The sequence below is a fragment of the Homo sapiens genome, chromosome 1, assembly GCF_000001405.40.
Source record: "Homo sapiens chromosome 1, GRCh38.p14 Primary Assembly".
Taxonomy (NCBI): Eukaryota; Metazoa; Chordata; class Mammalia; order Primates; family Hominidae; genus Homo; species Homo sapiens.
The window spans coordinates 144,589,834-144,643,055 of NC_000001.11; the positions used below are offsets into that span (position 1 = coordinate 144,589,834).

The following is a 53,222-nucleotide window of genomic DNA, read 5'->3' on the forward strand; positions in this document are numbered from 1 at the left end:
TTTTATTTTTATTTTTTTAGTTTTTTTAAGAGACAGAGTCTCACAGTGTTGCCAAGGCTGGATGCAGTCGCGCCAACTCAGCTCACTGCAACCTTCGCCTTCAGGGTTCAAGCGATTCTGCTGCCTCAGCCTCCCAAGTAGCTGGGACTGCAGGAGGGCACCACGATGCCCCACTAATTTTTGTATTTTTAGTAGAGATGTGGTTTCACCATATTGGCCAGGCTGGTCTTGAACTCCTGATCTCATGATCCGCCCACCTCAGCTTCCCTAAGTGCTGGGATTACAGGCGTGAGCCACCGCGTCTGGCTGCATGACCTTTTAACTTGTCTCATACACTCAATATTCTCAAGATATACCTTCCAAAGTGCAAAATTATGGCACTTTGCAGCCCTGACCACTAACTGAGAACTTTGATGCTTTGGATTTTGGAGACCTCATTTTATCACCTGGTCCTTTTACTTCATGACTTGTCATGCTGCCACCTTTTGATGGGATTGAGATGAAGATAATAATTCCCAACTGGTCAGGAATATTGTGCCCCTTTGTTTTTATATCCAGATGCAATAGAGCCTCTGACACACCACTACTATTGTTCTTAGGATTTGGAACAAAATGCATTTCTTTGACAAAATAAATGTTTTCTTTAAAGAACTCTTGATTGATCCTGGACCATTGTAGAAACTGAAGTCCTATCAATGCAAAAAAATATGACAACATGAGCTGCTTATCATGAAATAAGTGTTTTCCAATTAACTATCCTGCTTCATCAGCAGGTAGGAATAATAGAATCTATACCTATGTCTTCATGGGAAGTTCTCTATGGCCAGTTGATTAGTGAGGGAAAAATTGAGCCTGATTTACAGAAGTCACTGTACAACATCACAGCAGCAGCCAAAAGTAGATTGCTTAGGCATTATAACCTACGTGAATGCAATTTTAAAAGAAATTCAGCCTATGTAATTGGTTGTCCACGATGTCTAGAAGGAGAGATATTATTGATGTATATGTGGCAGCTAATAATTTGTCTAGATAATTAGGGACTTGGGGCCAGGCCTGATGGCTCACACCTGTAATCCCAGAACTTTTGGAGGACAGGACAGGTGGATTGTCTGAGGTCAGGAGTTCGAAACCAGCCTGGCTGACATGGTGAAACTCCGTCTCTACTAAAAATACAAAAATTAGCCAGATGTGGTGGTGTGTGCCTGCAATCCTAGCTACTTGGGAGGCTGAGGCAGGAGAATCTCTTGAATCCAGGAGGAAGAAGTTGCAGTGAACCAAGATTGCACCACTGCACTCCAGCCTGGGCAACAAAGCGAAACTCTGTCTCAAAAAAAAAAAAAAAAAAAAGAAAAGAAAAGATAATTAGGGACTCGGAAAGACAAAGACTGAAGGATTGGTGGCAATGAGTTTTGGGGAAAAAATATGTAGATGAACCACAGAAAATGAGCCAGAGTGTAAGAATATTTGTGCTTAATACGAATGCTCACCAAACTATCATCAGGAAGGTTATCAAATAGATATGAAGGTATGAAACAATCTCTTTCACCAGGCACTACATTGCTTGCTTAGAAGGCTAATAAACAGCAACATTGGTGGTAGCAGTAGAGAATACACATAGGTTTAGCAACATGTTGGACTTTACCACTCTCGCTTACAAAAGCCTATTTAGCTGTCAAGACTATTAGGTGTCCAACACACAAGCAACAAAGTCCAAGGCTAAGCACACAATAACATATCCTGGGTGAATAAACCAGTCACCTTTTGTCAGACTTGTTGATTTTATTGGAACTCCTCTATGATAAAGGCAACAAGGAATTTTGTAAATGGAATCTACCTTTAACCTTGAATTACATTTGCTTTACCTGACATCATTTTTCTCTGATCGCCACTCTCCACGGGTACATTGAATGCCTTATATATACTGCCATAATATCCTGTTCTACATCCTTCTCTTAAAAGAACTTGTTGTATAACAAATGAGTAGATATTCATTGGACTCACCTGGTCCACCATTTATCCTATCACTAACCAAAATTATTATTATTACAGAATGGTGAATATTTTATTAAAGACTCAATCACAGTGCCAGCTGGAGACAATGGCTTATAAGGTTGTACTCATGCTAGAGGATGTGGTGGTGTATCCTCTGAACTAGTAACTAAGTATAAGCTTGTCTGGTGTCTCCTATATAAAAAATACAACAATCTTTGATATTTGTTATGAATGTTGAAGTGACTCCTTTTGTCATTACATCTAATGATCCACTCCAAATACTTGTCTCTTGTCTCTGAGATTCTAGGTTTTTGCAGAATTAGTACCCAAAGGGAGAGTCTTAGCAGTATTCCATTTTACAATCCATCCTTCGTTAGAGGATGAGAGACTTCTATCTAGCCTTTTAGGTTGCCTGAGACCTTTAAACAAACAGTCAAAAATTTAAAATTTAAAATGCGGCTACACTGTGGCATGGGGTAGTAAATCTTGACCTTAAAACTGGTATTTGTAAGAAAAACAGAAAGAATTCAGGGATCCCCTTTGATGGCTCCTAATTCTATACAGTCCTGTAAATATTCCTGAAGACTAACCAGGCATGGTGGTGCACACCTGTAATCCCAGCTACTCCAGAGGCTGAGGAAGAGAATCACTTGAACCTGGGAGGCGGAGGTTGCAATGAGCTGAGATTGTGCCACTTCACTCCAGCCTGGGTGACAGAGCAAGACTCTGTCTCAAAAAAAAAAAAAAAAAAAGAAGAAAGAAAGAAAGAAAGAAAGAAAGAAAGAAAGAAAGAAAGAAAGAAAGAAAGAAAGAAATGAAGACTGCCACAACTTGGAAGCAACCAAGATGTCCTTCAATAGGTGACTGCATAAGCAAACTGTGGTATATTCCTACAGTGGAATATTATTCAGTGCTAAAAGGAAAAAACTATCAAGCCACAAAAAGATACAGAAAAACAAAGACATTTTGCTAAGTGAAAGAAGCCAGTCTGAAAAGGGTACATACTGTGATTTCAACTATACAACACTCTGGAAAAGGCCAAACTATAAAGACAGTGAAAAGATCAGTGGTTATCTTTGCAGACGCCACCATCGCTGTGAGCCCTGTACTATCAGCCATGGTCAACTCCGTCGTCTTTTTTGAAATCACCAGGGATGGCAAGCCCTTGGGCCGCATCTCCATCAAACTGTTTGCAGACAAGATTCCAAAGACAGCAGAAAACTTTCGTGCTCTGAGCACTGGAGAGAAAGGATTTCGTTATAAGGGTTCCTGCTTTCACAGAATTATTCCAGGGTTTATGTGTCAGGGTGGTGACTTCACACGCCCTAATGGCACCGGTGACAAGTCCATCTATGGGGAGAAATTTGATGATGAGAACCTCATCCGAAAGCATACAGGTTCTGGCATCTTGTCCATGGCAAATGCTGGACCCAACACAAATGGTTCCCAGTTTTTCATCTGCGCTGCCAAGACTGAGTGGTTGGATGGCAAGCATGTGGCGTTTGGCAAGGTGAAAGAACGTGTGAATATTGTGGAAGCCATGGAGCACTTTGGGTACAGGAATAGCAAGACCAGCAAGAAGATCACCATTGCTGACTGTGGACAATTCTAATGAGTTTGACTTGTGTTTTATTTTCACCACCAGACCCATTCCTTCTGTAGCTCAGGAGAGCACCCCTCCACCACATTTGCTTGCAATATCCTAGAATCTTTGTGCTCTTGCTGCAGTTCCCTTTGGGTTCCATGTTTTCCTTGTTCCCTTCCATGCCTAGCTGGATTGCAGAGTTGAGTTAAGTTTATGATTATGAAATAAAAACTAAGTAACAACAACAACAACAAAAAAGCTCAGTGGTTGCCAGGAGTTTGGGGATGGGTAGGGAGATAAATAGTTCTGAAACAGGCGATTTTTAGGGGATTGAAAATACGTTGGTAATAATGTAATGATGGGTACATGACATTATGCGTTTTGCAAAACTCCTAGACCTGTACCACACAAAGAGTGAACTCTAATGTAAACTGGGGGTGGGATAAAGGTGACAGTATGTGAGAACTCTGTACTTTCTGCTCGATCTTTCCATAAAGCTAAAACTGCTCAAAAAATAAAGTCTATTATTTTGTTAAATGAAAGAAATTAACAATGACCATGGCACGCTCACACAAAAAGATTATCAAGGACATTTCTCTGTCAGGAATGAATATTTGGTCATCTCACAAGGCAAAACCCTGACTAGCAGAGGTGTTAGCTGAGGGCACATGGCCATAGATGCCAATAGTGACCTGCTGGCCACTTGCAGAAAGGAGAGCCTTTACATCCAAACACATTGTTTCTCTTGTATTGTCCTGTGCATACTTATGTATCTTAACAACTTTCCTTCTTTCCTCTCCATTTATCCCTCTTTTTAAAACAGGGCTTATTGAGGGTGATTAACTTAATTTTTAAATGATATATGGCAGAATGTCAAGAGAGTATAGTGAAGAACTTCGTAGAGGAATGGACATAACCCAGAATTCTTAGACTTAGAGTACATGCTGTGATTGAGAATTTTTTATTGTTTCATTGTTCAAGAGATTGTAGGTACATGTTCAATTATTAGAGAAATAGTTGCACTCTGTTAGAAGGAAGCTTGGGTCTTTCGTGTTTACTTTCAAAAGGGAAAGTTTATATTGATATTGAGCAAGTTAAAGCATGAATATTTACTATTTGATGTTTGTTCCTGTGTTTGAGGAATTCCTCAGCCTCTCAGTTTTGACGAAAACAAGAAACCACCTCCTGCTTTAGAAGCTAAAATGTCAAATGCTTGCTTTCTCAGCCTCCTTTGCAGCTATCTGTTGCAAAGCGAACAAGTGGGAGTGGTGCTGGTGGCTTTGCAGTTAGCCTAGGATTGAGCAATTGCTGCAATTGTTGCTCTCTGCATCTTCGGTGTTACTTCTTACTGGTGGTGACAGTGGTTTCCTCCCTGGATGAGTTCTACAGCATGGTTTGGGGTACATTTCCTGGCTGCCTAGCTTTGATCTGGCTCTCTAGCCTTCTCAACAGTTCTACAAGTTCCCCACTATTTCTGTGATAAACCTATTTATTGTTAATGTCAGCCATAATTGGCTTCTGTGGTTTATATTTTTTAAAATTCCAAGATATACCAATGTAACAGATAGCTCAACAAACATATGTCTTTTTAAATTAAGATATATTCTGTGTCACATGAAGTACAATGGACAAAATGCAACAAATTGAATTGAGCTAAAGACCAAATATATATTAAGCCTGGCTGGTCTTAAAAATGTAACTGGATACAGCCAGGCATGGTGGCTCACGCCTATAATCCCAGCACTTTGGGATCCTGAGGTGGGCAGATCACCTGAAGTCAGGAGTTTGAGACCAGCCTGGCCAGCATGGTGAAACCCCATCTCTACTAAAAATGCAAAAATTAGCTGGGTGTGGTGGTATGCCCCTGTAATCCCAGCTACTCGGGAGGTTGAGGCAGGAGAATCACTTGAACCTGGGAGGCAGAGGTTGCAGTGAGCCCAGATCATGCCAATGCACTCCAGCTTTGGCAACAGAGTGAGACTTTGTTTCAAAATAAAAAAATAAAAATAAAAAAATAAAAACGTAACTGGATAGACCTAAGGATCTTGAATAAGCAGAAAATAATTTAGGTAAAAGCCAAATAATAAACTAACATTCTGAAAGGTTTAGGATTTGGAGGCCCAAATGTCTTAGCTAAAAGTGTTCATTCTAACCTCACAGGAAAATTGAAATATGAAAATATACAGAAAAATCTTAGGCAGTATTTATCAATTTTAAGAAACAACTATTTACAGGTTTTTCAATAGGCATTACATTAAAAACAAAATATATAGTTAATAAATATGAAAACTGTGGATATAATCAACACATTTATTTTACTTCTTGAAGTGTTAACATGTGCTGTCTCAAATATCAACAGTGTACACGTGAGAAAAAACATTTTACATAGATTTTCTGCGACAGAAAACAGCATCTCATTAGACATCCCAAGTTTTTTTCATTTGGAACACACACTCATTCCCCAGTATACTAGGGGTAATAATAATTTAGAGTTTAATTACTTTTTACTACTAGAAAACTAATTTTATGTTTGGCACAAATTTCTGAAATGATATTCCACTGCAAAGAATAATACCTATATATGGCCAGAATTACTTTTTTTCTATAACATTAAGATAATACTTGTCAGCCTGAGCAACAAAGTGAGACCTCATCTTTACAAAAAATAAATAAATTAGACGGGTGTTGTGGTGATGAGGGTCTGTAGTCCCAGATACTCAAGAGGCTGAGGTGGGAGGATCCCTTGAGCCTAGGAGGTCGCGGTTGCAGTGAACTATGATTGCACCACTGCACTCCAGCCTGGGTAACAGAGCAAGATCCTCTCTCAAAAAAAAAAAAAAAAAAAAAAAAAAGATAATATTGGTATAATTCAGGGTTTTTGCCTCAATCCCCATGCTTCTTCATTTGACCTTCCCTGACTCCCTGATGAATTTTAGTTTGAATTTTTGCTATAGTCCAGAAGTTAATTTAAAAGATCTTAAAATTTCCACCTGCCTAGATATTACTTATTTGTTACACTTTAGTCCATGATTTCTATTGTCATTTACATTACCCCAAAAATATGACCTGCTGAATTTCTGCTGTCATGAATTGACTAACATATTTTGGGCCTAAAACCTTTACATTTAGAATCTTTTTGTTTCGTATTGGAAAATATTGTAAGTCCTCCATTTATTGGTCAAAAGCACTGCCTATTTATTTCCATGCTTAATCAGAGAGACTTTCTAATAGTTATTTAATATTATTTACGTTCATTCACTTGTTGACTATAATGACGTTAGTTGCTATGATATTTTTAGGTCATTAATATAATAAAAATATGTCAACTTTTCTCTTCTGATGTGTCTTTGGGTTATTAATTTTTAACTCAGGTATCAAGCTTGTAAAATGTTTAATGGCTTATAATAATGTCTAACACATAGTATCCACTGAGTTCTGATAACTCTGGTTTATCAAATTCTCTTTTTTTGTACCATTCTCCAAATGCAATGCTATTTGGTTTTATTTTTATTTTTTAAAAATGTGCTGCCTGTTTTGAGTCTCTAAAAGTGTGAAATGCTCAGCATTTCCCAAATGTATTTGAACATGGAGTGTTATATTTACTAAAAAGTTAACAAGCAAGTATTCCCCTAAACACTCTAGCAAATACTACTAGTACAGACAAATTATGATGTAACATTATAGTACATTTTAACTTATTAGGTTAATTTTGGTTGCAAACAATCAAAATTCAAAATGGCTTGTATAATAAAGAGATTTTGAACAATAGTATAGGCTCAAGATAGCTTAATGCAGAAGTTTAATAATGACACAAAATAAATGCTTCTTGTCCTCCCTGTTTCTTCACTCTACCTTAAGTGATATAGATTGAATGTTTGTAGTCCCCCAAAATTTGTATGTTTAAATCTAATCCCTAGTGTGATGATATTTGGCAGTGGGTCTTCGGGGGGTGATTAGGTCATGAGGACAGAGCCCTCATGAATGGGATTAGTGCCCTTATAAAAGAGACCTTAGAGAACTTCCTTGCCCCTTCCTCCATGTGAGGACACAGCAAAAAGACAGCTGTCTGTGAACCAGGAAACAAATCCTCATTAGACCCTGAATCTGTTGACACCATGATCTTGGACTTCCTGGCCTCTAGAACTGTAAGAAATAAATTTATGTTGTTCATAAACCATCCAGGCTGTGATATTCTGGTATAGCGACCTGAAAGGACTAAGACATTAGGTCTCAGTTTTATTCTATGGCTTAAAATATCATGTCATGAGTAGACAACTTCCAATCCTAGTACCTCGTGCTTCCTCTGCTGCATTTGGAAAGAAGGCATTTCCCTCTTCAATCATGGAATGAAAAAGTTGTACTTCATTCTGATTTGATTAGCAGAAGGCACACGTTCCTTCCATGCACCAATTAAAATGACCAAGAATTGGGCATGGGACTCATGTCACTTAAACATTGTGAAGCTGAGAAATTCATTATTTGGTTAGGAGTGTGTGAGAGCAGGGAACACTGAATGCTTGAGACACCACCACGATGTCCACTACATGTATTTCCATTTCAGTAAACATTTCCATTAAGATAATGCTAGAACAAAATCAGAGGAGTAGATCTTGGTGTCCCCAACTTTTGTTGACCTAACAAAGTGAAGTTGCTTCAACTGGACACTTCTGAACCACATTTATGCCTATATGTTCAGTTCAAATTTATTATAAGCAATTTTCAGGTCCATATGTTTAGGATATTTCATTTGTTTGGTTATGCATTATATGTATACATGTTTTTAACATACATACGCCTCTACATATATTTTGGAGGCCTTTACACAAAAGTGTTTTCCCTGAAGGGAGAAGAGAAAAGTTGAATGCAGAAGTAGAAAAAAAAAATTCATTTGCACTTGTAGTAGTTATATCTAAATATTTTATATTACAGATGTATTAAAATTTTTATAATTTTAAACACTACTTTAAAACAGGGAGATGGTTTACCTTCAAAAAATTTGGCTCTCAACTCAAAGTTATCAAAGTATATCCTAGATGTAGTTTGCTTGTCAGGCTTCTACATGAAAATCTAAAATGCTCCTGCATTTCAGAATGAGCCTAACATATGTAATTGCACTCATCCACTATGTCTACATTGCCAACCAAATACTGACAGAGAGAGCTAGAGTGCCACAGAGAGCTGGCAGTTCCTCTGTTTGCATTAGCTTCTACTTGCTTCTTCATCTTTCCTCTATGTCTGACACATTTCATGTTACTGTTTTTAAATGTTCCCTTAGCTACAGAGCTAATGTGCTTATATCTGTAAGGGGTCTCATGTGAACCTCTAAATAATTAAAGATTCATTAGCTCCCTGGAGGGCCACCATGATTTCCAAAACAAGTCACAATACCTAAAGATCTAATTGTACAATTTCCCTCAGAAATAGCCTTGAGAAAGAAGTCACATCACTCAGCAATGAGTATTATAATTACTCACAGCAGTTTTCATGGTACTATATAACATCCAATTTACAGAATTAAAGGTAATGTAATTCAAAAGAAAAATAGCTGGTTTTAAGGAATGAAGGGCCATGTCAACTATTGGAAGCATCTTTGAACTGGAGCCTCTATGTTCGGGTTTCACCAGGTTTATGTTTTTAATTAATATCTGATTCAGCTTCCTGTAATTTCCATTGAGGTTTTCTAGAACAAGACAAGTCAGAAATTGATCTTTAATTATAAGCTAAGAGCAAACTGCCAAAGAACTGAGAGAAATTTTGAAGAAACAGGTCTATCAGGACTAACCATTTTAAGATAATAAAGACTAATCAGACACACACACATATGCACAAAAAGAGGGAGAGAGAGAACAAAAATCCTATGAAATACATTTTAAAAACTTAATTTTTTTAAGAAGAAGCATTTGATCTGCCAAAGAGAAGAGTTAGCAGTTTGGAGATCTGACATTGCTAATCTCAGGGCAAGAAAATAACAAAATAAGACACCAAAGAATTACCTAAACTGTGGAAGATGAAGCTTTCAGAGTTCTCACAGAGAAATGGGATACTAAAGTACCAAGTTTAAGAGGTGTAATCTATTAATGTTTAATTTATGTCCCAAATACTTAAAAACTATGTTTCATTGTTATACATATTTATTTTATTATAAAGATAATGAATGCAGTAGGGTTAGATTTAAATAATTCATTGGGTTTAAAATGAGAAATGAAAGTCTGGCTTTTTACAACCTACAGTCTTATCACCAAAGTTAGCTATTGTTAATAACTTCTTGTCCATTCTTGTATGTGTTATGGTTTCTTTCTTAGAAAGAAGTATGCTATACTAGTATACATGCTATTTATTCATGAACCTTGCACTTATCATGTAATCATATGTCTTAGTGGTCTTTTCATAATAGATGTCTCTCTTTCCCACGCTGTCAGTGGTGATTGCATGAGGCATTGTACAGACGTACCAATAATTACTTACTCTGTGTCATATTGTTGGTTATTCAGATTGTTTTCACTTTGCCCTTGCAGACAACACTGCAACGAACATCCTTATGCATATCTTATTCCAAATACATCATCGTGATGGCTGTGTGAGAGAAATATACATTGTTGATTTTATTTTTTTATTTTTTATAATTTCAACTTTTGATTTTAGATACAGTGGGTACATGTGCAGGTTTGTTACATGGGTATGTTGTGTAATGCTGAGGTTTGCAGCATGATTGATCCGATCACTCAGGTACTAGGCATAGTAGTTGTTTTTCAACCTTTACCCCCTCCCTCCTTCTACCCTCGAGTAGTCCCCAGTTTCTATTGTTCCCATCTTTGTGTCCACGTGTACTCAATGTTTAGCTCCTGCTTATAAGTGAGAATATGTGGTATTTGGTTTTCTATTCCTGTGTTAATTCGCTTAGCATAATGGCATCGAGTTGCATCCACGTTGCTGTAAAGGACATGATTTTATTCTTTTTTATGGCTGCAAAGTATTCCATGACATATATGTACCATATTTTCTTTATCCAATCCACAGTTGATGGGCACCTAGGTTGATTCCATGTCTTAGCGATTGTGAATTACACTGCTGATTTTAATAGAAACCACTAATTTTTATGCCAAAAAAATCATCAATGTGCACATGCTCCAAGGCTGTGTGAGCATAGCCCTTTTCCTTGGGATGTCAACAACACTGGGTTTTATCAAAATATAATTTTTGCCAATTTATTAGTTAACAAATGCTAACTCAGTGCTATTTGGATTTGAACTACCACTGGTGCTGAGCAACTTTTTACATAGTCACTGGCAATTTATTTATCTTTCTCTGTTGTTTATCTTTTTCTGTGTAATAATTTTCCCTATCTTCTACTCTTTTAAACATTAAGTTTTCACTGTTTTCTTAATAATTTTTAAGTTTAAAAAGTGACCTTTTGGCTGGGCGCAGTGGCTCACGCCTGTAATCCCAACACTTTGGGAGGCCAAGGCGGGTGGATCACAAGGTCAGGAGATCAAGACCATCCTGCCCAACATGGTGAAACCCCGTCTCTGCTAAAAATACAAAAATTGGCTGGGGTGGTGGCACGTGCCTGTAATCCCAGCTACTCGGGAGGCTGAGGCAGAAGAATCACTTGAACCAGGGAGTTGGAGGTTGTAATGAGCCAAGATCACGCCACTGTGCTCCAGCCTGGCGACAGAGCGAGACTCCGTCTCAAAAGAAAAAGTGACCATTTTATCTGCTGCATATAATTCTAATGATATTTCTCAATTCGTTTATCTTTTAACAATGGTAATATATAATGTCTTGCTATTTAGAAAGATTTTTAAAAGTATTTTACATAAAGAAATTTTTATTCTTTGCCATTAATACTTGCAGGTTTGGAATTTTCAGGACCTCCTCAAAGGCCACCTACAGGAAATGCTCTTCAAAGACATTTCACTTTTTCCCCACTTGATTGTGGAGCAAAGACTAACACTGGCAATGCTTTGAAGTACTTGAGTCAAATGGGTCTCTCATGTGGTCATTACTATACTCACTCTCAGGCTCCAATGCAAATTGTTTCCTTACGCCAACTACTCTTGCTTTCCTTTAATAGACCTATTCCTCCTGGGCTGTCTGAAACTAACATTTCATTGTAAATAAAGTCCTGCAAATCCTTGGTATCTCAAAGAACCCTCCTTCCATTTAGTTTTAGGAGAACTCTCCTTCTAAAACTCTATTCTTCTCCCTGGAGTCCAGATCCCCATTCCTTGCAACAAATGAACGCTTGATTTGAGCACTGAAGGGAGATAATTGGAAGTTTGACTTTGTGTTCTAGGTTTTCCCTGCCAATATATGCAGCGTCTTTAAAACTAATTGGGCTGAGGCAGGAGAACTGCTTGAACCCAGGAGGAGGAGGTTGCAGTGAGCCGAAATTGCACCATTGAACTCCAGCCTGGGTGATAGAGCAAGGCTCCATCTCAAAAAAAAAAAAAAAAAAACAGCAAAAAGAAACTAATTAGGTTCAAGAAGTTCGAATGAATTCAACTTAGACAAGCTCTTAAGCAGACATGTTGGAAGTTCCAGAAAAGACAGTTTGGGAAAATATTTTATTAAAAAAAAAAAAAGACTGCCCTCCACTTCCTCACTCTTTCTTCCCACTTATTTTCACTCCACTGGTGCAGTTTGGTGTCAACTCTCCTCACTCTACTGAAACTGCTGCAGCCGAGGTTACTAGTTATTTAATTAACAAAAGCAATAGATTTTGTTTTTTTTAATTGCATTATACTCTACTATTTTGTGACATTTAAACTATTGACAATGTCTTTCTTGAAAATGTGTCCTTTTTGTTTTTTTCAAAACACGACTTTCTCCTTGATGTCCTCCTTTTTCTCTCATTATTTCACCTTTACATTCTCTGCTGACACCTTTCACCTTACCAAACCTTAATTAAATGTGTATGCTTCCCAGTCTCCCATTCTTGGCTCTCTTCCCTTCCCTCTTATTGATCATTATTGTATTCTGTGATCTCACCAGTTCTCTTGGCTTTAACAATAACCAGATGACTCCAGAAAACTATTCAAAATTCCGGACCTATGGAGACTTTGCACCCAGATATGTACCAACAACTCAACCTCAGTTATCTCTAATATTATCTCATTAAGTGCCCTCTAACTACAGAATGACTCCTCCTTCTGGGTTTCCTCTGCCTGAATGGCACCACCATTCAGTGGCCCATGACAAATTTGGACCTCATTTGGAACTTCTCCCTTTCCCTCATGTTTCATTTTCTCTTGGCTAAAGAGTTATTAGATTCTTCATTTTTAGCTTTTCTCTAGCCTATCTTCAATTTTATAGTGGACAGTTATGTATATCCTATATCCCAGGAGAGAAGGGATATCTTCTTCTATGCCCATACTATGAACTAGCATATCCTTTGAGTCCTTTCTTTGTATGAAGCACTGGGGAAATTTAATCAACTTCATAATCACTTATAATCCTCACAGTAATTTTATGAGATAAGTTCTATTTATTATCCCTATCTTAAGGATGAGGAAACTGTGGTTTAAAGAGCTTAAGTAATTTGGGCAAATCATGAAAGAAGCAGTGAAGACAGAATTCAAATCTAGGCAACCTGAAATCTGAGCCTGAGCACTTTGCCTCCCTAATAACTATCTCCCTTTGAGAGTTGTATTACAAAGTTGACAACATTTAGCAACCCTTATTCCCCTCCCCACCCCTATCTCTCTCCAAGAAATCTGCTGTGAGGTAGAGAATGTGTTGATTTTCTCTGCAGTTTTTAGTGCATAGCATAGGGCTTAGAAAGGAGAAAATGATGAAAAATATTTATTAAAATAATTGTTTTTCTTTGATAGTTGTTATAACCATCGAATTGTGAGTGCTTAACAATTACTATAAAGGAGAATGGAAATCACAGATCTTTTCACAGAATTTTTTTTTTTTTTTTTGAGACAGAGTCCAGCTTGTCACCCAGGCTGGAGTGCAGTGGTGCGATCTCAGCTCACTGCAACCTCCACCTCCTGGGTTTAATCACTTGCCTTGGCCTCCTGAGTAGCTGAGATTACAGGTGTGCACCACCATGCCTGGCTAATTTTTGTATTTTTGGTAGAGATGGGGTTTCACCACATTGGCCAGGCTGGTCTCAAACTCCTGACCTCCAGTGATCCACCCATCTCAGACTCCCAAAGAGCTGGGATTATAGGCTTGAACCACCGTGCTGGGCCTTTCTTAGAGAATTTATAGTTTACCTGGAAATGTAAACTATATATATACTTAAACTGAGGGATATTTACAAAAGAGCTTTCTACTTAACCCACAAGAAGCTGTATTAATAACAAAGCAAATCAAGCTTGTTCACAGGCAACTGAATGGAATGAATGGTTTTGATTGGTGTTGCCAGTTATATTTCTAACAAGAGAAAATTCAATGTGAGCCTCATTTGGAAACAAGATATTACAGAGAGGAAAATTTGGGATTAAGGTCAGATTTGGTGCAACTATGCTAGATACAGAAAAGGCAAACTTTCAGCTCAATCCCCAGCTAAGTACAAGTTCAATGGTGAAGGCATAAGAAAATGAGCCATTATAATAAGTCTGAAATAAGTTTATGATTCCACCTCAATATGGGCATGCAATATATTCTAACATTTAATCCCTGGAAAAAATGATGACATCACACTGAAATCTTGACTCATAAGAGAACTTTTTTATGCTGTTCCCTAAGTCAGTTTATTTCTACTTCATTCTTGCGTTAAGGGTAGGCTCAATTCTTACTCATTCAAAAACGGTATCACCTGAAGCTTTTCTTTAATTCTTGTTTTCTCTGCAGTGAGAAAATTAATCAAGGGGTTAAAATGTATATTAAATTATATATGTATTATATGTAAAAGTTATATAATATAGATCAGAGAAGAATATATTGCATATGTTATAGGCTGAATTGTGTCCTTTCCCCAAATTAATATGCTGTACCCTGCCCCCTGCCATCCCAGTATATCAGAAGGTGGCTATATTTGGAGATAGAGACTTTTAAGAGGTAACTAATGTAAAATGAGGTCACATGTCTGGGTCCTAATCCAATATCACTGGTGTCCTTATTTGAAGAGGAAATTTAGGTACAGACATACATGTGCACAGAAAAAAGTCCATGAGAAGACAAGATGAGAAAATGACTATCTAAAAGCCAAGGAGAGAAATTTCAGAATAAAATTAACACATCTGATGCCTTGACCTCACACTTCTAGCCTCCAGAACCGTGAGAAAATAAATTTCTGTTGTTTAACTCACCCAGTCTGCAGTAATTGTTATAACAACCCTAGCAAAGTAATATAGGAAGTATATATATATATATATACACACATACATATATATATATACACATATTTGTGTGTGTGTGTGTGTGTATATATATATATATATATATATATATATATGTGATAGAGTAGATAGATAGAGACATATACAGTCATCCCTCAGTATTAGTGGGGTATTGCATTCAGGAGCCCTGCATATAAGGAAGTCTGCACATACTCAGGTCCCACAGTCAACCTTGCAGAGCTCGCATATGAAAAGTTGGCCCTCAACATATGTGGGTTTCACGTCCCACAAATACTATATTTTCAATCTGTATTTGGCTGAAAAAATCCACCTATAAGTGGACTCACACAGTTTAAACCAGTGTTATTCAAAGGTCAACTGTTGATATATAGATATATAAATATCTCATATGTATAGAGCAAGCGAGAGAAAAAATCTCTAATCTCTCTTCCTTCCTGCTCTTTTTGGATTGCAAACTCTTCTCTCATAAGTACAAAAAGTAATGTTAACAAAGTAAAGAGAATTGGAAATAGTAGTGTTTTTGACCACTAGTGTTTTGTAATTTTGGAAAAAAGAATTACTGAAATGTAACTTTTTATTTATATTGAGATGTTTTGACTCATACTCCAATCATACAGAAATAATAGATAAAATATGAAAAAGACTTCTTTTTACATACATAGCTGGATTAAAATATTAGAAATAATTTTCTTCCCTCAAAGGATCCCCTATTTAATAAACGGTGCTGGGAAAACTGGCTAGCCATATGTAGAAAGCTGAAACTGGATCCCTTTCTTACACCATACACAAAAATTAACTCAAGATGGATTAAAGACTTAAATGAAAGACCTAACACCATAAAAAACCCTAGAAGAAAACCTAGGCAATACCATTCAAGACATAGGCACGGGCAAAGACTTCACGACCAGAACACCAAAAGCAATGGCAACAAAAGCTAAAATAGACAAATGCGATCTAATTAAACTAAAGAGCTTCTGCACAGCAAAAGAAACTCTCATCAAAGTGAACAGGCAATCTAAAAAATAGGAGAAAAGTTTTGCAATATACCCATCTAACCAAGGGGTAATATCCAGAATCTACAAAGAACTTCAACAAATTTACAAGAAAAAAGCAACCCCATCAAAAAGTGGGCAAAGAATATGAACAGACACTTCTCAAAAGAAGACATTTATGCAGCCAACAGACACATAAAAAATGCTCATCATCTCTGGTCATCAGAGAAATGCATATCAAAACCACAATGAGATACCATCACATGCCAGTTAGAATGATGATCATTAAAAAGTCAGGAAACAACAGATACTGGAGAGGATGTGGAGAAATAGGAATGCTTTTACACTGCTGGTGGGAGCGTAAATTAGTTCAACCATTGTGGAAAGCAGTGTGGCGATTCCTCAAGGATCTAGAACTAGAAATACCATTTGACCCAGCGATCCCATTACTGGGTGTATATCCAAAGGATTATACATCATGCTACTATAAAGATGTATACATGCACACGTATGTTAATTGTGGTGTTATTCACAATAGCAAAGACTTGGAACCAACTCAAATGTCCATCAATGATAGATTGGATTAAAAAATGTGGCACATATGTGCCATGGAATACTATGAAGCCATAAAAAAGGATAAGTTCATGTCCTTTGCAAGGACATGGATGAAGCTGGAAACCATCATTCTCAGCAAACTATCACAAGGACAGAAAACCAAACACCGCATGTTCTCACTCACAGATGGGAGTTGAACAATGAGAATGCATGGACACAGGGTGGGGAACATCACACACTGGGGCCTGTCAGGGGGTGGGGGGCTGGGGGACAGATAGCATCAGGAGAAATACCTAATGTAAATGACAAGTTGATGGGTACAGCAAACCAACATGGCACATGTATACCTATGTAACAAACCTGCATGTGATGCACACGTACCCTAGAACTTAAGATTAAAAAAAAACATTTCTTCCCTCATGAGGTACAAAGCCAAGCATTACACTGGGGCCATGATAGTCCAGGTTGCTGAAAGATTTAGATCTAAAGACTGAAAATTGGGATATATATTGAGAGAGAGAGAGAGAGAGAACAAATGGTAACCTAAATTTAATAAAATAATAATAGACAAATTAGGGTAACAGGCATATGAGTACTTTTTGTTCTAACAATTCTTTTATTTTCAAACTTATCTATGATCTTACATTTATTTCCCAATAAAAAGGATTTTAAGTTAAAAAAAGAAAGTTTTTCTTTAGTAACATTTTCACAACTAGGGCCTTTAAGACTGAGGAAATACTCCAAGCTCTGAGCAAACTCAGTAAGTATAAATCCATATGTAGACATACCACAGTAAAATGCAAGATACTAAACACTAATACAATATTTTCAAATCAACCAGAGACGGAAGGCAGATTACCTGCAAAGGAAGGACAATTACTTTATCACAGACTTCTCTTCATCAACGAGAACAGACAATACAGGAATAACATCTCCCAAGTTGTGAGGGAGACTAACAGATGACATGAAATTCTACGACCAAATAAAGCATAATTCAATGGGCAGCAGTTAACAGAATTAAGCTGTTTCCAGACATCTATGGAGAGATTTAACTCAAAGATGTCACTGTAAATTTGATTGTTGAGATGTAGTAATGGATACTTGGCAAGGTTATTGAATTAGTTAAACGATCTTCAAAGCTTAGGTCATGTATCTTCATTAAACACATGGTGCTTTGCATTTACTAAAGAAGGGCCTCCGTTTTCTCTCCAAATAAATCATTGCGACCTTAGCACCCCAAGTGTAAAAACCTCTTTTATTTCTATTCTTGATCTCTAGTCCCTGCTTATGTGTATGCATAAATGCATGACACCGTGCTTCTCTTTTAGTTATTTATTTCTAGAGATCATGTCTTTGAAAATCATTATATTCCCAGCAACTATTTAGAGTGGTACTAAGCTAACTTGGTTTATGGTGTCAACCGCATAGCAGTTATTTGATTGGCCCATTCCTTTATAAAATATTTTATGCTTAGATGATGAACTCCACATAAATTCAGCCAGGAGAATGTTTTCCTTGGCAATCTCTGGGAGATTACAAATGTTCCTTTTTTTTTTTTTTTTTTTTTTTTTTTGAGATGGAGTCTCGCTCTGTCTCCCAGGCTGGAGCCTAGTGGCGCGATCTCGGCTCACTGCAAGCTCCACCTCCTGGGTTCACGCCATTCTCTTGCCTCAGCCTCCCGAGTAGCTGGGACTACAGGTGCCCGCCACCACGCCCGGCTAATTTTTTTGTACTTTAGTAGAGACAGAGTTTCACCGTGTTAGCCAGGATGGTCTCGATCTCCTGACCTCATGATCCACAAGTCTCGGCCTCCCAAAGTGTTGGGATTACAGGCGTGAGCCACCGTGCCCGGCCTACAAATGTTACCATTAACTCCTCCTTCTGCTAAGAAATAAACCAAAATAAAATTATTCACAAATATAACTGTTTTGATCATGCTTTCAGATGATATGTAAAGTAGCCCACAGAAGGTAAATAATATTCAGGGGAAATAAATTATTACTTAAGAGTGGGTGCTGAGAAAAAGAAATGTGTGAAGTGTGAGGTAGGAAGTATGTGAGAAAAGCTAGGGCACAGTTGTGTCTTATATTTTTGTTAAAATCTGCCTGTTAAGACTTCCTGATTGGGTAATGGGAATGATACAGTAAAATACTCTTCCTCAGAGTGTCTGACACCACTGTGATAATTTACTACATAAAAGTACAAGTTACATTATATAAAAAGAATGGCCTGGCTCAGTGGCTCACGCCTATAATCCCAGCACTTTGGGAGGCTGAGGCAGGTGGATCATCTGAGATCAGGAGTTCGGGACCAGCCTGGCCAAAAGGATGAAACCCTGTCTCTACTAAAAATACAAAAAATTAGCCAGGCATGGTGGCAGGCACCTGTAATCCCAGCTACTCAAGGGGCAGAGGCAGGAGAATCGCTTGAACCTGGGAGATGGAGGTTGCAGTGAACTGAGATCATGCCACTGCACTCCAGCCTGGGCAACAAGAGCGGAAACTCCGTCCCCCCAAAAAAAATGACACCAAGAAACTGAGGTTTCTAGATGAGGGTTACACAATGTGGATCTAAAAGCAACAGGGAAAGGAAAAGGATTTGGGCCTAGAATGTGGGGAATTTTAGATGCTGCAGAAAGCCTTCTGGTGTCTTTCTAGAATGGCTGGATTTTGGTTAAGGCAAAGAAGAAGTAACTTTTCATGGAGAACAGTAGCATACAGGAGTGCGGATGGTTTGATCATTTAAGGCAGGGATGTGAGGTTTGATGGAATATGTTGATAACAAAGATTCTTTGCTTGGCCAACTTTAGTCAGGCTTCTAAATCTTCAGCTAGGCTAAACTGTGCACTTCCTCGCAAAATCCAGCATTAGCAAAGAACACTGCCAAGTTTACCAAAGAACCCCTCATTCTCAATATCTGATCAGGTTCTTCATTCTTCACCATTCTGCAGGTGATGTCTGATCACCCTGGCCAGTCTTCAGCAAGAATTCTTTCAGGGCGGTTTAGCCAGAATCTCCCTTACTCCTGATGTTTCCTCTTAGTGATTTTCCATTCACTGACCCCTGCATTGCTCCTGGGCTATAAATTCCCACTTCCCCATGCTGTATTCAGAGTTAAGCCCATCTCTCTCCCCAGCTCCAAGACTGTGTTGCAGTGGTTCCTATATCTATGGTGATGGTCTTGAATAAAGTCTTCTTTACTGTGCATTTGAAGTATCACTGAATAATTTTTTATTTAACAACTATGGTGTTGAAACTCAACTAGGACAGATTCATCACTGGATCCTGGGCCTCTCACTCAGAACCCTAAATGCATGCCTTTGAAGTCTTTGTTGTCATTTCTGACTGATTAGGGATCCGTTGGTGAATCAGATTCCTGAGCCATTGTTCCAGACAAAAGCCCGTTGATGGCTAAGGACAGATTTTGAATCTGAAGGGATGAATATTCTCTCTGAAGCTGGAGTAGAGTCGCAGGCTTCTTTTGAAAGCAATCCTCTGGGCAGGAAGGTCTTCGTGTGGGCTTCTTGTTCTGAGTGGTCTATTCTCTGAGTCCCTAGGCTAGAAGTCTCTTCTTTCTGGCTCTCTTTTTCTGAGTGAGGGGTTATTCCCTGATTCCCTGGGCTACAAATTGTTCTTCCTGGCTCTCTATAAAACCACTCTGCTCTTTCTCTTCTCTCTATTGGATCCTGCTTCTCCCATGGGAGCTCTGTCACCTGAAACCCCTCTTCTCAAGTCTCTGCTGACTATTTCCATAGCTGGTAGTCACGACGAGGAGACAACTGTGTAGGGTCAATATCTGGGCCAACCATCCTGAGGAACTGTGAGGTTTAGAACTGGAAATTGTCAAGAGAATCCGAACCCAGCTACCATATAAGAGAGTTCAACTTATGTTCAATGTGAATGCCATGGCAATATTAAAAGGTAAGAATTCGATCCATACGTACTTGAGGTAAATAGGAGAAACCTAGAATTTATGTAAACAGTGAGAAGATTGGATGCGTTTTCCGTCTCATATTTTAATACTGGCAGCATATTATATATGTCAAACCATCAGGCATTCAGAAATACATGCTTATGAAAATTTTTTGCACCATCAGACAAAAGACAAGGGTAGAAGACATTTGTAACCCTATAAACACTAGTAAATTAAAAACAGAAGGACCTTAATGTCCTAACATACCTGTGTTGTGAAAGGCTGCCCTGTGAAATACCGGATTTCTTAAACATATTTTAAAAATCATAGGCGTCAATATTTTTTAGATATCCTTTTAAATTTTCTCGTTATTTTACAATGCCTATTTATTTATTTAGTGGCTCTGCTGATTTTGATGTATATCCAAAACTTTATATTTTCTTTAAAAGATGTTTTATACAACTTTATGTAAAATGTTTCTGTATCTTCACATTCTCTCCCTGTCCTTTTGTTTTGCTCTTATATGGTGGTCCTGAGTCTTTTCTCTGGCTTTTCAAACCTAGTAAGACTATGACACTAAAGTAACTTTGCCCGTGGTTTGATAATGCCTTCTAAAGCACATCCTAAGCTCTCGTGCATACAGGGGTCTCCTTTGAGCTCTGTGCTTTTGAGATCCCATACACCTAAATTCCAGTACTCCAAATCAGTACTGCTCAGTTTTAGTGACTAAGTTTAAAAATGTATTTTAATAGCAAGTTAGTTTAGTGCCCTCTTGCTTCTTTCTTGACTGCTTGTATACATGTATATTCCTTTAAATGAATCTTGGAATTTATTTAAAAATATTAAATTATACTAATGAAACTGTATAATGTTGTGAATTCATAAGTGAATTTGGAAAGAATTTGTCTTTATGATGCTAAATCCTTTTTATCCAAGAATCATATGTGTCTTTATATTTATTCCAGTCTATATTTATATCACTGAGTAAATACATAGAAATGTGGATAAATACAGCTGTAGTTACAGATACAAATATAGATATAGCCTGTTAAATCTATATCTATCCCATATAACATATATACATGTTATATGTGTGTGTTTATATATATATGTTTATGTCATTAAAGAGCTCCCTTAATATTTTTCTTTTATTTCCCATAAAATTTAGGTCGAGCTTGAATTTTGCTTGTATAAACAAGTAAAAATTTATACTAGTTTTAATACTGATGTTTAGACATTGTATCTTATTTTAGTGCTGAATATTTTCACAATTATTATAAATATCATCTAATAATAATAATGTACCTGATAAAAATATTTAAAATTTTACCTTTGAATTATTTTATTGTTGAATTAAAATTCCTTTAATATGATAGTCAATTTCTGTTTTATGCTTTCTCTATGCATATGCAAATTAATGTATCCACTTCTCTGTCTCTATGTAGTAACATATGAAAATCAGGCCTCTCTTCTTCTAATGGACATACACATGTTTGCATATAGAATATCAGACCCTTTATAGCATTTAAAACCTTTAAAGACATGAATATTGCCTTTTAACAAACATATTTTAGCATGTACTGAGAATCCCCTATTTATTTTTAATTTGGGCTAATCAATACGATTATTAATATTACTGGATTACCAAATTTGGAAACACACTTTCATCCCGAAGGTGGATATTTGTTTTTTTTTTTTTTTTGCCAATTTCTTGTCTTACTGTTTCAAATATTGTTGGATATTATTTGTATTTTATTTGGCATTTTAGTATCAACATTTGTAATTGAGGTACTCTACATATTTTTTCATCAATATCTGGTGGGTTTCATAGTTACTGCTATATTGGATTTGTAGTAGACATTGACAAAAATTATTCCTGTATGTTTTATAGCTGTATGAAGGAAACTAATATATTTTACCCCTAAATATATTTCCTTGATATATTTCAAAATGGCTATTGAGAAGGGCTGGAAAAGCAATGTTAGCTGCAAAGCTGTCTTGGGGAGATTTGCATCGGTAGAGAATCTGCCCTGATGCAGCCAGGTTTTCTCTGAGGTCTGCCCCCTTGTCTGGATCTAGGAAAGGTTAACTGAGAGGCTAAGTCTCCAAAGGTCTGAAAGAAACATTTTCTTTCTATTCTCTCTGAGGACTACTCCCAGTGAGGTTCCACCTATATAATAAGTCCACTGTTGCTAGCCAGGGTCGTTTTCTCACATAACCTTTTTCTTTCTTTTCCCTGTGATCCAAGACCCCATTTTTCTGTAAACTTCATGTGGTAGATAAGCTTCTGCACGCATCGTGTGACTGGGTCTTCGTTCTAAGGGTTCCAGTGTACACACATTACAGAAACCTGCATGCCTTTTCTACTCTTTATCTGCCTCCTATTAGTGATTTTCAGGGAGACTTCAGAAGACAAAAGGGACATTCTCCTTTAGCCTATTCTCAGACCAATTCCCCCAACATTTAACTGATTCCTAATAGCTTAAAATCACTTTGAAAAATCCATATATTTATATCCTTTTCTTCCCTCTATGATTTCTGGTCAGCTTGGGTTTTGTTTTTCATTCCATTTACTTCATCCTCGAAAAGATCTATTTTACGTCTATTTATTCTCATTTATGGACATTGAGAAAAGAAAATAACTTTCATGTGAGAAATGCAAGTCCTTTGAAATAATCAGGCCCAGAGAGATATTCAAATGACACAGCAGTTCTGTCCTGCTCCTCTTTGAGCTGTGTGTTCATCTAGGCTGCTTGCTGTTGCCACAGTAGCTATAAATTAACCAATAAGGCCACACCAGACACTATAATCCACACCCCATAATAGTGTAACAGTGTGTAGCCAGTCACTAATAAATGTTATTTCCATAAGCCAATGAGAATTTGTGACAAACCTCTTTGCGTCATCACACTTCTGGACCCTTTTTTGCCTTTAAGTAACTTCTTGTTGCAAAGCTCCAAAGGGAGTTCACATCCAAGGATATTTGGGTCTGTTTCTTCCAGGCAGCTGTCCTCACTGTGGCTCAAGTAAACTCTTTGAATTACATTTTGTGCTTCAGCTCCTTCCACTTAGATTAACAACATGGATTTGTGTCACCATGTACAGCAATTAAAATGTTTACACTTTTCCCCTCGAGAGCACTGATGTGTTTTCCTGAGCACTTGGAATAGCTACGTAGTGTTTCCTGTCTAGATTATGGTTTCTCAACCTTGGTGCTACTTACCTTTAGGACCAGAGGATTCTTTGTTGTGGGAGGCTGCCCTAGCAATGATAGGTGTTTCGTTTGACCTCTAAATTTCACACCTCCACCAGTCTTGACATCCCCACGATAACCCTAGACATTGACAAATGTCTCCTGGGGAAAACTCTCCACCAGTTGACAGGTAAAGTTCTGGAAATATTGGATTTGTCAATTGAGATTTTATGTTATCCAAAACAAATATTTTTCTTTGTTCTTAAACATCTACTTCCATCTACTTATCTACTTATTTTTACTTTTATTTGTAACTTAATTCCATCAAGGAGAGAGAGTGCATTTTCTGTTATGCTAAATTTTTGAAGAATGTATTGATATTTTATGACCTGATATATGGATGATATGTAGATATTACATGTTTGTATTATCAAATTTCAGGGTGATAATAAAATAAATACTTATAATATTTATATTGTCACTGTATATTAGTTATTTTCTTTCTTCACTACAGGAGTTTTTCAACCTATAGGCTATGTTTCAATTCTAGGTTATCCAGTAGATTTTGAAATGTTATGATTAAATATCTACTTCTCAAGCATTCATCTTTGCAAATGAAACAATCCTAAGCTCTTATAATACACATCATATAAAGGGCAGACTAGTCAATGTATGGTTCAGAAATAATTAAGTAATATTTATAAGAAAATTAAAAATTTATATCCTTAACTCAGATAACAATAATCCAAATTAAAATTTGATTTCATTACATAATTTAAAATGACATCAGAATGCTAGTAAAAATTATACAAAAAATTTATGTAATCTTATTAAGCTGTGGGACTTTATTAGCATAAATTCAAATACAGGAACCAAAGTAAGATTGAGACCTATAGTCAAAGGTTAAAATGTACACATTATAGGGGCATGATTAAACTAATTTAAAGCATAATAACATGGAGAAATATTGCAAAACATACATTTTACTGAATTAATTGTTAGTATCTAATCATTTTGTGAGAACCAAATTAAAAAGTAGCTACACACGCACACACCCACACACAAGTGCAATACTGTCAAATAAACGATGTTCAGCTACACTAGAAATCACACCTGTGTTTTCTCCACAGAAAAGATTAAAAATCGCAATAATTTTTATTGTACATATGGAGGTAAAGATACTCAAAATATTACCCTAAAATACATTATTTTTTTGAGATGGAGTTTTGTTTTTATTGCCTAGGCTAGAGTGCAATGGCACAATCTTGGCTCACTGCAACTTCAGCCTCCCAGGGTCAGGTAATTCTCCTAGCTCGGCCTCCCAAGTAGCTGAGATTACAGGCATGCACCACCACACTCGGCTAATTTTTTGTATTTAGTAGAGACGGCGTTTCACCATGTTGGTCAGGCTGGTCTCCAACTCCTGACTTCAGGTGATCTACCCACTTCAGCCTCCCAAAGTGCTGGGATTACAGGCATGCGCCTGGCCAGCTTTTTGACATATTTCACGATGGCTACTCGGAAGACTGGAGATAGCTTCTTCTACAAGAATAGCTGAAAAGCTGTGTTTGTTGGGGAGATTTGCATTTGTAGAGAAAATCTGCATTGATATAGACAGGCTTTCCCTGAGATACTCCCTTGTCTGGGTATAGGAATGATTAACTGAGCCTGGCACGTTTACATTTCTAAAAGCCATTTCCTATCTATACTTCCCAAGAGGAGGGCTGCTCCCTGTGAGGTTTCATCCATGTAACAAGACCACCTCTGCTGCCAGGCTCCTCTTTCTTCCTTGTCGTCACCTGTCTTCCACAAAGCCTGATTTACCAACCTACAGCTCTGTGTTTTCTGCAACCTCAAGACAGCATAGGCGTGTTGACTACCTTGCCTTTCCTGGAGTTTTTATATAAAGAGTATATATTTGTATATCTCTTTATAATATACAAATATTTGTATAGATATATTTATATATATTATGTAAACTCCAAGTGCATACTTGTGCACATATCTGTAAACCTTTTTTTCCTGTTAATTTGTACATTATCAGTTTGTTTTATAGACTCAAATAATTAAAGCTTCAAGGGAAAAATTTAAATTTTCCTATAGAGAAAAGACAAATATATAGGTGACAAATAATATTTAGAGTGTAAGACGCTTTTTAAAGGTATATTTGCAATTTGTGTCAAAACATTGAAATGTACATTTGTTATTTTAACAATAAAATTTCAATTAATTTAAGCCAAATACATAGTATATGCAGAAAATTTAGCAATATATCTATGTAGCACCTTACTGTGCATTATTGTAACCAGCCGTCTAATATAAAGAATTAAGGTAGCAGCTGCTTTCCAAATAGCGCATTTTTTTCACAGACCTATTAAATAAGACAAATAACATTTAAACTTTATTTTTAAATTTGCAGAATAGCAGTTTTCAGCAGATGGTTTATTTTAGCAAATTCCATCTTCACATTGTGCTATGCTTTTATGAGTTCCAGCTGTTAACGGATACTATTTTACTGCTGAAACTATCCTGTGTGATATAATTGCTCATTATGTGCCTTAAAACACAAGCAATATAATTATTTTCAACTTGGAGCAAATTAAAATCTTATCAGCAATTTAAAATCTCTAGAGTCATCTTCTTCTGGTTAATTATTTTAAACTTGTATTTTTCTCTTTATGTTTTTAGTGAGTTCTCTTATCAAGGAGAAGATCTCAAGGTGATTATTCTTTTTTTTCTCTTCCATGCACCTCGCAGGTGTGTTAATAATTTCATTTCTCAGAAAATATTCTTTCATATCTATCTTACAAGATGAGAGACCTTTTAATATCTTCCATTCGGATGTGATACCAGTAATGGAACATATTCCAGCTTCATGAATATGGTGATACAAATAGTTATTCATCTAACCTCTTTCAGTGCCAAATGTTTACTATACTCAGTGAGTTACTCAGTTGACTGGTAATTTCTTCTGAAATCACTAATGAGAGGATCAGAGGTCTGGCTGTTGTCTGTACCTCATATGACTCCCAGTGCAGACAATTGTTTCTATGGAGCACAGACAGTTGAAAGGATTGACTTCCTGCCTAGAATAGTTTCTGCTGTGCTTCTTATCCTTCTTGTGGAGATTTCAGATTACCTGAATTGCTTTTCTATCTTAAGAAAAAACGCAACAATTCTCCCACCTGAGAGGAATGTAAACTGAAGTAAGTTAACAGAACCAATCCATAAAGTTTTTACATTGTTTGTTGCAAAATGCAGCGCTGGTGTCTCCATCACTAACCTTTTCTATCCCTCATTGCTCTTTCTTTGACTGCAATAGGATACCTCTATGCAAATCTGTATTCCCGAGACTGAGTGCCCTTTTGGTGAGCTATAAGCACACTCAATGGTAGGCTGAAATACTAGTTTTTATCTATGGCGAAATGGAATCATATCAGTGAATTTTTTAAAAAGGAAATTTAACTCTTGCTATGGTTTGAATGCTTGCCCCTTCCAATCTCATGTTAAAATTTGATCCCCAATGTTGCAGGTGGGGCTCACTGGGAGGTGTTTGGTCATGGGTTTGGACCTTCATGAATGGATAAAACTCTCCCTTAGAAATCTAAAGCTATCCTCCCTCCTCGGTGCCCTCAGGAATGAGTGTACCATTCCTTATTCACCTATGATTACCCCACCCATCCTTTTTGAGATATTGACTACATGTATGTTACACTGATGCACATTGTCTGACCTATGAGTGAGTTTCTGGTTTTCTTATTTTAGTTTACCGTTTGTCCTTTAGTTTGTAATGCTTCCAATTTGTTCTATAAATGTTCTGATGTTAGGGTAAAATCCATTACTTATTCTATCTCATGGAATTTTTATTTCAAGTATTTATTTTTCATCTATATATGTCACATTTTTCATTTTATAACTTTTATTTTTCTCCTATATTTAATTTTCATTTAAGTACCTTGACATATATATGTATTTATCTATATGTATTTATAAAATATATTTACTTTAAGGATCTTGAAATTTCCTTCTTTTCTGTCATTTATAAATGACTTATTTTTATCCTGTTAATATATATTTTAATTATATATGTCTTACAGCTTCTTTGCATTTCAGAGTTTTTTTTTGGGTATTTTGATGTTATGCTATTGAATATCTAGATTTTATTGGCTACCTTTGAATAATGTTGTGACAGGCAGTTCAGTAACTTCAGGATGAGTATTTGTCTGTTGTTTTAAATCTTCTCTTTAAACTTTGTTGAGTTAGTCTAGAGCCATCTGTAATTTGGAGCTAAATGAGCACTGTCACTAGGGCATGAACCTCCAGTGGTCTTTACTGAATATCCTGGAGGTACAGAGGGGATTCCCTTCTCTGATTAGAATTTGGAATATAAAGAGAAAAGAGAAAAATAGAAAGCTATGCATAAACACGTGCATTAAAATGAATTTTATGTGGGCTTTTTCATGAAAATGTTCCTAAGGTATTTTATTTTTTTTATTGTGGTAAAATGCACATAACATAAAATGTAATCTGTTAACCATTTTAAGTGTACAGTTCAGTGGTACTAAATATAGTCATAACATTGTGCAGCCGTCCCTACCATCCATCTCCATAATTCGTTTCATCTTGTAAAACTGAAACTCTATACCCATTAAACAATACTTCCCCATTTCCTCCTTCCCCCAGCTTCTGGCAACCATCATCGTACCATCTCTATAATGCTAATCAAGCATAGTGGCTGTGTTTCTTGCTTCCTCTAGTCCGCAGGTAGCATACAAATGTAATAAACTACTTATTCATGTCGCATCTATTTATTTTCTGCCTTATACCAAGCTTGTGGGATTCTCTTAAATACAACATTTTTATACTTACACCTATGCAATACCCATTAGCATCGCCTTCCTAAATCAGGGGAAATTGAGCTTCTGTCAGGTGGAGTAACTTCCTAAGATATAAAACTCAGCATTGAAGTCTGTATACTTCAATATCCTGCCCTCTTCTCATGTGTCTTTACTGCCTTTTATGTATGTGTTAGATGTTCAACAAATTCTCTTTTTTAAACTGAATTTAAGCCGTGGAGCAGTGTTTTGTTGAACAATAAATATGATATAGGACACTCTTCCTCCTTTTCATGTATGATCCTGTTCATGAAAAAGAGAAATTCTTTCATTGTGCTAGAAGCTTAAAATAATGAAAATGCCACTTTCTACATTAAACAGAAACTGAAGGGAATCAAGGTGAATTGCATGAGACATAGAAAACAAGTGGGAAAGAAATCTAGTATAATTTGCCCTTTGTGTACCTTTATTATTTAGCGTTTGAGTAAATGATTCCCCCAAATATCTTCCCATCTCAATTCATGTCTATAAAGTAGACGTTTATGTCTCACCTTGTCAAGAAGGGCAAAGTCTAACATAAACATTTCCCAAAAATGCTTCCTGCTAAAACGTAAGCTCAGTCTGGCTAGAAATGCAGCTCACTTCCTAAAGATTAATTGGTAGCTAATTTTGCATGCTGTTCTCTGAACTTGAGTGTAACCTGTCCGTCAGGCATACAGGGAATGACGGGAAAGGTGACAACAGAAGATGAATGCTATGTCACTAACCTTCAAAGATGACCTGCCTTTTCTTTCAAATTCTTGATATCTTAAGACTTCATTAATTCATCTCTCTTTTCCCTTGGTTCAACATTTTGCTATACCAAAACTCATGTGAGACAATGACCTAATGTAATAAAAATGGCATTTTTCTTTCATGTAGTTGCAAGCTAACTGGCATTTTTACAATCCACATATTTCCTTTGTCAATTTTTCATTCTGTATTGGAAGTAATTGATGGGTATTTCTGAAGGGATGAAGGTGTTTCTGTGTTCATTGTGATCCAAACTATTTCTAGACCTAGGGGCCTTTGTAAACAATTTGTGCCCACTGACCAAGGATCACTGTGGCAGAAAGCAGCAAACTTGCATAAGATGTCACTGCTTCATAGGTTGGCTTTGAAAACTAGGGGCTTACTCTATACTCTTATGAATAAAAGACATTGATAGATGTAGTATAAGATTACAATCATATTTTCCTTTTGACAGTCACATTATAAATCAAGATGTATTGCAATTAATCTCAATTAGCTGATCACAATTAAAATTAATAATGTTTATTATTGCTGATAAAAATCATGTCTCTCCTGTTCTCAAATGTGCAAGTAATTCTTGTAATTTTAATACAAATTTGCATATTATTATTAATTGATTTAATCTCATTGGATTTGGTTCATGGATCCAATTTATTAAAATATTGATAATGGGATAATGAGTTGTCTCCCCATTTCATGTACACTAAAAACAACATTTCTTACAATGGTCTGCAAGCCCATCATCATCTGCCTCATGTTAACCGCCAAAATTCTTTTATATCTTCACCCTTGATCTTACCAGTGGTCCTGGCCACCTCACTGTCCTCTGGACATACCAACATGCTGCTGCCTTACGATCAAGACTCTAGTTAATTTTTTGGCTTGGAAAGATAGCCCTCCATATATCCATTGATCAGCTCATTCAACTTCCTCAGGTCTTTACTGAAACTTCACATTCTCGATGAGGCCTATTCAGTATTTCAAACTGCATCCCAGCTGCAACATTCCAAAACCCCTTACTCTTCTGTGTATTTTTGAAAGGATTTATTGAGATATAATTTACATAGTGTAGAGTGCACACATTAATGTCTACAAGTCAGTGGCTTTTAGTATATGTACAGATAAGTGGAGCCACCATCACAATGAATTTTAGAGCATTTTCATCACTTCAAAAAGAAACCCCACCTTCCCTAGCTGTTAACCTCCTATGCACCCATCCCCTACTCAATCCTAAGCAACCACAAATCTGTTTTCTGTCTCTATAGATTTTCCTATTCTGTTTTCATCTAAATAGAATCGTACAATAGGTGGCCTTTTCTGCCCGGCTTCGTTCAGTTGGCATAATGCTATCAAGGTTCATGTACGTATTGGTACTTTATTTCTTTTTATAACTGTATAACATTCAATTTCATGGATATAACCTTTTGTTTATCCAATAGTATTTTTATTGACATTTGAGTTGTGTTCAGCCTTTGGCTATTTTAGGTACTGCTGCTAAAAATACTTGTGTACAATTTGTGTTTGAACACCTCTTTCCAATAATCTGGGTGTATACCTAGGAATAAATTTCTGGGTCATATGACAATTCTATGTTTCATATATTTAGAAGCCATCAAATTATTTTCCAATGTGGCCAGTTCTAGCCATAGAGTATCTAACTGTGGTTTTGATTTGTAGTTGCCTGAAGAGTGATGCTGTTGAGTATATTTTTATGGGATTATTGACCGTTCATGTATCTTCTTGGGAAACACATCTATTCCTATCATTTATCAGTTTTGAGTTGGGATATTTGTGACGGAGTTAAACCAATTTTTCTATATTCAAGATACATATATATATACAGACATATAGATACGTGTTTTTCAAATATCTTCTCACAATTTTGGAGCTGCCTTTTGACTTGCTTGGTTGTCCTCTGAAACACCGATGTCTTTAATTTTTAAGAAATTTTAAATATCTAATTTTTATTCTGTTGCTCATGTTTTTGGGGTTACAGCTATTTCTTTGCTAGATCCAAAATCCTGAAGATTTTCCCATATGCTTTATTCTACCTCTTGCATGTGTGTCTTTAATTCATTTGAGTTAATATTTTTGTATGCTTTGGGGTAAGGGTTCTAATTTATTATTTTGCAAGTGGTGATCCACGTGTACGTTGTTGACCCAGTGTGTTCAAAGACTGTCTCTTCCTCATTGAATTGCACATGGCACCACTTTAAGAATCCATTGACTGTAGACACATAGTTTTATATATGGACTCTCAATTCTCTTCCATCAATCTATATATTTTTCCTTCATCAATGTTGTGTTGTCTTGATTACTGATACTTTGCAGTAAGGTTTGGAGCATGGGGTGTGAATTATCCTAATATGTTTTCTTTCTTCAAGATTATTTTGGCTATTTTGAGTCCCTTACAATTTCATGTGTATTTTAGAATCAGCTTGTCAGTTTCTAGACACAAGTCTGTTGGGATACTTGCAGGGATTTCATCAAATCTGTAGTTCAAATTGTAAAGTACTACAATATCAAATCGTCCAATTCATGGGTGTAAGGTGTTTACTAATTATTTAAATATTCTTTAAACAATAATTTTTAATTTTCAGAGTAAAATCTTGTATCACATTTTCCAAATTAATTAATATTTCTTTTTTTATGCTATTTTAAATTGAAGTGTTTTCTTAAATTCATTTTGGGGTTTTCATTGCAGATGTGTGCAATTGATTTTTGTACATTTACCTTGTCTGCTGTAATATTGCTGAAATAATTTACGAGTTCTATCGTTCGGTGGATTCCTTAAAATTTTCTATATACAACAATGTTATTTTCAAATAAAGTTTTATTTCTTCCTGTTCAATATGGGTGACTCTTGTTATTTTAGTTGCCGATTTGCCCTGCATAAAATCTTTAGTACAGTGTTGACTAGAAGAGGTCAAAGTATATATCCTATTCTTATCTCTGACCATAGCGGGAAAGCATCCTTTACCATTAAGTTGCCTGCTTGCTGTTGGCTTTTCACAGGTGCCATGTATCTGGTGTAGAAAGTTCTCTATTCCTGGTTCATTGAGTTTTTATTTTTATTTTTAATCATTAAAGCTTTTGGATTCTGTTAAATGTGTTTTCCGAATCTATCGAGATGATCATGAATTCTCTTTTCTTATTCTATGGATAAGATGTATTACCTTAATGGATTTTGGGCTGTTAAACCAACCTGGGATTACTTGTATAAATTTCACTTTGTCATAGTGTATAATTCTTTTATATGTTGCTAGATCTGATTTGTTAGTATTTTTTAAGGAATTTTGCATTTATACTTATAGTAGTTTTATTTTTCTATGCTATTTGGACTAATTTTTGTATCAAAGTAACACTGGCCCCACAGAATAAATTGGAAAGTGAATATTTCTCTTTTTTAAAAAAGCTAGTCAAGAATTAATATCAATTATTCAACACTAACAAATATTATTATTATAAATTATTAATTTCTCTAATTTTAATTTTCTTCCTTCTGCTTGCTTTAGGTTTAGTTTGCTATTCGTTCCAGTGCCTTAATGTGGAACGTCATCTTATCTCATCCTTTCATTTGTCTTTTCATTTTGTAAATAGTGTCTTGTTAGCATCAGGTGAGCTCCCCAGGTTGGTAGTACTCCATGTTTGTTGCTGTACAACAATGACAGGTAATATGTCCTGAAGACAATGGAAACTTAACCTTCAAAATCTCCTAGATTCCACCTTATATGATATGTCTCTTCTATTGGTCCTAATTTCTACCCTTTCTCTATTATAAACCATGAGTACAATGGCATTCAATGAGTTCTGTGAGTCTTTCTAGTAAATTCTTGAAACTGAGGGTGTTCAGGGGAAACCCCTGAACTGGCAGTTGGTGTCAGAAGTGAGAATCTTCTTACATGGCCTCTTCCTTTGAACTGTGCAGCTGGACGCAAACTCTGCACAATTTGGGCCAGAACTCTCGTGTTGACTTTGTAGCCTAAAGTATCTTGTAGTTTGTCTAACCCTCAATAAATTTGCTTTCATCAAATATTGTATTTGTTACCCCAAAATTACCATCACGTTTTTTTTTCTCCAAATAACTAACATAGGAGAAATAGCCAGCTGAGTTTGTAACTCGACAGAAATAAGTGATCCATATACCATATACCATATAAGTGGCCATTTCATTTTGCCTTCTTCCACCAAATCTTAGCAACCTCAACCATTACCAAGAGCCACTGTAGGCCTACCAGCTACAAACAAACGAGTATCTTGTAAAAACACTTCATACTCCCATTTGATAATTTTCCCAGCAAAGAGATGCCTACTTTAACTCTATGCAAGTGGCTCATATTCACGAAGTCTGTAGATATTATTCATGTAGAGTGAGAAAATCATCCCAGCGGTGCCAGCACATTCTCCTTCCCATGATCTGCTTAGTTTGCAAACATATTCAGGCCATGGGTGAGAGATTTGTATTTCACAGTACAACAATTTTATGGAGGGCATTGAAACTTACATTGAGCATTTTAGTACAGTCACACATCACTGAATGATAGGGATACGTTTTAACAGATGTATTCATAGGCAATTTTACCATTTTGCAAACATCACAGAGAGTATTACAAACACCTAGATTGTACAGCCTACCACGTTTAGGTTATATGGTATAGCCTCTTTCTCCCAGGCTACAAATCTGTGTACTACATTACTGTACTGAATACTGCAGGCAATAAGAACACAGTGGTAAGAGGTTATGTATCTAAACATAATTAAACGTAGAAAAGTATGTAAAAATATCTATTATAATCTCATGGGACCACTTTTGTATATGTAATCCATCTTTGACTAAAATGTTATTATGCATGACATGACTCTATGACAAAAATAAAATAACACATTGTAAAAAAATATACACAGGTATCAAACATATTAATATTGTAAAAATAAAAATATTTATTCAGTGTAAGAATTTGTAATGATCACAAAATGTTCACAGCTTATATTTTAGTACAGTTTCAAATGCCTAGTGCAATTGCTATTTATTTCTGTGTGTATTTTAAACATGTATATAATAAATATTTTTCAGGTTCAACAATATATATCAATCCAACTGGCTCTTATAAATATTAGTTAACATCAATTGGTAAATTCATATATATATATACACACACGTGACTCAGTCTGTATGCGTGTATGTGTGTGTAAATGTAACTGTATGTGTGTGTAAATGTAACTGGATGCATCCTAATATTTACCCTTACCTACAAGATTTCCAAGACTCATTTATTCTCTTTAAATGGTGTGCCTTGAAAGATTTACCAAATAAAACCGCAATCGTGGAATATATCAAGATGTTATTAAATTCATCTTGTGCACATAATTGTTTCTTTAAATTTATGTTTCTTGCAAAACTTGCGGTAATGCTCATGCACAAAATAATTTTCTAAATAAAAAATAAAAACATTTTCTCAGTCATTAATTCTTAAAAAGTATTTCTCCCCAGTAATTAATGCGAATTCATTCTTAATTCTTAATTATAGAATAATGTTGCCCTTCAGAGTTCTGAATCTTTTGCACGTTGTATACATTTCACTGACTGGAACATCTTCTGGAATATTGGCATTAATTAATCTCACTCAGCAATTAATGATTTCAAAGAAATTAAATACCATTCATATTCTGAATCACAAGGGTACTTTGGCACCTAATTTAATCAAGCTCTTTGTATCATCATCTACAGTTTAATTACTTAACAAACATTTCTTTGTGTGAGAAAGATTGAGCAGGTTATTGTGCTTTTCGTTGTATACATTTCACTAAGTAGAACATCTTCTGGAATATTGGCATTAATTAATCTCACTCAGCAATTAATGATTTCAAAGAAATTAAATACCATTCATATTCTGAATCACAAGGGTACTTTGGCATCTAATTTAATCAAGCTCTTTGTATCATCATCTACACTTTAATTACTTAACAAACATTTCTCTGTGTGAGAAAGATTGAGCAGGTTATTGTGCTTTTTTATGATGCAACTTTTGCTTAATCTAGAGATAGGCAATGCTCCCTATAAGGGACAAAGAGAAAAATGAAAGAGCAATAGAGATGTGACAGGCATGGAAAAAGACAATACATTTATAAAACAAATAGGGCCACAGATGATGATAATGGGGATCAAATCTTGAGATACTGACTCAGTTTATAACCGCACTGTACAATAGAGCAAATCATTTGTTAATTATTTTACAAATGGAATCTAATTTAACTAAGATGAATACAGTGTTTTAAACAAGGCAGGTCATCTTAAAATAAAATAGTGGGAAAAGTGATAAAACCAATGTAAAAATCATAAACATTTTATAAAGAATTTTTGTCATGTAATTTAATATTTTTCTTTATTTAAAATCACCCAAATCAAAATAATTTTATCTTAATTAACAAATAATCATCAGAAGTTAACTAATTTTTACTTTATAATACTAGGTTTAAAAATTCTTCACTATATTTTTAATCATACATGCTTATACATAAAATAGACATAGGGTATATGTTTACATGTTCACAATATTATATTGTAATTGTTCCTATGGATGTGGTTTTTCAATAGAATTAATAAGTACTTTTAAAAAGTTTCAATTTCAATGATATATATGTTTGATTTTTCTTTGACAAAGCATACATATATTGATAGGTAATAATAAGAAAATCTTCTAAAGACATTACAGGAACATGAATAAGTAATTAAATCCTCAATAATTTGTAACGTTTTATGTAAGCGGAACACATTTAACTGAAAATTGCTTTTATATAATACTCAAACGAGACTAAAAACATATTAACTAGCGGAGTAAGTCTTCAAATTGATAATCTGAACTATAGAAGAGGAGAAACTTCAAGCACTCAAATATTTGAAATGCTACAAAATATTTATATAAACTATTATTTAACAATTTCTGTTTGTAGAGTGCTATAGAGTAATCCATATAAATGACATCTCAGTCTTTCTATAGCTTTGACCACATTTACCTCCTAATTTTAATTATTAATATGTTGGAGCAGTGCATACAACTAGATTCCGATCTTCCTTTTTAATGAGTAAAAATATGTCCTTTGAGACAGCATTAAAGAAAGAGCACCTTGTATAAATTCAATGCCAAGAGACAAGATATTCTTGATGCTGAAGTCTTGTTCTTTTATACAGCAATGTAATTAATAAGAAGAAGAAAAGCAGGACATAGAGATGGAGTCTATTTTCATCAAAAATTGTCTATAGATTTTGATGATAAAATTTAAAACTCTACTATATTTAGTTAGTCACAAAAAACTAGGTTGTGGGAACATATTTGGTCAATAAAACACCCCTACCAAATGCCGACAAGAAAAAAAGTTAGGTACCACCTTTCTTCTCTGCAGATGGCCTGAGATGGGTTAATTTGAAAGAATGCTTCCAAACCTGAGGTGACCCCTGAGAACAGCATAATCCACTGCTGTCTCCCACATTCAGTTTCTCAGTCTGTGCTCTTTTAATTTTGGGGGGAGGGAAGCCAGTCCTTTAAAGCGATCTTCAGCATGATGGCAGAGCCAAGGAGTGTGGACAGGTGGCACGGTGTCTGATTTTGTTCCAGCAGCCACTTGGGCTTTCTCTGGGTCTTCTCTGCCCTCGGGATAGCACTACTATTGAAAACATGTCTTTGTGACATTCTCTATGCCAGGAACTCCCAACATATTTTCCTTGAAACTGATGAAATGAAAAAAAATAAACCAAGAGGTGTGCTGTTTGTTTCTGTTTCCTCCTTTCTGCAGCCCTTCTTGATCATCTAATATTTTTAAATACATTGTCGATCACCAAAAGGAGCATAAGGGCTTTATTGGTTTGTAGCAGATGTATTCATAGCCCAGCCCCTATTCCTTAGCTGTAGCTGCTGGGAAGAAAACCATTCTTAACACTCTACAAGGTCTCATCTCCAGAATTTGCACCAGTTTCTAGCTGAGGACTTTCTCTAGCAGCACGGGAGCTTGTTACTGGGCATGAAGTGGGAAGAAAAGGTGAGGGTAACTAAGAAGAATCTCCCTGGATTCAGTGATGTAATTCTGAGGCATGCTCCACATAGCTTCCCATAAAATTAAGCCCAGATATCTAACACAGGAACTTACCTCTTAACACGTGTGGTATTGGCTTTTCTGTCTTTCCTGTTTTATTTTGTTCTCTTTTCCTTGTCTCACTTTCGCTGTGTCCTCACTCCTGCTTTAAGAATACCCAAACAAATACGTTCATTTATTTTTTTAGACTCTCAGAACACAGTTGATAGTTGAACTTGTAATCTATGATAATCAGCTTGGTTGCTGTATTGACAGGAAGATGGTGAACTCACAATGTCTAATTAAGATACAATTTAAAAAATATATTGTATCATGTCCAAAGACTTAAAAAGCCTAAGCGGCAGCGTCACAGTTTCTTCTTTTTAGTTTGCATGGTTTCTTAAATGCCTACAATTATTTTAAAGGAAGCCTTGAGTCTAGGAAAAATTGAGACATATGGAATAAATTACTAACCCATTTCTCCTTGAAATCCATTAGATGTTTGATGATTCTTCACATATATTTCTGAACTGAAAAGCTAGTTGGGAATTATTTTTATAAGCATATCCTTATGTAATATATTGTTTCTAAGAGTGAATGGAAGGTTTAAAGATTAAATTATTCTATCCAGAGAATAAAAAACAATTATTTCACAAGGAGAACATGTGTATGTTGACACGACATTTTAAAATCTAGATTTTAAAATAGGTCCCATATAATTTTGAGTCAATTAGAATACGTTTGTATCAGTCTGTCTACAGTTTTACACCTGTCAAATGTTACTTGAACTAAAAGAAGTACCTTGAACAATTTTGAAATTTATTATTCCTCTGAAACTGATGAAAAGAATGACGGTAGAGTGAAATTTGGATTGGCATAATTTAGGAGAGAAATTATTCCTTGGAGATCAACCTCTGCCAAGATAGTTTACAATGACATTGATACTTTTTGATTTACACAATTTGTTATATAAAAAATACTAAGACGATGACAGATAATACACAGACTTTAATTAAAATTGTACTAAAATTAAAAGTCTAAATAAATTACAAGTGTACGTGGTACATCTAAACGTATGTTTATATATTTTATTTGTGCATTTTATTCCTAGGGTTCCTTTTGCTTTAGTTTGTAAAACGTTCTTATTTTTATGGCAGTGTAGTATATACTAAATAAAGAAAAATCAGGAAATAGAAAATGAAGAAGAAAACATTAGCTATTGTCAACCAAATAAAAATTGTGCAATCTCTAAGTACATGAACGATGTATTATTTGTACAGCATGTACAATGTTTATGCTTCACAGGGTGAGGTAGAGACTGCAAAACATTGAACCTGGGACAAATAAGAAAGAAAGGAAATTTTCACAATATATTAATATTACAGAAAATGTTGAACTTAACAGTTAAGATACAAGTAGTGAAAAATGATAGTATTTAAGGAGATCTAGAAAATGTCATCCATACCAGTAATGTGTGAGAAGTATTAGAATAATGCTTGTATTTCTGGATTGGCATCGATTTCTATTGAGACTGGAAACATACTAGAAGTGAGCAAAAAAGAATTTAAATAGTGGATACTTGAGTTTTATACCTAGGAGTTCGAGAAATACATTTTGTTACTATCAAAGCAGTTGGCACAAGAGTGTACAACATTCCCTAATTGTGTCTATGTGGTGAAGACATAGACAAACAGAAAATAGCAAAACAGAAATAGCAAAAAAGCACAAATAAATTTTACCTGTATTTTTACGTAAAAGCCAATTAGAGTAGGAAAACATGAAATTTGTGTTTTATCGAAATTTTTCTCTTATAGTATAGTTGATTATATTACTGGAAAAAAATTGAAGCATTGGTATGTTCACAAAAAAAAGTAAAAGATAAGGTCAAAACCATGGGAATGCAGGGAGCAGACAAAATACACCTAAACACTGATACTGATTTTGCCCTACGGACATGTAGCAAAATGAATGAGTGCAGATTCCTATGGTCATACATCACATAGGACAGTAAAGAAATACATAGTGTTTCCCAAGATAGGGCATCACACAGGAGCTCTTCCCTAAAGCTAGCACCAAAATTTATCTCCTCAGTATAAAGAAGAATCAGAGGTAAATTAGTCTCATTTCACATTCCCTGGAAATGGCAAATAAAAATGACTTGAGATTGGACAGATTTAAAGAAACTCAATCATTAATGATTTACAGCAATTAATTTAAAAATTGTTTAAATGTGCTGTCCAAACATACGTCCAAACACCTTTAGGCCAAGAATTAATATAATGTGGTCCCAGAATGGTGGTGCCTTTAGTAGACTCACAAAAAATTCAAATTCTCTTTGGCAAATTTTCTTCTTACTAATATGCAAAAGTGCACAATAATAATTTTCAGAGAAAAATAAATCTTTGTCATTCAAAGGCATCTAAGTACGCAAGGAAATGATATTCCACCATTTGAAAGGAAAGCAGAAAAAGAGTACAAACAGATCCACAGAGGTTCATTAGTAGAAATATCACTGTTAGATTATAAAGCACATTTGCTTTCAAAAAATTTAAAAAAAGGAATATATTTTTAGGAGACTAAAAAGTTGATGTAGTAAATTTGAAAAGTAGTTTGTATGTAGTATTTTAAATTAAAAACTCAAAAATGAACTCATCAGATTAGACATGGCCATGGTGAGAGCTCATAAATATTTCAGAATGCATTACAGAAAATTTAAAAAAAGGCACAATGTGGACAGAATCATGAAGAGACATGGAAGATACAGTGAGAAAGTGTAGCATGTGTTTAGTGAGTGTTCTCATAGAGGAAGGGAACGGGGAAGGGACAATATGTGATGGTATTTTGGCTGAAAGTTCTCTAGAGTTTTGTAAGACACTAATCCACATATTCAAAACTTCTATGCATGCTAAGCAAGCTACGATGGAGATAAACCTACATCTACATATCTCCTAGAGAAATAGTAAACAATCAGGAAGGGAAAAATATTTCAATTAGCACTAGAAAAATCAAATTACCTTTAATCATATTGAAATCTGAAAGCATGAAAGGTAAAATAAACAATATTATTTGTTAAGAATAATAATGCCATTCTGAAATCCTCAACCAAGAAAAATATTCATCAACCTATGGCTAAATCACATATTTAGAGACAAAAAACAAAACACCACCAGCAGAATTCCACTAAAGAAACTCAAAGGAAACTCTGAAAACACGCTTCAGAAAGATTGAAGTTCTGAAATCAAAGAATGAACACAGAGCAAAATATATTGTAAACATAAAGATAGATCAAAATAGAAAATTAGGTGTTGAAACAAAAGAATATTTAAAATTAGATAAGCACTGCAATATGTATGTTAGGAAGCAAATTATTAGGGCTGAAGTATTCAAAGACCCCTTAATTGTCTGACAAGAGCAGAAAGGTATGACTTTGCAACTCTTTTTTTTTTTTTTTTTTTTGAGAAGGAGTCTCATTCACCCTTTCTCCCAGGCTGGAGTATGGTGGCGTCATCTCCGCTCACTGCAACCTCTGCCTCCCAGGTTCAAGCAATTCTCCTGCCTCAGCCTCCTGAGTAGCGGGGATTACAGCCGCGTGCCACCCTGCCTGGCTAATTTTTGTATTTTAGTAGAGACGGGGTTTCACCATGTTGATCAGGCTAGTCTCCAACTCCTGACCTCGTGATCCACACGCCTCGGCCTCCCGAAGTGTTGAGATTACAGGCGTGAGCCACTGCGCGCGACCGACTTTGGAACTTTAATAAATTGACTGGACATTATGCATTTCTCTGTTGTATCTATGAAAACAATAAAAATAAAAGTCATAATTTTAAAACAAGAAGACAGAAAGTGATAGGAGAAAATGAGACATTTTATATATATATATATATATATATATATATACACAACAAATTACTAATACAAAATTAAGTATAAATGATCAAAGATTAACTTAAACCTAAGTAGACAATGTTTTTGTTAAAATACAAAGATTGGCAAAATTTAAAACATCCGTCTCTATCATAGTTACAAGAGACACAACTAATATATAAATTTACAGAAACTTTGAAGTTCAAACAATACAGATACTGTGTATATATGATATACATACAAACATACTACATGAATATAATTTTTTAAAAAGTTGCTATGTAGACCAAATAGAATGTAAGTTAGAAACATTTATTAAAATAAGTTAGTGTAACCAGTGTGATAAAAGTTTTAAGTTATTAAGAAGATGTGATGACTTAAATGTGTATTAGCCTGATACATACATATATATATACACACAAACCACACACTCTCTCACACACACATACACACACGTATTTAGAGAGAGAGTCAAATTATATAAAGCAAAAATATCAGAAAGTAAGTAGAAATGGATAAGCCCCCAAATATTATAGACATTTCAAACACACGTCTTTCAGTAATAGATAAAAGAAAAAATTAAAAGAGTAAGTTTTAAAAGAAGCTAGTGGATTTTAAAACGGGCAAATATTATATAAGGAACTTGAATATTATAATTCATGTTATTTTCATGTTCATACAGAATACTTACAAAAATTAACATTTTCTAGACCATACCACAAATTCAAACAATTTTCACGGAAATAACGTGACACAGAATATACGTCCTAAACAAACAGCAATGAAGGCAGATATCAATACAAAAACGAAAGTTAGAAACATAAGTGTAATAATATTGGTTGGAAGCCATTTTATTGAATATTGAAATATTTTAAAGGTGAATAGTCACTACAAATAAACCAAACACTTTTGTGAGGCCACTAAGATACATGTGTAATGTGTAATGCCTCCTTTTATAAGGAGTAAATCTGTAAAATCACCTGGGCTATTTGACAACTGCAAAGTGAATGTGAGAAGGAGAGAAACAGTGAGAGAGAGAGAGATAAAAGCAGTAAAATAAACATAAAGAATGAAGGAGATAGCCAGGCGCCATTGTTCACGCCTGTAATCCCAGCACTTTGGGAGGCCGAGGCAGGTGGGTCACCTGAGGTCAGGAGTTCGAGACCAGCCTGGTCTAACATGGTGAAACCCACTCTCTACTAAATATACAAAAATTAGCCTGGCATGGTGGCATGCATCTGTAACCCCAGCTACTCGGGAGGCTGAGGTGGGAGAATTGCTTGAACGTGGGGGGTGGAAGTTGCAGTGAGTAGAGATCACGCGACTGCACTCCAGCTTGGGCGACAGAGCAAGACTCCGTGTCAGAAAAAAAAACCCAAAAAACAAGAAAGAAAAAAACGAGGAAATAGTACACGAAAAAGCAGAATTAAAGCAACTGGGTATATATTTAAAAATGCAAAAGCTCACTTTTTCAGAAAAATATTAAAATATTAAATCTAACAAATATCTAGGTAGACTGATGGAGAAAAATACAGAAAATGCACAAAAAAGCAATTACCTGGAATGCGAACGTTACAAAACGTCAGCAGTTGTAGATTTTAAATAAACAATGATTTTTGAGTTCAACCATGATGGGGCATATTGAAAAGAATCTCTCAGAAAAAAAGAAAAAGAAAACTGTTATAAAGCTATGTACAAAATGTTAAGCACTATTAAAGTCTTCCAAATCTACCAGTTACGGAGTTATTGGTCTTGGACTAACACTCCTGAAAAGAAAAAAAACAAACAAAATAAGACAATACCTAAAAACCTGGATAAAATGGCCTACCGTGGGCACCGGCAATGCATCCAAGCAGGTAGGACCTGGGTGCTACATTCTCTTTGTCAGAACACAAAGCATTCATACACTCTTCTCACCCTCACTTTCACCTTTTAATCTTTGATCTACTATTAAATGTATTCAACATTACTATCAATCCTTTGCTCAAAATTTCTTTACTCACATTTTGCTTGATGCACTTGGATAGACTGTTCAAGAAAGTGTGAGTAGTGAATTCCTCAAACTCTTGCATATTCAAAATCACATTTTTGAACCTCGATGCTTGAAGTGTAGCTTGGGTAACAGATGGGCTTTAAGCCAATTTTGGCATGCAAGGGGTTGAGTTTATTAGGCATCAGCACCGCTGAAAATCGTGGGGATGCAGGCTTAATTTCAACACTATTCTAAATACTTGAAAGATATTATATAAGTCTTTAATAAACTCCTGTGTCTACAAATGGTTCACATTAACTCAATATCCATGATGAAACATCTATAAAATCAAGGCACTGTTATTTAGTGGAGACTTGCTGGCTATTCTATGAGAGGAGGTATTGTTATTGTAATCTCATCATCTCATAAAATTGTATCATATTACTCATAACCAGCCCTTCATATTCTATTCCTATTTTGGTATTTTAAAATAAGATATCTTTGAAATTCTTGAATTCAAAGAGGGAATCTGAATAATTTTTAAAATGTCAATGAAATGCCATTTCTTCATGCTTCAACAACTAAAAATTGACTAAAGTGCTTCTCTTCAATCTTTCTGGGACATTTTTTATCTAAATTCTAAGAACAATCACAATAGGTTTTAACCACAAATGTGAGAATATTCTAAATGTTAGGGTGGAAAAAATTTTTAAATATTTTATAGTAATTTTTTTCATCATAGTGACAGTGTGCTAAATTTTTTTAAGCCAACTATTACTGTAGACATTTAAGTCAGGATTCTAAGAAGCTGTTCTAAAGTCCAAAATTCAGTTTCATATACACTGATATTATATATATATTTGCTTAAAAAATTAATACATGTGAGCCGTGTTTCAAATAGTTGAGAGATTATTATATCAAAGATTCTTGATTATATAAAATGCCAATTACTTATAGGCAGACATGCTTTAAATAATTACTAAGGCAGTTGTGGTTGATTGTACTCTTGCTACTGGCATTTATATGGACATACTATTATGGTCTGAAGAATATTTAGGCAAATTTATCCCTCATATGATCAGAAGAACAATGCAAGATAGTTTATATCTGAAAGGAAAAAAATCTTTATATGGTTCTGAAAGCGTAAATCATTAACAACTTGGATAATAATTAGCATAAAAATACACAAACATGCCCTCTTCCTAGCAGTAAGTACACAGTGACAACAGAATCAAAGCATGTGGCTATGTGCATGTTTATATTTCAAGACGCAGAGCACTCTATTCCTCCTCTCTGCCCTTTCTAGATGGCACAATCCCTCATGAATCTAAGTGCAGTCATAGGGTGGATTAGGGTGACCTGCCATTTGTATGCAACTGATCTCTAGTTTGGAAGTAATTAATGTCAAAATATATTTTTAAAAGGTAATTTCAAATTTCAGGGCAAACTAGCATGGTTTCGCCCCTTTTCTTTGGAACATTTTTTCTAAGGTTGGAAAAGTAAGGTAGGCTTTAGTACGATTTTAAATAATAAGTTTTCAAAGTGAGACGCAAAATGGTGGCGCCAACACATTTCAAATCTGCTACATTTTGAAGACACTTATTGGAGAAAAGACCTTCTCATCATTTTTCTCTTACAGGAAAGGAAATAACACGTACAGTTGACCCTTAAGCAACACGGAGGTTGGGGTGCTGGACCCCCTGCACGGTAGAAAATCCACTATAACTTTGACTCCCCCAAAACTTAACTACTAATAGCCTACTGTAAGCCTGACAAATAACACAGTCAATTAACACATATTTAATGTTATATGTCTTATATACCGTATTCTTAACAAACATGCCAGAGAAAAGAAAAAAGAAAATCATAAGGAAAATAGATTTACTAGTTATTAAATGGAAGTAGATGATCAAACAGGTCTTCATCCTCATCTTTCTCATGGGCAGGATGTGGATAAGGATGTAGAATTGTTGGTTTTGCTAAGTGGACGTGCACAGTTCAAACCCCTGTGGTGCAAAGGCCAACTGTATAGCCATTGAATAGCAATTTATATTTAGAAATTAACCTCACTAAAATACTCTTAGAAAGATGCCCAGAAAAAAAGTGAATAAGAATTTTTGGTTCATCTATTACATCATTTCATTTCATTAGTTCATTTCTTTTCATCATTTCATTTCATTTCCTCATTTCATCCTTTCATTTCATCATTTCATCTCATTTCCTCATTTCATCCTTTCATTTCATCATTTCATCATTTCATCTCATTTCCTCATTTCATCATTTCATTTCATCCTTCCATTTCATCATTTCATCTTATCATTTCATCTCATTTTATCATTTCATTTCATTCTTTCATTTCATTTCATCATTTCATCTCAACATTTCATTTCATCATTTCACTTCATCTCATCATTTCATCTCATTTCATTTCATCTCACCATTTCATTTCATCTCACCATTTCATTTCATCTCATCATTTCATCTTTTCATCTCATCATTTCATCATTTCATTTCATCTTTTCATCTCATTTCATTTCATCAATTCATCATTTCATCTCATCATTTCATCTCATTTCATTTCACTTCATTTCATTGTTTCATTTCATCATTTCATTTCATCACTTCATCTCAACATTTCATTTCGTCATTTCACTGTATCTCATTTCATCTTTTCATCTCATGATTTCATTTCATCTCATTTCATTTCATCTCATTTCATTTCATCTCATCATTTCATTTCATCTTTTCATCTCATCATTTCATCATTTCATCTCATTTCAGTTCATCATTTCATTTCATTTATTTCATCATTGCATCATTTGACTTCATGTCATCATTTCATATCATTTCATCATTTCATGTTTTCATTCAATCATTTCATCATTTCACTTATTCATTTCATTTCATCTTTTCATTTCCTCATTTCATCATTTCATTTCATCCTTTCATCATTTCATCTCATCATTTCATCCTTTCATTTCATTATTTCATTTCATAATTTCTTCTCATTGTTGCATTTTGTCATTCCATCATTTCATCATTTCACTTCATCTCATCATTTCATCATCTCACGATTTCATCTCATTTCATCTCGTTTCATCTTTTCATCTCGTCATTTCATTTCATCATTTCATTTCATCTCATCTTTTCATCTCATTTCATTTGATCATTTCATCAATTCATCATTTCATCATTTCATTTCATTATTTCATCATTTAATCATTTAACTTCATTTCATCACTTCATTTCATTTCATCATTTCATATCATTTCTTCATTTCACCATTTGATCTTCTCATTTCATTTCATCATTTCATCATTTCACTTCATTTCATTTCATCATTTCATTTCCTCATTTCATTTCACCATTTCATTTCATCATTTCATTTCATCATTCCATTTCATCATTTCATTACATTTCATCATTTCATCATTTCACTTCATCTCATCATTTCATCATTTCATCTCATGATTTCATTTCATCTCATTTCAACATTTCACTTCTTTCATTTCATTTCATCATTTCATCTCAACATTTCATTTCATTTCATCATTTCATTTCATCTCATCATTTCATCATTTCACTTCATCTCATCATTTCATCATCTCATGATTTCATTTCATCTCATGATTTCATCTCATTTCATCTTTTCATCTCGTCATTACATTTCATCATTTCATTTCATCTTTTCATCTCGTCATTTCATTTGATCATTTCATCAATTCATCATTTCATCATTTCATTTCATTTCATTATTTCATCATTTAATCATTTAACTTCATTTCCTCATTTCATTTCATTTCATCATTTCATATCATTTCTTCACTTCACCGTTTGATCTTTTCATTTCATTTCATCATTCCATTTCATTTCCTCATTTCATTTAACAATTTCATTTCATCATTTCATCATTCCATTTCATCACATTTCATCATTTCATCATTTCACTTCATCTCATCATTTCATCATCTCACGATTTCATTTCATCTCATTTCATCTCATTTCATCTTTTCATCTCGTCATTTCATCATTTCATTTCATCTCATCTTTTCATCTCATTTCATTTGATCATTTCATCAATTCATCATTTCATCATTTCATTTCATTATTTCATCATTTAATCATTTAACTTCATTTCATCACTTCATTTCATCATTTCATATCATTTCTTCATTTCACCATTTGATCTTCTCATTTCATTTCATCATTTCATCATTTCATCATTTCACTTCATTTCATTTCATCATTTCATTTCATTTCCTCATTTCATTTCACCATTTCATTTCATCATTTCATTTCATCATTCCATTTCATCATTTCATTACATTTCATCATTTCATCATTTCACTTCATCTCATCATTTCATCATTTCATCTCATGATTTCATTTCATCTCAGTTCATCATTTTTCATTCTTTCATTTCATTTCATCATTTCATCTCAATATTTCATTTCATCTCATCATTTCATCATTTCACTTCATCTCATCATTTCATCATCTCATGATTTCATTTCATCTCATGATTTCATCTCATTTCATCTTTTCATCTCGTCATTACATTTCATCATTTCATTTCATCTTTTCATCTCATTTCATTTGATCATTTCATCAATTCATCATTTCATCATTTCATTTCATTTCATTATTTCATCATTTAATCATTTAACTTCATTTCCTCATTTCATTTCATTTCATCATTTCATATCATTTCTTCACTTCACCGTTTGATCTTTTCATTTCATTTCATCATTCCATTTCATTTCCTCATTTCATTTAACAATTTCATTTCATCATTTCATCATTCCATTTCATCACATTTCATCATTTCATCATTTCACTTCATCTCATCATTTCATCATCTCACGATTTCATTTCATCTCATTTCATCTCATTTCATCTTTTCATCTCGTCATTTCATCATTTCATTTCATCTCATCTTTTCATCTCATTTCATTTGATCATTTCATCAATTCATCATTTCATCATTTCATTTCATTATTTCATCATTTAATCATTTAACTTCATTTCATCACTTCATTTCATTTCATCATTTCATATCATTTCTTCATTTCACCATTTGATCTTCTCATTTCATTTCATCATTTCATCATTTCATCATTTCACTTCATTTCATTTCATCATTTCATTTCATTTCCTCATTTCATTTCACCATTTCATTTCATCATTTCATTTCATCATTCCATTTCATCATTTCATTACATTTCATCATTTCATCATTTCACTTCATCTCATCATTTCATCATTTCATCTCATGATTTCATTTCATCACAGTTCATCATTTCATTTCATTCTTTCATTTCATTTCATCATTTCATCTCAATATTTCATTTCATCTCATCATTTCATCATTTCACTTCATCTCATCATTTCATCATCTCATGATTTCATTTCATCTCATGATTTCATCTCATTTCATCTTTTCATCTCGTCATTACATTTCATCATTTCATTTCATCTTTTCATCTCGTCATTTCATTTGATCATTTCATCAATTCATCATTTCATCATTTCATTTCATTTCATTATTTCATCATTTAATCATTTAACTTCATTTCCTCATTTCATTTCATTTCATCATTTCATATCATTTCTTCACTTCACCGTTTGATCTTTTCATTTCATTTCATCATTCCATTTCATTTCCTCATTTCATTTCACAATTTCATTTCATCATTTCATTTCATCATTCCATTTCATCACATTTCATCATTTCATCATTTCACTTCATCTCATCATATCTTCTTTCATTGCATTATTTCATTTCATCTCATCATTTCATTTCATCATTTCACTTCATCTCATCATTTCATCACATCATTTCATTTCATCTCATCATTTCATTTCATCTTTTCGTCTCATTTCATTTAATCATTTCGTTTCTTTTCACCTTTTCATCTCATCATTTCATTTCATCAATTCATCATTTAATTTCATTTTTTCGTCATTTCATCATTCACTTCATTTCATTTCATTTCATCATTTCATACATTTCCTCAATTCATCATTTCATCTTTTCATTTCATTTCATCATTTCATCATTTCATTTCATTTCACTTCATTATTTCATTTCATTTCATTTCACCATTTTATGTCATCATTTCATTTTTCATCATTCCATTTCATCATTTCATTTCATTTCATCATCATTTCATCTCATTATTTCATTTCTCCATTTCATCATTTCGTTTCATTTCATCATTTCATCATTTCATTTCATCATTTCATCATATCATTTCATTTCAGTGATACATGTATTTAATTGCTAATGCGATGCCCAGGAGACACCCTATTTCCCTTTCTAAAACACCTCCTTCAACAAAAGGCAACTTCTCATGGCTGGCTAAGTCTACAGGGATAGCAGCCTCTCCTCAACCACCCAATTTCATTTAAAACCTCAAACAGCACCTCAGTTTCATAAAAACCTAAAACATAAACACAACACTTGGTTGTAAGTGAGCCGACAGTTTCTTGTCTCTTTCTCTGCTCAAGGCTTAAGGCTGTGTCTCCCCAACTACATTCAGTGGAAGAGAAGATCCCATGGACAAATAAGTTTGAGAATTGTTGTTGCAGGAATTCTCAGAACTTTCAAAACAGAAATCTTCATCCGCAGGGATCTTCAGGAGGGAGATGGCTGATGCAGCACAACTTTCTTTCAGAGGAGTATCTTGCAGAATACAGTATGAGATACAGAAAGGCTGCATTGAGTCTTTTTAATGGCCCGGGCCTTGGTGAGGGTGGGGTAGGAGCTCTCCAGATAGCATCTAATGAGTAGGAACATTCAGGTGGCTTTTTATTTTTTCCTTATTCGCAAAACTGTGTGTACACCATGAATGAAGCTGGTCTCCCTTATCCACGTCAAAACTAAACCTAAATTAATTGGCTAAATTGGGACTCAACACCTCCAGGAGCCACGCGGCAGAAAGCCCCAACACACTTTAAATTAGCTTGCCTCATCATATTTGAGGAAAGCAAAACGCTTATGACCAGTATGCTGCTAATACAAGTCTACAGATAATGCTGTATGAAAAACTAGTTTTCCCAATCATAGCTGGCATAGTCCACATTTTGCATTACACTTTCCCCCCCTTTTTTTAAATTTTAAACACAGGTCTTTTTCTCTTCTTTTTTTCAATTTTAATTAAATTATACAAGACGGAGTCTCAGTATGTTGCCCAGGCTGGTCTTCAACTCCTGAGCTCAAGCGATACAACCGTCTCCGCCTCCCAAAGTGCTGAGATTGCAGGCCTGAGACACTGTGCCTGGCCTTAAACACAAATCTTAATTCATTCTTACAATTATTCTGAGGTTACAAAAATGGAAGGGGAAGAAAAATGGCAAGTAGGTAGGCTGACTTCGGCTTCATTATTTGGAAGGACAGTTTGCTCGGTTAAAACACACTACTGCCTACAAAGGCCAAGACAACAGAAAAATACAGACTTACATAAATAGATTTTATATGTGACAGCAGTTTGAATGGAGACTTTTTCAATGCAATGAGAAACAGCTGTGCTTGGGAATAAATGACAACGAATTTTTTTATCTCAACAGCTGTCCTGAGAGCATGTCTCTACATCTCTACCTGCATTCTGGAATCAGGGAGAAAGCCAAAACGGACGACAAGACACTAGATCAGCCGTGTCCAACCCTTTGCCTACAAGGACTTTTCCACCTATCTGTGGTGGTGGGTAGCATGAAAATTATGCACAAAACTTTTTTTTTTTTAACCCCATCAGCTGTTGTTAGCATTAGTGTATTTTATGTGCGGCCCAGGAGCATTCTTCTTCCAATGTGGCCCTGAGAAGCCAAAAGACTGGACACCTGTGCACCAGATCAAAAGGCTACTCCTTCTGGAAGCAATTGTAAAGAATTTCTGACATTATCTTGACATGAAAACCAATGGGTAGTGGGACAGAATGCAAAATCTTGAAGAATTTTTCTTGTCTTTTTTTTTTTTTTTTTTTTTTGAGTCACGGTCTTGCTCTGTGGCCCAGGCTGGAGTACACTGGTGAGATCAGAGCTCAGTGCAGGATCAAGTGCTCCTCCCGCCTCAGCCACAGTAGTAGCTGGGACTACAGATGCGCACAACCACCCCTGGCTAATATTTTATTTTTTGTAGAGATGGGGTCTCACTATATTGTCCAGGTTGGTCTCAAACTCCTTGACTCAAGGGATCCAGGAAAGGATAACAGGTGGGAGCCACCACACCTGGCTATGTGCATGAACTTTTAAGACAAACACAAGGCCCCACAAAAGTTAAGGTTTTTCCCACCTAATTTCCAGGGGGATCTTTTGGTGCAAGGCTGAGAAGCCCTTAAAAGTACACAGACAACTCCAAAGATTCAAGACAGTTCATTTGGGCTGAGCCAGCCCACTGGGCAGACTGACCTTCCAAAAAGACCCACCCATGACATACACCAGATGGCTCTCCAAGAATCTCTTCAGTCCTCAGGGTCCCTAACGTACTGGACAGAGCTAGGAAAGCAAACCCATTTGCTTCTTCCTGCAGGAAACCCCTTGAGGTTAAGACCCCACAATCACATGAGGATGGAGTGGCTCACCCTCAGTCAACAGGCCAGACTCAAGGTGGTATAATGTCTTAACCACGGGTGCGGGCCTCCAGGTCTGACTCCCAACTCAGTTCTTCTTTAATAACCACACTTTGTTAATTTTCCTTAACAGGGGTTCCTGGCAAGTCATTTCTCCCTCAGGCCTTCGGTTTCCTCACCTACAAGATGAGAGGGCTGGACCAGATGGAAATTCAGGGGGTAAGGGGATGTCCTCACGCAGCCCACCCCCACCCCCACGGGACCCTGGAGCCTCCATCCCAGTTCCCACCACGCACCCGCTCCACAAATCCTGCCCAAGGTGAGGGCTGGTCCTGGGTCCTCTGGCTGCCGCATCAGCGAGTGCAGGAGGGAGGGGAAGCCTCCAAGGGGGTGACGTGGGCTCAAAGATGCAACTCGGCCAGGAGTGAACTGGGGCCCCGAAGGAGGTGTCCGGGCCGCTCCTGGAGCCCAGCCCGGGTCCCCGAACCCCTTACCTCCGGGGTCTGTATCTCCTGCTGGGTGAGGTCGTTGGACACAGCGCACTTGGTGCACAGCCCGCACAGGCTGCCAATGAAGATGACGATGAGCTTCTGGAGCTGCCCGCACTGCTGCAGCGCCCGGCTGGCCGCAGCCCCTGTGCCACCCTCCGTGGCCGCCGCATCACCCCCACCACCGCCCTCCTTCTTCTCTCCCATCGCCTCCACAGGCAGCGCCACTCTATGCAGGCCACAGGGGCCTAGGCAAGGAGCCTGGGGCGCCGGCGCCTAGGCAAGGAATCCCTGAGCCAGGAGAGCTGGACCAGGAGCACCCCTCAGCGCTGCCCTTGCCAGGACGCCAGTAGAGCTGGCAGCCGAGTCTGCCGCTCCCGCCCTCAGAGCCGTGGCGGCGGGGACAAAAATCCTCGGCGGCGGGGGCAAAACGCCGCGGCGGCGAAAAAGTCGCTGTGGCAGGGGGACAAAAAGCCGTGACAGCGGGGCGCAAAAAGCCGCGGCGGGTAAAAGGCCGTGGCGAGTAAAAAGCCGCGATGGCAAAAAGCCGCGGCGGGCAAAAAGCCACGGCGGCGGTGGGGCAAAAAGCAGCGGCGGTGGCGGAGGGGCAAAAAGCCGCGGCAGCGAGGGGGCAGAAAGCCGCGGCGGCAAAAAGCCAAGGCGGCGAGTGTGCAAAAAGCTGTGTCGGCGGTGGGGCAAAAAGCCGCGGCGGCAGAGGGGCAAAAAGCCGCGGCGGCGGGTGTGTGGCAGAAAGCCGCGGCGGGCAAAAAGCCGCGGCGGCGCGGGGTATAAAGCCGCGGTGGGCAAGAAGCCGAGGCGGGGTGGGGGCAAAAAGCCGCGGCGGCGGGGGGCAAAAAGCTGCGGCGGGTAAAAGGCCGCGGGGGCAGGGGGGAAAAGCCACGGCGGCGAAAAAGCCGCGGCGGCGGGGGTGCAAAAAGCGGCGGGGGGCAAAAAGCCGCGGCGGGCAAAAAGCCGAGGCAGGGTGGGGGCAAAAAGCCGCGGCGGGCAAAAAGCTGCGGCGGCGGGGGGTAAAAAGCCGTGGCGGGCAACAAGCCGAGGCGGGGTGGGGACAAAAAGCCGCGGCGGTGGGGGC

At 36.0% G+C, this 53,222-nt stretch overlaps 1 protein-coding gene and 1 long non-coding RNA gene across 5 annotated transcripts, besides 1 other annotated feature; one reads left to right on the forward strand and one right to left on the reverse strand.

Annotated features, from left to right (window-relative positions):
- Window positions 1-3,059: 3,059 nt before the first annotated feature.
- PPIAL4F (peptidylprolyl isomerase A like 4F) lies at window positions 3,060-3,819 on the forward strand. Its single transcript, NM_001164262.3, has one exon. The coding sequence runs from the start codon at window positions 3,110-3,112 to the stop codon at window positions 3,602-3,604; it is 495 nt and encodes a 164-aa protein (NP_001157734.2). The 5' UTR covers window positions 3,060-3,109; the 3' UTR covers window positions 3,605-3,819.
- Window positions 3,820-34,085: 30,266 nt separating this feature from the next.
- LINC01632 (long intergenic non-protein coding RNA 1632) lies at window positions 34,086-42,754 on the reverse strand. 4 transcript variants are annotated; one of them, XR_001737747.2, is made up of 5 exons: window positions 42,661-42,754; window positions 40,911-41,029; window positions 38,704-38,780; window positions 37,314-37,401; window positions 34,086-36,897 (listed from the first exon to the last, which is right to left on the reverse strand). It is a non-coding gene; the product is annotated as a long intergenic non-protein coding RNA 1632 (long non-coding RNA). The 4 variants fall into 4 exon arrangements; XR_001737748.2 differs by lacking the exon at window positions 38,704-38,780 and having other exon boundaries at window positions 42,661-42,723; XR_426815.4 differs by lacking the exon at window positions 34,086-36,897 and having other exon boundaries at window positions 36,927-37,404; window positions 42,661-42,723.
- Window positions 51,975-52,269: a silencer, noted in NCBI's record as "tiled region #1883 duplicate 3; K562 Repressive non-DNase unmatched - State 22:ReprW". NCBI's record gives its function as "represses a minimal TATA promoter and a strong SV40 promoter by Sharpr-MPRA in K562 cells {active_cell/tissue: K562}" and the evidence as "EXISTENCE:reporter gene assay evidence [ECO:0000049][PMID:27701403]".

Bases quoted from the DNA above. Each gene is read 5' to 3' on its own strand.
- PPIAL4F (NM_001164262.3), top strand. From the start codon at position 3,110: ATGGTCAACTCCGTCGTCTTTTTTGAAATCACCAGGGATGGCAAGCCC.